Below are 72,089 nucleotides of genomic sequence, written 5' to 3' on the forward strand. Positions count from 1 at the left end.
GAGTTTGCTAGGCTAATGAGGAGTGAATATGAAGTGAGTATGATGGCTGAGTTGAGCTTTTTTTTATGGCTACAGATTAAACAAACTTCTTAAGGGACAAAGATTTGTCAAGAGAAGTACATCAAGGAGTTATTGAAGAAATATAACATGGGATATGCCAAGCCAATTGATACTCCAATTGGAACTAGCTTAAAAATGGATAATGATGAACTAGGTCCTTTAGTAAATGAGACAATGTATAGAGAAATCATTGGATCCTTACTATACCTTACTGAAAATAGGCTAGAAATTGTATTCAATGTAGGAAAGTGTGCCAGATTCCAAGCGTGACCAAAGGAGTCTCATTTAAAAGTTGCAAAATTTCTTAGGTACTTAAAGGGGTCCGGGAACCTGGTCCTATATTATTCATCTGGAGATATTTTTGACTTGGTAGGCTATACTGATATTGACTATGATGGATATTTAGTAGATAGAAAAGCAACTCAGGAAAGGCACAGTTTCTTGGTTCATACTCAATATCCTAGGGATCTAAGAATCAAAACTCAGTTGCTTTATCTACTTCTAAAACTAAATATGTGGCAACTGCCTTTTATAGTGCTTAATTGCTCTGGAACAAGCAACAACTGAAAGATTTTTGTATTGTCTCAAACAATATCCCTCTGATGTGTGATAATACAAGTTCTTGAAACATAGAATAAAATTTAGTGTAACATAAGAGGATTAAGCATATTAATGTAAGGAATTACTCCCTGAAAAATAATGTTGAGAAAAGGGCTATTTATATGAAGTTTTACAAGACTGAGGATCAGATAGTAGATATATTTGCTAAGGCACTTCACAAGGAACAATTTATGAAGAACAGGTTGAAGTTAGGTCTGATCAAAATTACTTGACTTAGCATATGATCAGTGTTTCTCCATACAATTGGCTATGATCTGGAGATAGGTATCATTGGTAAAGTATGTATTTTGTAGTCTAACTCAATACCATACCTTTGCAGGTATACACCTATGGGAACAACTTTGAAGGAATACAAATGAAGTATGCACAAGATTGAGAACTCACTCAAACAAAGAGAGCGGCATGGTCCCATCTATCAAGTTAGTATCATGAATGTGCATGTATTTTTTGTTTTATTAGGAAAAATCGCATCTTCTCTCTCTTTGTTATAAAATTTGCCTTATCCAATAAGGGAAAGATGCGTCAATTTGATATCCAACTAATCCTTCTCAGAAAAATCAACTTTATATTAGCTCTATAGACCCTACCTAGCTCAGCTATCCTAACCATTCAAAACCAAACACTTTCTTCACTCACCTTCTTGATGAAAATTTACCCCTAAAAGCACATGATCCCTCTAATAGTGTAATTATTGGTAATTATTGGGTTGCAAAAATCCTATTCTTCTGACACACAACCCAAGAGGAAGTTTGGATGATCCTATGAAATAAAATGACAACCTAAAAACAAAAGTCTCCGAAGTAAAATTTGGAAATCCTATAGAAAAGGAACAGACTTCCGAGGGACCTAGTCCCAAGTAGAAGAGAATGACTGATGATGAACCTAGTAGGGATTCTAATAGAAGAGAAGGAAAAAACAATTACTAAAGATACAAAAATTAGAAGTTACCAGTACAAATTTAGGAATTTTCAAAGGAGGGCCCAAGGGTCTTTACAAAACTTAGGAGTGTGAATGATGAACTTAAGAAGAAGATTACAACTCAAGCAATAATGTTCTGAGCTTTACTATAGATATCGAGATGCTAACAAAAGAGTTTTTACACCGTCCTAAGATGGCCTTAATTCTCCAAACCTTCTCACCAAATTCTTTACCTTTTTAACTCCTCCAACTTCTATGGCTTTTTCTGTGGAATAGGAAATATATATCTTGCACTACAATGATACATAAACTATTAAGTATGGTTGAGTTCTTACTCTTGTGCTCTTCATATGTTTTCAATTTATTTCTAAAAGTTATTATTCATGTTAGTGTTTCCCCAATGGCCATGAGTCAACTAACCTATGCTTACTTTTACTCTTGGTTTACTATTCTTAGTTTCCAATAATGCCACAAGGAGGATTATGAATTCAAGTGGTAGTGCAGGAACCAACTAGGGTATGAATGGCATGTTGATAGGGGGAAGTATGTGATAAGCTACAATGAAGGTGTATGAATGACATGCTGATATGTGGAAGTGTGTGGTGAGTTATAGAGAAGTTATGAAATCATATTGAGAAGGGTGATTGGTAATTTTTTATATCAATTAACAATAAGGGACCAGGTCCCTATGTTGCATGATTATGGAATCATAATGATTAAATATTAGGGGGAACATTCATCTTCAGTAGTGGTAATCACTTTGATTAAATATCATGGATGAATGATAATGTTCACAACATGGTGGTTGGTTTGTCATCATCAAAAAGGGCAAAAATTTCTAAATCTTGTTTTGATGATGAGAAACTTACAACAAGGAACCAAGTCTCTGGATCTTCAAGGCTAAAGTACAGTTGGCACGCACTTGCACTGTTTTGACATCTAGTGTAACAAATGAAACATGTTCTGTTTGTACTATTCAAGACACCTAGTCCAATTACATTTGAACCCTGATCATTACTATATTATAAAAGGAAAAGAATGCTTCTGCAAGATTAAAGATCAGAGTGTAAGAAGAATAAAAGAAAAAAGTTAACATTTAGTTCAAGTTCACAGTTCAGTGTGTTCGCTTAAAAAGAAAAATTGTTCTTGAGTTAAATATTGAATTGTAACTAAATTACTTATGCAAAAAAAGTAATTTTCTTTTCTTTTGGTTTGAGTATGCTTAGGTATAGTTGCCTGTGCTTGAAACTGGTTAGAGTTAATCATGTTGAGAGAATCTTTGCAGAGTTGTCAAGGTGAGGTTGTAGTAAAGTTACTACAAGTAGGAGGAACCTAGAATTAGGTTCAAATCGAGTCTGCAGTTAAAAGTTTGATTATAGTGGATTGTTGAGGAGCCTATAAGGGTAAGCCCTGGTTTTTCCTTCCTTGACCAAGGGGGTTTCCACGTTAACCCAGTGTGTTTATTTATTTTCTGCAAAATCTTAGCTTCTTTGTTGTCTTACTATTTTGTTGTTGGTGACTGACTTTGAAGGACATAGTTCCTCACAGTGTAGTGCAACTATCCTAGTTCCAACAACCTTTGCTTACATAAGGAATATGATACATCAACCCCAATGTAGACACAAGCCATTTCTCTTTACAAATGCAGGTCTCTCTAATGTGAATGTGAAGATGTCTAAAATTCTCTTTCAAAAATTCCATGTGACCTTCACAAAAGTGAAAAAGGCACCAGATGGTAGATGAATGAAAAATCAACAACAAAAAATAAACAATTTCCCAAATATACCATTAAGATTAGTTCAAAACCCATTGTAGGCAAACCAAATGTGTAAGTTAACTAAAAATCATATTTCAGACCTATTGAAACTATCAAACTTTAATTCAATATTACCTTAACCGAATATTGACCAACACCAACTCAAAGCTTTTTAAATATCAAAAGTCCAAATAATGACCCTACCCCCCCCCCCCCCCCCCCTCCATGCCTTGGGACTTGAACCAACTATCTAACCAACTCCAAAATTACCTTTTGAGTCAAACAAAACTGTCAAAATTCCATTTATAGCTTGTTTACCTAAAATGTTATCTTTTGTCAAACTTTCTAACTCTCAAGTCTTTGATAACCTTTAGAACTAAAGCTACAAAAAAGGGTAAATAGAGAATACATGAACAAATCATTACATGACCATGAATTTTATTACATAATCCATAACTAACACATATTTGTCTTTGAATATAAAGATAAAAACGGTACCCAAATCATTGAAAAGGTAGATATTTCTACACTGTATGTCAAGCTCGGTCTCCTAAGTGTCCTCCTCAAACATATAATGTTTTTAATACACTTTCACCAAAACTATATCCTTAGACCTTAACTTCCAAAGAAGCCTATCAAAAATGGTCATGGGCTCCTCCTCAAAAGCTAGATTCTGGTCCAACTGCACTACGTCCTACAGAATCACATAATAACCATTAGAATGACACCTTTTAGAAATAGAGACACAAAATATAGGATGTATAACTAAAAGACCTAAAGGTGAGGCCAACCTATAGGGTACCTCCCTAATGCATTAAAGAATCTTAAACAGACTAATAAATCTCAAGATAAGATTGGCCTTCTTCCAAAATCCCATGATTCTCTTCATAGGAGATACTAATAGCAAAATATTTTTTGTAACCATACAAATTAAATCATGAACCTTCCAATCTGCATATGTTTTTTGCTTACTCTAAGTTATAATATGTAACACCCCAACTTAGGATAAGGAGTCCTATATCAACAAAACATAAAAGGGTTGTCGGGTATATAAGTAAGCAAACCTTACCTTTTAGTGATGCATTTTAAAGTTGTTCAGGCCTGGTCCCAGAGTGAACAATATCACTGGTGCGTTGGACTGTTATAGGGGTCTCTCAGACCTTGATGGTTTAGGATGCCCATCACAGTCAGGGCCTCGACTTGGTTTATGACAAGAATGGTATCAGGTTCGCTTCTCTGTTAGCCATATTTATATGGGCAAGAGTTCAAAATAAGTGTACACAAATACTAATAAGGTGAGGCAAGCCTCAATCTTGAGTCTAGGAAAATCACATTCGGTAGGGCAAACCTCAGCGAGGACGCTTAGTCTATAAGGTGGTGTATATAAATCCTCAACTAATAAGGAGTCCCATATCGACAAAACATAAGAGAAGTTCTGGTATATAAGTAAGAAAGCCTTACTCCCTAGTAATGTATTTTAAAGCCATGTAGGCCTGGGCCCAGAGCAGATAATATCACTAGTGGGTTGGGCCGTTGTAGGGGTCCCTCAGGCCATGATGGTTTGGGATGCCCGTCGCAGCCAAGGCCTCTGCTCGGGTTGTGATACAATAATTCTTTCTTGAATTACCTTCACTTTGTCCAGTGAATCCTTTAAAAAATTTAAAACCCATGACTTACTTCAAAAGCATCAAACTGCCCATTAAAAGACCTACATTTTTTACCATACAATGATCAAATAGTGTCATCTGATACTAGAATCATAATTGTCATTGTACACAAACTCTACAAAGGATAAAAACTAGCTCCAATAACCTTCAAAATTAATAACACAAGCTTAGTGTATATCATCTATCACTTGGATAGTTTGATAAGATTATACATCATTCTGATGGTGAAAGGTTGTGTTGATCTTTACTTGAGTACCTAACTCATACTACATAGACCTCCAAAAATGCTATATATCCTGAGCATCTCAATTTGAAATATTTTAATAAGGCACACATGCAAGGGAATGATCTTCCAAATATAAATCTTAGCCAACTTCTCGAATGTGTAAGTCAACTCAACTAGTACAAAGTAAGTTGATTAAGTCTGTCTATCCATGATGACCCAAATAAAATTGAACTTTTCTAAAGCCCATGGCAAATAAAGTATGTATTCAATGACGACGTGCTCCTACTTCCACTTAGGTATAAGTATCCCTGAGCCATAACACCTAATATCTTATGGTTGTACTTCACCTAGTAATATTTTAAATAATACTTGGACACAAACTCTACAATATCCCTCATAATCCAATGCCACCAATAATGTTATTTTAAGTCATGTTACATCTTTGCTTCTCCTGGTGAATACAATGCCTCAATCTATGAGCTTCATAATGATTAATCTAGTCAAATCGTCAAATCTTAGGATAAAAATATGACCCTTAATCCTTAAAACATCTTCCGAGTCCATAAATTATTCCTTAGATTCATCTTTTAATACTTTGTCTTGAATGACATAAATTTGCTTCTTTAAACTATCTAGACTTAATATGCTCCACCAAAATAAGTGTACTTCAATGCATGCAAAGATTCTATTGGGTTCAATAATATCATATATCATGGAGTTATTTGCAAAAATATAAACATACATAGCCAAAGGTCATTCCTCTGCTAATATCAAAGTAATACTTACCATACTAACCATATTCTTACTCAAAGCATCTGCAACCATATTGGCCTTATGTAGGAGATAAAAGATAGTTATGTCATAATCCTTAAGAAACTCTGACCTTTTTTTATAATCTTAATTATAGGTGCTTATGATTGAATGCGTACTGTAGGCATTGATAAATTGTAAAAACCTCATAATGAACCCCTATATATAATGCCTTCAAATCTTTAAAGAAAATGCTATCGTTGCATACTTTAAATTATGAGTATTAACACCCCTAGGGCCAAGCGACGCAGCATCACAATACATCATACAGTCTAAATCTAAAAGTAAAAATAGGATCCAAAGTCAATAAAGTTTTAAGCTTTTGGAACTTTACTACACTCTGATCCGACCACTAGGACATCAAATTATTTTTAGTCAGTATGGTCAAAGAAGATACAATTAAAAGTAAACCCTTAATGAACCATCTATAATAACCATACAATTCGAGGAAACTCAGAATCCCAATAGGAAAAATAGGAATATCCAATCTCAAAATGTCTCAATCATTATCATATCTACCCTAATACCCATCTTAAACATCACATGTCCTAAGAATCCAATAGAAATAATTCAAAACTCACAATTTAATAAGTGTATAAACACTTATCCCTCAACTTCTAGAGTTTAATATTAAAATATTGCCTATGATCCTCCTCACCATATGCGTACATTGAGAATTCATCAATGAAGACAATCACGAATGAATCTAAATAAGACCAAAACACCCTATTCATCAGCATTATAATACTTTTGGGGCATTGCCTATAAAATGTCCATAACCATGATGTCCATAAGAGTCATATAATAATCCTTTTCATTATTATAGTATTGTGTAGAGTGCCAAAATTTAAGTTAAGAATCACCATGGATAAAGTGTTAGAAATTTTAGGCCAGGCTAGTCTTTAGATGAATTCTAAGTATGGTATGATCAAAATAAATCTAGTAATAAATAGATTGGTGTTTATATAATTTCAGACCATATTAGGATATTTAGGAGGTTAGAGAGTTCATATGAATTTTTGGAATTGCATTTAGGTTAGTAAGTCTCAAAATATATTATTCAAAACTTTTGGACATTTTTCCTTGCCCAGGCCCTTATAAAGGGAGGCAACCACTACCATAATCCCACTATAGTGAGAATTTCCCATAATAAAAGGAGATAACATTGGTTAATCCTACCATAGCGGCCATATCCCAATATAGCGATGCTGCTATAGCGGATATCGAGCCACTATAGCAGGCTACATGCAATTAAATATAATTTTTATAGTTAATTTTTTTATTTTTCTTTTGTTCTAAAGAAGAAAATGTTAATTTATGACAAAAATCCTTAGTTTCCACCTAAAATCCCATGTTGTAGAAAGTTAATTCACCATTTTAATTAGTTTTTGATCATTAATCCTTCAAATCACTAGATTTTTACTATGGGGGAGGATTTAAATTGACCTAAGTTAATTTTCTAATATAATTTAGTAAAAAAAGGTGTGATCCTTGGGTTTTGGTCAAGGGTGGATACTTTCTCGTAGCATTCTTAGAATTCTTTCTTATACATATGAATCTTATAGAGTAAAGGTGGAATGAAGGTAGAAAAACCCTAGAATAGGGGAATGATCATGAATTTGACCTTATCGTTATGGGATTAGAGTATAATCCTTGAATTTGTTAGGACATTGTTTAAATTATGATTGCATTATTGTTTTTAGACCACAATCAATCTGATTACAAGAAAAGGCATGGCCCAAGTTCATTAAACTAGTGCACAACTTTGATTGGGTAGGTGATGGTTGAATTATAGTTAAAGACTCAATTAGATTATGTGAGCATATTAACAACCTATTTGTCTATTTTTTTCTACACATTATGTGAATGTTAACTTGTTGTATAATATTACAACTGGTCTATTCACCTAAAATGAGATTGTGTAAAAAGACTTATTTTAAAGTACAAGTGTGGTCATGTTGTCTCATGTAGTGATTGTATACGTTGTTTCATGGTTTGATATTAATTGATGAACTACTAAAGGTCATCATCATGGAATTAGTAGAATTAAGGAAGTTTAAGGGTGAAGTATTTAGAACAAGGGTGATATAACACTTAGTCTTGGATAAGGGTGACAGATACTAGGTGTCTGGGTTATTTGGTATATGGAATAAGCTTGTTCTCTATAGGTCTTGGATAGTGGGAATTTATAAGACCCATAGCATGAGTGTACATGGTATTGGTGAGTTTAATAAGTCCATGAGTGTATTCGGTTATATTATGATTGTTGTTTTAGGTTCCTTGAGTGAACCAGTTACAATGCTACTGTTATTTGGATCGACAAGTTGTTTAGACTATTGACATACTTGACATGAGTATTTATTTATTAAAGCTTAAGGAAAATTAAATTGTGGCAAGGTTGAGTTGATTTTTTATAAATCATGGTATTAACTTAGTTGAACGTTGTACTTGTTCTATGCTTTTCTTATTTACTTGGTAATTCTTAAGAAAAAATAAGTGAAGGTACAAATTCTAAGCATTATATGGTTGTAACTTATTTCCAAATTGTTAATAATGTGTTCAAATTTATTATTTTGAGTCAGCCTATAATCCTACCAGTACATAGTTGTTTTATATTATTTTAACTGTACTTTTATTTTTAGTGTAGAGCATATTCCAGAGGCTATAACAAGACCTATGTTGTAACCAATGACCATTCCTAGCTCAAGTGTGAGCTTTATTTGTTGAGAAGTAAGAGTATTCACACACTATGTCTTATCTATTTGTTTTTAACACAAAAGCTTTAATTATTCTTGTGTTTTTTGTTATATCCACTAATTTTCATGTTTTGATATCGTCACACCTCAAATTCCATTGAGACAAATAGGAACTCAATACCCTAAAGGCCCGAGAAAACAACTTATAAGTTGTGCTTATCTTGTATGAAACTATGATAACTATAATGATTTGATGAGTATAGATACGATACCTTAAAAAAGACAAACATAGATAGGACCAAAATAGATGTGTGTGACTTAGAGATTGAGGCCTGAATTTATAGAATACAAGACATAAATTTTATTTACCATGAAAATCGTCTACAAAGCCTCTAAAAACAAAGACAACTTAGCATAGTTAAAGACATGACCCCGCCATATCTTTAACTTTAATAAAATATCAAAATATATATTGAAGACTCGACAAAGTCCTAAATGATACGAGCACGAATAACTTAAATTATTCTAAACATACACTTAGGCTACACAAGATAAGTCATGTACAGAGAGACCTTGAAAGGGCTTAACTACTCCAAAAAAGGTCTAAAAGGTGTGGGAGATCTAACTAAGAAAAGAAAACATAAAGAATGACCTTCTACCAAGTTTGGCGACACAATGCAGTTTAATGTAGTGACCAACACTTTGGAGATAGTCAACTTATCCTAGGTAAGGTACATCACTACTTTGGTAATGGGAGTTCACTTGGTCGATGAAAGACATACTTGACAGTTATATAGATCTCTTGGGTGATCCACAATTTCCTTGGGCAATGCTAGATGCAACCATTAGCTTAGTTTAGATTATTTAGGCTAGATTTTAAATATAGGCTAAGTTTGTAAAGGTAGGCTTATAAATAATTTCCTTAGCCGTTTCATTAGGTATATTTTGATGATTTCAGAATTGAAAATACTCTTTTAGAGAGTAGTCAAGGATGGTTCCCCTTTAGTATTAGAGTATCTTAAACAAGTTGGTCATATTTGATACTTGTAATTAACTGATTACGGTGAATTCCAGAATTTGTCCGTGTTATCTTCTCCCTTAATTGATCATTGAGTTAACTACTCCCTTGGTTCAATTGTGGATCTAATTTAAGACTTTGTTTCTTCAATTGTCATCCTTTTTTCTAAGATATCCTTCAATCTTTACTTTGTGATGTTTGAATTCTACATTTTGATCCTAGTTTTTGGATAGGATCATATCATTTGGTATTAGATCTTAGGCTAAATAATTGTTCCATCAATTATTAATTCTAGGTTCATAAATCTAAAACTTTCATAAGAAATTGGTCAAAAACATTTTTGAGAATATTTCTAAAAACTTTATTTGATTCGAGTTCGGTTTGAGTTTTTGACAGTAGAATCATGTCCCTCAAGTGTTATGGAGTCTAGATTTGATAATTCAATTTCTTTGGAGTTGAATTGATGTTTTCACCTTTGTTTGAAAATCTTGAGGAAGAGCAAGTGGGATCTTAGATTCAGATGAAATTAAAGGATTAATTGTATTGGAGTTTGTTTCTATATCAAAAGGAGTTTGAATATGAAATTTGAGAGAGAATTGAGTTAATATCCATTGGGGTCAATTTTGGAAGTTTATCATCTTCATGGTGTTCTTCAAATTTTGAAATGAGGTTAAAAAATCTAAAAATGCTTGATCGAAATCGGAGCAGGAAAAGCATCAAAATTAGTTCTCAATAACAAAGATAGCCTAAATCTAGAATTTTGTTGAATTTGGAGCTAAAATGATGGAGTTATGAATTATTCAATATCATAGTGTTCTTCTGATCCTTATATCTGAATGAAGCATAATGTTCAAAAGGTGTTGTTTGATCAAATAAAAGGAAAAACATAATACTTGTTTTTACAAAAGGACTTCACTAAAAAAGGCAAGTACTAGGTCAAAAGATTATAAGAAGAGACTACCAGGTACAAAATTTGAAAATTTCTATAGTGTGGCTGCTGAACTATTGAGTGCTAATAATTGATGTCATAAAAAGTGAGTGTTTAATAACCCAAATCATTATTATATGTGAAAACATACCAAAAATAATTTATGAAGAATAATACGCTCAAATTAGGCATGAGAAAAATTAAAATAGAAAGGTAAAATAAGGATCAAATGATATTGGGTTGGTTGATGGCATATTGACATGGCAGTAGGATAGCCATTTAGTAGTAGGATAGGTGCTGAGGGATAAAAGAACCAATTCAGTGGTACATGGTAGTAGCTAGTCTGAGGATATTTTTAAAACCCTCTCCTTTATTATTTCTCAAAGTTTATCCTTCCCCCTAAAACACTAAGAAATACCCACTTCCCCAACAATGATATTTCCAAAACTAGGGTTTATAAGAGTTCTTTCAAGGCACACCCTGGTGGGAACCCAATATGGGAAGGCACTTAGCATTAGCAGAAAAACTCTCTTCTCTGAATAGAAACCTGATTTGACTAAAGGGTAGGTTATGGTTTATTTATTGTAGCAATTAGACTTGGGAAGATTCATTTAAAACTGACTATAATGTCGGGAGATAACATGTATTAGACCTTTGGGAATGGTCATTATAAGGAAAAAAATGATAAAAATTGAATTAGGATTCAAGAATATGATTAATCACTGTAACACCCAATTTAGGTAATATTTGTGGTATGAAATATGTTGGACCTTGTCACAATTATAATAAGAAAAATGAAAACTATATCTAATAAGTAGGGTTTGAGTTAAACATGGTAAGAATATGGAATATTATTAAGATATAGTATGATAGAGGGCACTTTTAGTAAACTTTATAGTTATGTCTGGCATTGTAAAAGGTTGACCAAACATAATTTAAGGGAAGGGCTTGAAAATAACCAAATAAAGAATTTTAAGCGATGTATGAGCAAACTTATGTAGGTATCCATCAAATAATCTGGGTAGGGATGTAAGGCCTAGTATGAGAGTTCCAAAAGAAGTAGTTAGAAGGATTTTAGTATTTGGTTATTAACATGAGCAAGAGTCGTGAATAAACATAATGAGAAATTGCGTCTACGTGTGAACCCTCCATTGGATTCAAGGTGTAGAGTGATAGATTTAATGACAAGTGTAATTATTTTCTACATTGCATATTGATATATTTGGTGTGTGGAGGTGAGATGATGAGGATATTGATGTTATTATTAAAATCATAATATTCATAATGTTGTTGATATTGATGTGATGGATATGGTGATGATATTGATTTGTAACCATGATGTTCATAAGGTTGGTAATGTTTCTGATGTTGATAATATTGATAAGAGGAAGAGATAATGCACACATCTTGCATACAAACATTAATTCATATGCTTTAACATTCTGTTATGTTTATGTATTGTCGTTGAATTCTTAAGTGAATTGGTCCATTGGTAGGACTAATGGAATATAGTAGCACTCTGTGAATCTAAGGTACATCCTAATTCAAGCTTAATGTAAATTTGTCTATGTATATAATTATAAGAGTGTGTTGTATGGTATTGTCATTCCCTATATGGATTATCAAGTCATAAGTAGCTTAGTGGTCGTAACCCTACAGTGTGTTGCATTAGTGGGGTACCCAGGGGGTTCGATCCATTCATTAATGTCTTAAGACATAATTTCATGAGGTCTATATATCCAACCCTGAGTGATTTAAGAGTACTTGACATTAGGTTAATAGAGTGGCTTTGTTACACGAGGCTATGAATTAGAGTAGGTGGTTAAAGCACAAACGTATATGAAAATGTTAAGCAACAATTAAGTAACAAAAGCCATTATTAGTCCAAGAGGCTATGAATTAGAGTGGGTGGTTAAAGGACAAATATATATGAAAGATAGTCCTCACATGCAATAAGTGAGTAGACTCAGTCATCCTATTCACATTGAAGAAAATAGAATCACACTAATCACGAGACCGCAAAAGACCCATAATGAAATCCATATTGATTATCTCTCACTTCCAAATGGGAAACTCTATCTATTGAGACATGCCACTAGGCCTCAAGAGTTCTACCTTAACTTGCTGACAAATCGTACACTTAAACATAAACTTTTCCACATATTTTTTCATATTGTTCCACCAATATATCTCTTTCAATTCGTGGTGCATCTTAGTCAAACCCGAATGAACTGTATATCTAGACTCAAGAGCCTTTGTCAAAATCCTTTCTTGCATCACATCAACATCAGGAACACAAAGCCTACCTTGATATTTAAGAATACTACCCCCCTTATCTCGAATGCCATAACCTTTTGTTGACCTATATTTTCCTAACTCTACATAAGAATGGGATCCAAAGCCTGCTTCTCTTTAACCTCAACACCAAGAGATGATTGAATCACATCTTAAAGTATCACTCCTCCATCATCTGAGTCCAAATATTGAAGTCCCTAGTTATCAAACTGAAAATATCCTTCACCAATCCTTTTTTCTCCTCATTCATGTGAGATAATATCCCTATAGACAACCTTCTTTAGTGATTATCTCCCTATAGCCATTATTAGTCCAAACATAATCACGTAAACAACAAGTAAGCCATAACCTTTACAAGGATAAATTACTCACTCGGAATCCAATTAATATCATAATCACGGCCCTAAGCCCAATAATATACAACCGAATAGTCATTGATAATCTGAGAAACCATCATAATCAACCAACTAAAGTCATAAACCTTATACTAAAATATCATTAGCATCAACCATGTCTAACATACTAGAAACCTAGGGTAATTGGATGATAGAAGCATAATATGTATTTCACCATAAAGGTCGATTCACCCATCTAGTCATTGGACTCATAAATTAGGCTAAGTCACAGTGTTCTAGCCAATATCATATCCTAAAATATTTATCTAGCATACAATATATACAATACACTATCTCATAACAAGATTAGACAAAAGCCTACCTCGATGTCGAACAACAAATTCTAGAATTTCCTAGAAATTATTTGCTTTTGCTCTACTATTCCAAAATACCGCCAGGATATCAAAATAGTAATCTTCATGTCATTAGGATTTAAAAAAGACCGATAATGTTATACTACAAGTTGAGTCAAAATTCACATCAAGAACGGACCCGCAGGGTCCATAAATGAAATCCAAAATTAAATCTGTCATGAGGTCCCTCGAAGGACAAAGAATGTATGCTCAAAAGTTGTGCACAAACAGAGCACAAACTGGGTCTCTAGTCAACCCTTAAGTTTAGGAATTTTAAGACCTAAATTGAGGAATTTCCCATGAATTAAGATAGGAATTAAGGGAAAATTAATTATAAATGACCAAGTAGTGTTAGGATAGCTTACCCTGGCTTTAATGGATGATTTCTCACCTTTTCCTCTCTTTAAGCTCTCAATTTAGTGCAAAAATGATGAAAAATTGGGTGAGGAAGAGTGTTAAAAGTCCCCAGGTGTCTCTATGGTGTACAACTTGGAATTAAAGCATCTACCTCTAAAGAAAACATATCGACTGCTTTAGCTTAGTGCGAGTACTACTAAAGCGGCCCTAATGGAGCTAAAGTGGGTTCGCTAAAGCAACCGTTTTTTCTCTAAAGCTCCCTAGCCAACTGCCCATGGCTACTTATGCGGCCCAAGGGGTACTAAAGAACACATTTCCAAATCATGTTAAGAAGATTAACACATACCTCAAGCACGAGTTTTCAGAATGGAAAACAAATGCGGATACTTGGACTTTATGTCCTCTTCTACCTCCCAAGTAGCTTCCTCAGACTTTTGGTTCCTCTATAAAACCTTCACTGAAAAACACCTTTTTTTTTGCAACCTGCAAACTTGTTGATCCAAGATCCTCACCAGGTTCTCCTCATAGGACAAAGAGTCTGAAATACCAAAATCCTCTAAGGGAATAACTAATGAAGGATCACCCATACATTTCCGCAACATGGATACATAGAATACCTGATGGATGAAGCTTAAACTAGAGGGAAACCTCTAATTCTCATACAACATTACCAGCCCGCTTCAAAATCAAAGACAAAGCAACATATCGGGGTCTAAGCATTCCATTTTACAAAATCGCATCACTCCCTTCATGGGAGATACCTTAAAAAATACCCAATTTCCAACATTAAACTCCAAATCCCTATGTCTTATATCCACATAGGACTTTCGCCAAATTTGAGTGGCTTTCAACCTATCACAAATCACCTTCACCATCTCCAAGGCTTGGTGAACCAAATTAGGGCGAAGAAACTTACCCTCACCAACTTCATACCACCTAATAGGAGAACAATATCTCCTACCATACAAAGCCTCAATGAGCCATACCAATGCTAAAATGGTAACTATTGTTATAGGTGAATTTAATAACTATTGTGATACCTCCTAAAGTCTAAGTTCAGCATTAAGTACAGATTTGAGTTCAATTTTGCTTGACCATAGCATACAATACACCAGTTATTCAGTTACCAAATTTTAGCATTTCAGCTTATAGATTATTTCAGAAATATGTTATATGCTTGGTCATGCATTCTCAGATTTTACAGATCTTATGAATTTTGCTCAGCTATTTCATGCATGCATACTCTATTATTTTATACTATTCAGTAACTCATTATTTCATGCATATAAAACTATGCATTTTAGCCAAACCTCATCAGTATACCAGTACATTCAAAGTACTAATCTTATATTTTTCTTTGTTTTATGATGTTTACTTTCATAGGTTTGGACACTCAGTTTCCTGACTGTGCTTAGACAGTTTAGCTTACCAGTAAAAACAGCTGTGGAGAGTCATCATATGTTAAGTTCATATTATGTTATTTTAGTGTTTCCAAATTTCTTTTTCGTTAGTTCAATTTAGAGTTAGTTGGGGCCTGTCCCATCAACTCTTAAGTCAGTTAGAGTCTTTCAGATATTTTCAGTCATTCAGACAGTTAGTTAGTTTATCAGTTGTTTGATTAGTCTTTTAAGTATGTCATCAGACTTTCAGACTTATGATTTAAATCATATTTTCATTATTTGAACCTTATGGCATTATTAGTTATTTCCATACATGTTCATTATCGGTATATTATCAGTGCTCATAGTAGGTATCAATCCATGGGTTAGCTTGTGGTTACTTGTGACCATAAGCACCATTGCTGTGACTAGGTTGTAGTCTCGGGTCATGACAGTATTCATCAATGGGTTCATTCCACCTATTGAGCCCAAACAAATCATGTTTTGATTAAAGTATAAATTTTTCCCTGTTTTATGAAATTATCCACGTTAAATATGAATTTAATCCTTGTTTTTCTAAGTAAATTTGAATTCAAGCAATGTCAACATGTGTTTCAATGTGATTTAGGTTAGTTCATATTTTGAATTTCAATTATCTATGTTATATTCAATTGATTTCATGATAAGTCATCTAGTTATGAATTAAACCATGTGAATATGTTGTCCTCTCAATTATAACACATCCCTATGTTCAAATTCATATTTCTCACTCATTTATTGAAATTTCTTATGTTTCGGATCTTCGAACTATGATTTTATACCATTATTTTAAGCATTATATTCATATTTTATAACCATTCAGTGTTGGAGGGTTATGAACACCTGATACCTTCTATTTATACATGGTTGGAGGGTTTAGCACCAAGTACGCCCATAGTTGGAGGCTCCCTCATTAACTTAGGCGAAATTGTTAGTAGTAGTCCCAAAACTTCTAAAACTACATATCTAGCATAGGTTATAACGGGTCACCCGCCAGTTTAGTCTTAACACCATTTTTGGGTCACCCCTCAGTTTAGGCTTGACACCCTGGTCCTTCATGATGATAGATTAGTGGATCCACACAGCCATGTGTTAGTACCCATAGTATGGTACCGACACCTTTCCAACTCTGGATACAAGTTGGACTATGCTAGCTCATATTGGGGCATGTCAGTTACATAATAGCTCCCATAGTTTTAGTCAATACTCAGTATATATCAGGTCAGGTTTGTATGACCAAGTATATAAATATCAGTTATTTAATTATTCAGACATCAGTTATTTAGTTATTCAGATGTCAGTCATTCAGTTATTGAAATTACTTTAGTACACGCTTTGCTTTTTCTTGCATTATTTTACATGTTTAAGATTTCATGCTCAGTATTCATAAATAATCTTTAGTTCAATATTATAGCATGTTCAGCTTTATATGAATTTTACATATAATATTCATGTTTCTACCACTTCGCAGCTTATAGAATTATTTTTAGCTCATGATTTATAAATCTCACTATGACTAACCATTTTTCATATAAAGCCATGTTTTAATGCTTGTTTCAGCAAACAACTTATGTCATCAGTATTAAAGCATGTTTTGAATATTTCTATGATTTAGTGCATGTCCTCATATATTCAGTATGTTCTAAAGTACTAACCACATATATGTAATTATGGCTATATTTCTTTATAATATGGTACCGAATATAGTCCATACACCAGGTCAGACAATTCTTAGTATTCAACCAGCAGATGATGAGTTCTCTAATTTTTGGAGCTCTATTTTGTTATATTTCATGTACTATATTGTTATTATTCTAATGTATTGATTTGTGGTAGTTAAAGGCATGTCCTAGCCACCTACAGTTAGTGTAGTAGAGGCTTCATAGATAGTTAATTAGAGTCATGATATGTAATTCAAGTTCTTTCTTCATATTTAGCACATTGTAAATGTTATCAGTATTACATTAATTTAGCTGGTATATACATTTTAAATTAATTTCTCAAGTATCATGCTAGTACATGTGTTATCTTGGGATCAGTTGTGGTTTTAAGCACCGTGTTATGACTAGGGGGTAGTCTTGAGTTGTGACACCCAGCCGCAGTGAATCAGACACTTTTGTAGATGTTCCAAAAATGGTAGAGCAAGTTACTGCTTACTTAATGGCTTAAGAAACTGCTATGAAAGTAGGTCCTCAATAGCAGCTAGGGAAGAAAGGGCTAGACATGAAGTGGAAAATCATTTGGCTATACTTAAAAAGGACAGAATAAGGTTAAATAGAGGAAAACATCCCATCAAATAGTACTTTCCTATGTATGATTATCCAGATGAAGATTTGAGTATGTTGAGCCAATTAAAATAGATGTAATCATTCCATTAGAATTGCCTCCAGGTATGAAGTTTGATATTATAAGTCCGATGATCTAGTTACAGAATTTGAAAGGGGTATTTGTTTCCTAACTACTAATGATAAAAACAAGTATATAATGAGTTTCATTGGGATATTAACTTAATATAATCTTTTCATATTAAGTCAAGATGCCATACAATGAAGTTTATTCCCATTCCCTCTAATAGGGGAGGCAACTTTGTGGTTAGGAGAGTTACCTCATGCATGTATCGCCACTTAGAACGACTTAAGGACATAATTCTTGGAAAAAATTTTCTCTTCCTCTAGACTGATGAAAATAAAGAATAAAATTTATAATTTTAGATAGTTACATTTAGAGGAACTATATGAGACATATGGTTGAGGTTTAAGAAGAAGATGCAGAATGTTCCCAATGTAGGATCACAGGTAGAAACTTGCTTGAGAGATTCTACAAGTCCTTGAATTCTAATACTAAGGATGTAGTAGATACTATCATAGGTGGATCCTTTATAAGTCTTAGCTTGGAGCATACTTCTAAGATCTTACACCATATCACAGAAATTGATTGTGGATAGAATACTTAGGAGGTGGATAGATTAATCGATACTTATGAAATTTATACCTACAATGAGCAGTGATCATTAGATGATATGATGGATTAAGTGGCGGAACAACTGGGGACTCAGATTGGTTTTATTATAAAAGATATTGTAGTAGTTGGAGAAGAAAAGGTAAATTCAGTAGGTTTAGGAGTTAAGGCTTATAGATATAATGAGTCATATTTTAAGGAAAAAGCTAAGTATTTTGATAGAAAGATAGTGGTCTTTCAAGCCAAATGCCAAAGGTATAATTAAGTTATTTGGAACTCGAGATAAGCGAATCAATGTCAGAACTTTTATACAAACATGTTTAAAGATAGGGGCTAAGAGTGTGATGGTGGCTGAAGGAGGAAAAATGATTACAAGGATACACTGGCCTTTATGTTTCACCTGGGAATTGGGATGCTGAGTCTAGGAGTTAGAGAAATAAAGTGTTTCTTTGTAAATGGCTCAAAAAGCCAAAAGAGTTTCCTTAAGGAAATTAAGGTAAATATTCTGGGATTGAGCCAAAAGATAGAGTTGTATGCATCAACTAGGGACTCTTCTTAGAAATACTATTCAGAATGCAAAGAACAATAGTCATTGTCTACTATTACTACTTAGAGTGGTAAGTCCATTATTTATCCATCTATGCTTGTGGTTGATGGCATGAGTAATGACCTTATCGACATTAGTGATATGGACAAAGATAAAATAGGAAAGTTGGTAATAAAGGTTGAGGCATCTTAGAAGCTTATAGTTACAACAAAAGAGCTGACATTGACAATGGAAAGGGTAAGGAGTTCATACCAATAAAGCCCATTCCCCAACCTTATCTACATTTCCCTCAAAGATTAAAAGAAAACTCCAAATAAAAGGAAATATAGAAGTTTATTTCTATGTTAAAGGATTTTTTTTGTGAACATCCCCTTTTATGGAAGCTCTAAACTAGATTCCTGGTTATGCAAAATTTATGAAAGATTTGGTAACCAAGAAGAGGACGATAATTTTTAGCCTGCAAATAATTTGTACCATTGTAGTGCTATTGCCTCTTCGTATTTATTTTAAAATATGAAAGATCCTAGAGCATTCATCATCCCTTGCACTATTAGGTTGAGGCCTTAGTATTGGTTTTGTCGAGGTTTAAGAGGGGTATGGTTGGACTATTTTGACATACTTAGAATTCTACCAATAATTTACACTTACAAAATTCAGCTTAAGACAAAATATATGCCTAGCATTGAGAATTAGAATGGATTGAATCCACATATGCAAGAGGTTGTACATACACTACCATAAATATGGTCTATGGCAACACAGGCAAAACCGTTGCAGTAGATGAGTAAACTATTGCTGTAGAGGTATTGCGACGGTTAACAAACCGTTTTATCACTTCTCATGGCGATAACTCTACTGCTATGGTTTTTGTAACGGTTTCACAAACTATTACAATATATAGCTGTAGCAATGGTTTTTACCATCACTACCGCAACACTTATTTTACATCAATTGCAATGAAATAAACTGTTGTCAAAGAGTTTTATGCAACGGTTTTTATATCTATTGCAATAGTTATATAATTATATTACACAACCCCGTTGATACTATTGCAGTAGTTTTATCGTTAATGCTACAGTTGTTTTTGTAACATATAAACTTTATAGCAATGGTTTTAAAGTTATTGTCATAGGGTCTTTTGCGATGGTTTTTTAATTCTATATCAACAGTTAATTATATTATTGCAATATTTTGAATGAGCTATCATAACATTTACAAGGTGTTGCTATAGCCTTAATACTTTATTTAAATTTTCTATAGCAACGGTTCTAAGTTGTTATTGCAACAATTTAATATGCTAAAAAAATATGTAGCCCTGCAATGACAAACTAATAATAAATACCAATAAACTCAAATACATGATACAAGATATAGAATTACAAAACAGTACGTTATCAATGTTCATTAAAATTGTATATCCAAAATCTAAGCTTGCTATAGTAGCTAATATCCATAAACTATTGACATAAGTTTCAATGTTTTGTCGATTTCAAAAATATCATAGAACAAGTTATAAAAACCATCTAAAATCTTCTTTAACGTTCTTCAATGTTCTCCTCATTCTCTTCTTCATTTTCTCCACCTAAAAAAAATCATACCGTTAATCTTTAGGAATATTCTCATCAAACTAATATTTTTTAATATTTTTTGTCAAGGGAACATGACTTTTTTCAAAAGCAACTGCCACAAGAAGAAAAATAGTAACCAATAAAGCCACTTCACAAAATTTTATCAAAATGAAATTGCAAGTAGTTACACCCAGTCCACCATACTAAGTTGCCTAAAACTTTCTTGCAAATTCATGCATTTCATTACTGTCTACTTTTGCTAATGTAGAATTTCACAACTATGAATTTATTGTAAGTATCCACTCACAATTTTATGTTATAATTTAGAAAAAAATTTCAAAATTATCATCGAATATATATCCATTCACAATTGATACTATTGTGTTTTTTTTTGGTTGAAAGAGATTTTTATATATATAATACTAGAGATTTGTAGAGTTACAAGCAGGAGTAGAAGAACTGCAGTTCTTGGAGGATAATTACGTACTACTAGAGCTAGACAGCAAAACAAAAATAAATTTCGAGTGCAAATTTATATCAGAAAGTGGGCGTACATACATACTAGGAATAGTAGATAAGTATATCACTTATAGTAAGTATATTACTTAGTCCGTTTATTAACTGATAAGTATATTACTTATACTAAAACATCCACCAAACAATCTAACAAGACCAAACTATCTAACAAGCTGCTGCTGCGTCTCCCAGTTCAACTTTGAAGCAACTCTTTCATGACCAGGATCATATTCCTCGAGTTTCTCAACAAGCTCTATTGCTGTTGGTGAAGATACGATGATTTGGCAAGCATTAGGACTTATGAAGCCTTCCTACACAGCTTTGTTAATAAATGACACTAATAAATTATAATATCCATCTACATTCAGTAATCCTACCGGCTTATCGTGGATGCCAAGTTGTACCCAACTAATTACTTCAAGTAGCTCATCAAGTGTGCCATAACCACCTGGTAAAGCAATAAAAGCAACAAAGTTCCTAGCCATTTCTGGTTTTCTTTGATGCATATCTGCAACTACCTTTACTTCTCCTACTGTTTTACCAGTTAACTCTTTAGGCATTAGTGTCTTGGGAATAACTCCAATAATATGCCTACCACTATCCTGAACTGCTTATGAAACTAAACCCATTAGGCCTATGCTATGCCCTCAATAAACCAAATAAATGTTTCTTGAGACCAATTCTTTGGCTAGCTCAGTAGCAGCATCTTGATAACTAATTTTATTCCCTTGACTACTACCATGAAACACACAAATCCCTTGAATTTTTACACTATAACATCACTTTCCATTTCCATTTTCTTAAAGTTTTTCTACTTTTTTCTCTATAGTAGCTCGAGGTGTATAGACCAAGCCATCAAGTCAAACCAAACTGAAGAACCAAACCAAGAAAAAAATGACTTATGGTTTGGTTTGGTTGGTTTGGCGTTTGAAAAAAAAAAACAACCATTCTTGGTTTGGTTTGGTGTTAACCAAAAACAAATCAAACCGAACCCAAATAAAACCAACATAATATATATATATACGTGTGTGTGCGTATGTATATATATGTGTGTATATATATGTGTGTGTGTGTATGTGTGTGTATATATATATACTAGTTTAGTCGCACCTGCCTCGCACGTGTAATGTTTGATTATTTAAAATTAAATAATTTTATCTATTGTGGAGATTTTTAATAAAGTGTAAAAGTTCAAATCACTTTTCAAAAATCTTTTACACTTTAATGTAATAATGTAAACATAAACATATACATATATATGTTTTCCAATTCCAAGTGGTTGATGGTATCACTTTTACATTTGTGTACCTCTTTCCTTTGTTGTCACAAGATAAAAGCGACGCATTAATTTAAACCATATTTGTCTTATGATTATTATTATATATATATATATATATATATATATATATATATATAAAATCGTTTCTTATTTTTAAAGTCAAATCTTTACAAATTTATTGATTACATTCTATTACGTACTTAAAATATTTAAAAATCTAGAACTTTTTAATTTTTTATTATTCTAATAGTTTTATATTTATTTTTAAATTTTTTAAATCTTTTTAAAATCAAATTTAGTTGATTTAGAATTCTTAAACTAATAAAAAATGTATCAGTTGTATGACTTCAAATAAGGAAAGAGTTACCATAAATATATTTAATTAAATTTTAATTCTTAAATTGTAAAAAGATATAGAAATTCTGATGTCTTCTGATAAGGAATTTTTTTTACTATAAATACATTTAATTAATTTTTAACTCTTAAATATTAGGAAGAAATAGTGAAAAAGACGGTTTTGTTTAAATATTAGGATGAAATAGTGAAAAGGACGATTTTGTTTAAAGCAAGGATTTCAAGGAAGGACAAAAAGTTTAATTCACTTTTCTAAGGATATTCACATTTTTAATATATTATAGATATAGATGTATATATGCATGTATATAATTTAACTTTTTATAGATAAAATATTAATTATAATCTACTTTTTAAATACTTTTCAATTAGTTTTATTAATTTTCAGTATTTAGAAAGTAGATGTGTGTGTGTGTGTATATATATATATATATATATTCATATTTGGGCCTTTAAGTGGTAATATTCATTCATTAATTTCTAATAAAATGATCCAAAATCCAATATAAACTTAAAACCTAAACTTTTCACTCTTATCTTTTGTTTTAGTTTCAAGAGAGTTTTTTGGCTCCTCAATTTTTCATAATTGTGGTTTTTCATTAGCGCATGAGTGAAAACATACCTGATCTAAACTTCAATCACAATATAATTGTCAAAAATAAATATTATAAAAGAAAAATCGAATAAACCGAAAGAACCGACTAAAACCTAAATAAAAAAAACCGATTTTATGTTGGCTTGATTTGGTTTATAGTTTTAACAAACCCACATTATTGGTTTGTTTTTTTTCAATAGAAAACCAAACCAATCCGACCTATGTTCACCCCTAATAGTAACTATACGTCACTTAAAAATTGTATGGAACATGATTTGAAAGTGTAGGGTATTTATAGAAATTTTTTTAGGTTTAAAAAAATATTTTAATTAGACTCCCAGTGGTCATATATCCGTTGGGCCCAACGGTCATATATCCATTTGGCCCAATAGCTATAATGGCCCAACGACCATTTTTTAATTAAATCCAATTTTTTTTAAAAAAAAAAATTCCTATAAACATTTTTTTCTTTCTTCAATAGAACGACTATTTGTCTTGTATCAAGAGAATCCAACCAACACAAGAACAATAAAATGAACAATAAGTTTCTAGTGAATCGAAATAGGCCTCACATGGCTTCACTAGACTTTAAGTTTGTGTTTTGAACAAGAAAATGAGTTAACTAACAAGGAAACAATACTAGTGAATCGAAATAGGCCTCACACGGCTTCACTAGACTTTGCATTTGTGTTTTGAACATAAAAATGAGATGAATAACAAGGCAACAATGCTAGTTAATTGAAAGAGCCCCACACGGCTTCACTAGACTTTAGATTCAACAACATAATGTTAACAAGATTACAAAAGAGATAGAAACTTGTAGTCTTCAATATTATGAAGAAGAAAACAAGGCAAAAAAGTAGAATAAATACTAATCTTCAGTTTGTTCTAATGATCAAGAACGAGCACAAAATGCAAGCAGGTCAGGGTCAAGTTGTAGATCAGGGTTAATGTGTTAAAGTCTTTCTATGATGTTAATTTCAATTTATTGTTGCATTGTACCCTTTTCTTCCATGAATTTTTCTATCATTCTTTATTTCATCCTCTTTTCTATTTCTTTCATTTTTTGTTGCAGCAGCTCATCATTAGAGGATGCAGGATTTTCCACATTTTCTTTCAACGATGTCTTGGTAACTCCACACCCATATAATCTTACAAAATTTGGATGCTCAGGTCCCATGATTGATGCAAATACATCAACTGGCTCAGTACCATCTTCTATTTCTTGAGTTTGTATTTTCTCCATTTCAACTTATAAATAAAATCCATGAGAAAGAATTTAATTAAATATAACTTAGTCAATAATTAAAATGAAAAACAGCATGATTTTTCGACCAATCGTGTCACTTAACAGACCAAGAACTAGGCTACCAAGCAAGAACCCCATGAATAAAGGTGAATAAGGAAATTATAGTATAGGACTATTAGAACAATGAAGAGACCAAACTATCAAAGAAAGTAGTATAGTCTTATCTCAATCCCATTCTGTCAAAGAAAGTTGACATACATTAGACATTGAACTACAAACTGTGTTGACACATAGTTTTGTTGAACCTAGGCAGAGATCATTTAACATATAGTTAAAATCTGGGCAGAGATCTATTATAGATCAATTATTGCAACTTCAGTTTTAGTTATGATACACTATAGCAGCTGATATCAGTTAAGTTATAGGGTAGAACCTGGGCAGAGATCAGTTTATATATAGTAAGTAAAAGTTAAAACCATTTCTGTTATAGACAATTAACATCTCTTTAGTCGGTAGTCACTTCATATTGGAAAGAAAGTGTTAAAAGGAAGTCCTTAACAATGAACATGCCTTAGATAAGAGAATCTATAAATAAAATGGATCTAATCAGGTATGTAGAACAACATAGGTCATCTCTCCAAGCAATTTCAGATCTTAACACTGTGTTGCATGACAAAGTAAGGTTACTAGAAAGATCATCAATGATAACAACTTTGCTAAAACCAACTCAATATTTAAACACAATAGGTAAGCTCTACTATCTTATACTACATAAATTTCTGAAGCGTGAACGTCTAGTTACTCTAGAAGTACATCAATCCACATAGGAACTTGAGTTCACAAAAAAGGACATTCAAAACTTGAAACTTGCAGGCACTTAAACCCTTAATTAGGAAAAGAACATAACATACCTTATGTGCGCCGCAAATCTATCGATAGTGAAGTTACTACTCCCTTGTCCACTAGCTTTGTTCAAATCAGAGTATTGAAAAACCTATAAATTTGAAGCAACTTAAAATAAGATTCTAAGTAAAAATGAAAAATAATTAACTAGATATAAACAAGAACAATTATAAAATGCTTTTAAAAGGATATTTATCACTCACTTGAAAAAAATTTACAATAGTAAGAAAATTCAAAAATTATCCTTTAATCATCTGCCTCCATCCAATCCCAATCAGTATAATCAGTCTCATCCCCCTCATCCAATATTTCTATAGTTGTATCTTCTAAATCTTGTGTATTAGAAGGAATATCAACAATATTAACGGGTGCATCTTCTCTTAAAAAGCTTATGTCTTCATTATACAATCTACTTGAAGAACCAATTTCATTATTAGGCTCCCTCCAAAATGTTTCTCCAATATTTGAAGAATTCTCCTCCACTAAATCATAAAAATCAATAGTAACTTTATTTCTTAAATAGTAAACCCCCTTTTTAACTGGATCCTCCACGTGGAAAACTTGATGAACTTGCAATGCCAATATAAAAGGATCATCTATACTAAATAATCTGTCAAAGTATACACGAGTTAATCCATATTCATCTACTTTATTATGAAACCAATCACATCTAAACAATACAACACTAAAACAACCATAATAATTAATCTCAATGATATTGTTAATAACTCCATTATAAACAACTTCTTGGCCAATTAGATTTTTGTCCCTAGCACTAGCAAAATTATCAATTGTTGCTGATAAGCTCACTCCACTATTTTGAGTCTTGCAAGGGGCATCTCGATCTTTATTATGAAATCGATATCCATTAACCCAATATGCAGTATATCTCTTAGCCACCCAATTAGACCCTTTATCCAGCCTAAGCAAATAATTGGGAATTTCAACATTTCTAACTTTCTCTTCAAACCAATTGTTGAATTCCTGACTATGATTCTTTTCTCTTAACTAAGCACTCGATCTAGTATCATTACTCATTAAATTCTTATGTTCCATGCAATCATGATATATTTAATAATGACGACTTTATATATGAAATTAAATGATATTTAAAATATAAGTACTAGTTCTATAATTTGTCTTACTCAATAAACTTTTCCACTTGCTCATCTCTGGTGTTGAATAGGACATACTGATGTGCTTTATATCGTAACTATGAATCCATCAAAAAAGTAAAATCTTTTTTCTTCTCACATCCAATTGTATGACATATCTTAGGAAATATAGGTGACATATTCAGAACACCTTTATTATCCTCAGCTTGATCCTCAGATGTATACCTGCTAAATCTTCTTTTCACACCATCATGTAGGTATCTTGAACAAACAGTCAAACATTTTTCTACCAAAATCTCCTCTGCTATTGATGCTTCAGGACAAGATCGATTATGAACATATGCCTTCAACTTACATAATTTCCTATCAATGGGATACATCGAACGTAAATGAATAGGGCCCCCAAGCTTAATTTCATTCACTAAATGAATAGGCAAATGAATCATTATATCAAAATATGTTGGATGAAATTTTTTTTAAGTTCAAAATTTATTTCAACAATTTCAGACTCCAATTTTTCAAGATCTCCCCTCCTTATAACCGTACTACAGATCGCTCAAAAGAAATGACCCAGTCTAATCAAGGACAGTGAAACATTCTTGGGTAACACTTTTATAACAGCAATCTAGAGCAGATAATGCAATATAATATGAGCATCATCACTCCTATACTCATATATTTTCATCTCATTCACATGCACACGGTCCGATATATTTGGAGCACACCCTTTTGGTAATTTGGCATTTTTCATGACGCTGCAAAATAATTTTTTTGTTTTGGTTTAATAAAGAAACTAGATTCAGCTACACTTACACTTCAATCATCATTGTGTTTTGGTTGTAGCTCTTTTCGTATCCCCATTTCTTGTAAGTCATAGCAAGAATTTATATGATCCTTTAACTTTCCATCTATCTCCAATAATGTCCCAAGCAAACTATCACATATATTTTTTACTATGTGTATAGGATTTAGATTATGGCTAAATTTTTTATGTAGCCAATATGACAATTCAAAAAAAATGGATCTTTTCTTCCACAAGCCTTGATTATCTCGAGACCTTTTTTTTACCCTTACCAAAAGTGTTATTGAAATTCTGTAGATCTTCAAGTACTTGTATACCTGACAAAAGTGTAGGGACAGATCTATGCTCCTCCTTTCCATTAAATGACTTCTTATATTTTTAAAAAGGATGATCAGGAGGCAAAAATCTACGATGACCCAAGTAACACATCTTATGGTTATGTTTGAGATACTCAGAGCATGTCTCATAATTACAAGTGGGGCATACCAATTTTCCCTTGGTGTTCCATCCAAAAGCGATGCTAATGCCGAAAAATCACTAACTGTCCATAATAAGGTTGCTCACATTCGAAATGTTTGGCTTGTTTCAGCATCATATGTTTCCATTCTATGTTCCCATAGTTCATTCAATTCTTCAATTAATGGTTGAAGGAATACATGTATATCATTTCCAGGAGAGGTTGGACCTCGAATAATCATTGACAAGATAAGATACTCTGACTTCATGCAAATCCATGGCGATAAATTATAGTTCATCAACATAACCAGCCATGTGCTATGAAAAATACTCATCGTTCGAAATAGGTTGAAACCATCACTTGCGAGACCAAGCCTAATATTACGAGAATCTTTTGAGAAGTCGTGGTACAAACTATGAAAACTCTTCCATGCTTCTCCATCAACAGGATGCCTTATATTCCCATGTTTTCGTAAATCATTAGCATGCCATCTCATTGGAACAACAGTTTTAGGAAACATGAATAACCTTCAAATCCTAGGCTTTAAAGGGAAATACCTTAAAACCTTTGCAGAAATTTTTGAACTTGGATTTATTAAGGAGTTACCAACACTTTTCCATCTAGAAGACCCACAAATAGGGCAATTATCTACGTTCTCATTTTCCTTCCAAAACAACATGCAATCATTAGGGAAAGAATGTATTTTTTCATAATGCAGACCTAAAGAACTTATCACCTTTATCGCTTTGTTGAAATAATCTTATAGTTGAGCTAAGGGAAATGCCTCTTTCAGCAAATCTAGCAGGTCAGAAAAGGCTACATTACTCAATCCATGCAAGGATTTAAACAAGTACAACCGAATGGTGAAACTCAATTTAGAGAAATTTTCACATCCCGAATATAATTGTTGCTTCCCTTCCTCCAATAGTTTAAAAAAATTCTTTGCATCTTTGGGTAGTCCCTCTCCCACTCCATTTTTATGCCCTAACTTAGCATCAACATTTCTAAATATATCATAAAGTAGTCCATCAATATCATCATGCAAATTACAAGATTTATCATCATTGATTGAATGAGGTGTATTTCTCGAGGAAATCCCTTCTCTATGAAAATTCCATTTGGTGTAATCAAAAACAAACCCTTCATCAAATATGTGATTTTCCACCACATTTCTATAATGCCAATAGCGATTCATGCCCTTTGCACAAGGGCATAATATCTCATTTCCTTTAGAAGCTACTTTAAAAGCCTTATCAAGAAAATATTTAACTCTATGTTCATACTTATCTTACCATCTATGATAGTACATCCAACTTCTATCATCATTATCCATTAAAATCCTATTAAAATAAAAGAACAAATATTAATGTTCACGTAGATGAAAACCTAAAATATGAAGCCATTATTTAGATCTCTTTTGCAATATGTAACCAAAAATTAAGAAAAGATTCAAACATAATCAATGAAGTAAAAAATTGCATCTCTTTAGCAACAAGATATTCTATCGAAATATACTACTCTACTACACTACAACTCCAAAATTTCATGCCAAAATCAAACAAAGTATAGGGCATAGAGTAATTTAGGTAAGTACAAAGTATTTTAAAGCATGTTGCTAGAATCCACAAATTGGTGTGGCATATGAAACTTATTTGAGATATATAATTTTTTTATTTAAACTAATAAAAGGATGAGCAAATGTATAAGAATCGGCAAAAAGTTCAAGGTGGCCTTTTATTAAGAGAATTTGAATAAAAAAATATACCATACAATAAAAATATCCTGCTATAGATTTCCTCCACTTCGATTTCTTCCTTAGGCAGAGACTGAACAAACTCACAATGCCTACCAACAATGAGGTAAATGATAATAAGGCCATAAACAAAACTATGCTTCTTATTAAGGCATCATCTAATAGAAATTAGTCAATTCAAAATCAGACAACCCTAAAAGCATGAACACAAAAAACTTAAAATTACTAAAATACTCCAGAAAAAATGTTATGAATTTCACACAAATATATTTATTACTTTTCACTTCTCTATTTCCATCTAGCAATTCAACTTATAAGTTCCTTTATGCAACTGCTATATTAGACATTGCCCCTTTAGTTGTTACTTTGATATAGTGAGGGTACATTAAGGTGAGTTGATGATCTTGTCTTAACAACTATTATTACATAAGTTCTTCCTATAGCTGAAATTTTAGTCCATACGTTAAGAAAGATAGCAGTTTTGTTTAGTAAAAAAAAGAACTAAAACACAATAGAATCAATGAAACTCAGTTCATAGTATTACAGTAGCTGAAGTATTGAACAATAAAAGGACAATCGGACTTTAACATTTTTTTTAGTTTATTACTTTCATTTGCCCTCTATTTTCTCAGCAAACAGAAATTGTTGTCACCATAAAATCAAAACTACACTAAACAGAGAACTATTGTCAGCACAAAAATACCCTTTGAATAAAACTACACTACACCACAAGCTTTAAGCTCACAATTAACAATAACTATAATTTTCTACATTTATCTTGACAAAAAACCAACAAATATATGAATCTTGAATGACTAAAGAGAGTAAAGATCAAAACTTTTTCACTTTTCTTACTTCTTGGGGTGTAAAAATGGAATCTTTATAATGTTCTGAAGTGTAATTACTATGTGTTTTTGAGAAATGAGAAGCTCACAACTATAATTTTTCCATTTTCAACAAAAATCCCATAAAGTTTTCAACAAATATATGAATCTTTAGTGACTAAAGAGAGAACAGATCAAAGATTTTTCAATAGGAAATCAACAATAATGGTAAGAAAATTCAAATATACTAACCTTTAAAGTTGTTTCATCACTTAAAATATCACCGATTGAACACAAACCCTAGAATTTTTCAGACATGATAGATTCAAAGAAACCCCCAAAATTCAAATTTTCTCAGATTTTCTCAAACCCCTAATATTTTCTCAGAAATTTCAATAATTTGAACCTCTCTTTAAGCTTCTTAAGGTGCCGAATGACAGCATACAAACTTCTAAAGAAATTGAGAGAAATTTAAGCGGCAATTTTTCCATTTTCTTAAGCTTTTTTCAGCAATCTCATCTTGAGCGGCAATTTGAGATAATTTATTTATTGTTTTAGAAGAAATTTGCCGAATACTGTGAGAGAAATTGGAGAGAAAATTAGGGTATAGTTTGTTGTAATGATGTTCTTGTCTTTTTGGTTTTGTAAGTGTACAAAATAAAAGGCAGAAAAGACTAATTCCACCTTTTGGTTTTAGCGAGTTTACAAAAAAAAAAAACCTGAAAAATGGAGGGATTTAATAAATTGAAGGCATTTAATAATTGTTGCATTTAATAAATAAGTGTTGCCATAGACTCTATTATGACAAGGATTCTTAATATGGATGCCTATTGCAACGGTTATAAATCAGTGGCAACAATTATATTATTAAGTTGTAGTATTAGAATCAAACTTTATGTTATCTGTTGTAACCGTTGCTATAGACTATCTATAGCAACAGTTTTTGAACTATCGGTAAAACATTTGTTGCCATAGACCCAATTTCTAGTAGTGATAAAGAAATTGTCAAATGGTTAGATGCAGGTATGGTTTATCCAATTATCGATAACAAAGAAGGGTGGAATCATTGTGGTCCTCTTTGAGAAGAATGAGTTAGTTTCTATGAGACCAGTCACTAGATGGCGAGAATGCATGGACTACAAATACTTAATATATGGACTTGAATTGACCATTTTCTTATGTTGTTCATGGATGAGATGTTAGACCATCTTTATAGTAGAGGATGGTATTGTCTTCTTGATGGTTTTTTGGTGTATAATTATATTTCTAACAACATTGAGGACCAAGAGAAAACCACTTTTATGGTGGAAGACACTAGTAAGCATTGTATGATGTCCATATTCTCCAACATAGTGGAAGACACTATTGAGGTTTTCATATATGATTTTTTAACTATGGTGACTCTTTTGATAATTGCTTGGTTTATTTTTCTAGCGCCTTGCAAAGATGTGAAGAGTAAAATTTGATCCTTAATTAGGACAAATATTACTTTATGGTAAAAGAGGGGTTCATCCTCGGGAATAAAATTTCTAATACTAGATAGAGGTTAATAAGTCTAAGATTGAGATAATTGAAAAAATTTCCCCCACTAATTTTTGGGATGGTGATTTGGAGTTTCTTGGGTCATCAAGGTTTCGATAGGTGGTTCATCAAGGATTTCTCTAAGATTGCAAATCAATTATGTAAATTGTAAAAGAGGGAGGTAAAATTTGTGCCTAATGATGCTTGCCTTAAGGCTTTTGAGTGTCTCAAAGAAGGGTTGTCTTTAACTCCCATTAATAAGTCCCCTGATTCAACCTTACCATTTAAAGTAATGTGTGATTTTAGTGTTTGGCACTAGGGGAACTCCTACTTCAAATGCGAGAAAAGCTACTTCATTCCAGCTACTATGCCTGCAAAGTAATGAACAGTGCACAAAAAACTACATGATGACTAAAAAAATATTGCTTGCAGTGGTGTTCATTTTTTAGAAATTCTGATCCTACTTTATTGGCACCAAAGTCATCATGCCCACTGATAATGCTTCTCATAGGTACCTTATGGTGTATAACTATGCAAAGACGAGGTTGATTCGATGCGAACATCTATAACAAAAAATTGATTTTGAGGTTAAGGATTAGGTGGGCACCAAAAACTAAGTTGCTCACTATTTGTCATGCCTAGAGGAGGAAGAAATGTTGAAACTGGGGGATAAGCTCAAAATTGATGATATTCTTATAGGTGAGCAAGTGTTGGCAGCCGTACAAGACTTAATCCCTTTGTTTACGTACTTTACCAATTACTTGGAAAATGACCTCATCCCAAAAGATATGTCATTTGAATAGCTCAATTAATTTATGCATGAGGTGAGAAAGTTCCTTTGGCATGAGGCACACTTTTTTTGGGTCTATGCCAATGGTGTAATTCGAAGGTCTATTTTCAAGGTTTAAATGATGAGTACTTTTAAGGGATGTCATTCATCCCAATTGGGGATCATTATGGAGGTACTCGCACTGTGCACAAAATCTTGCAATGTAGTTACTATTGGCCTACTATCTATAAGGATGCATATAATTATGCTAGCTCTTGTGAACAATACCAAAGGCAAATCAATATGTTGTAAAGGAATGAGCTGCCTATGACACCAATTCTTGAGCTTGATTTGTTTGATGGTTTGGGTATCAAATTTATGAAATTATTCGTGAATTTCTCATAGGTTGAAATATATCATAGTGGCTATTGACTATGATTCAAAAAGGGTGGAAGCAATTGCACTTCCAAAAATAAAGGTAAGAGTATTACAACATTCTTTAAGAAGAATATTTTCTCAAGATTTGGTACCGCCGAGCAATCATTAGTGATGGTGGGTCTCGCTTTTTCAATTACCTTTTTAGATCCCTACTTGAGAAATATGGAGTGAACATGGGAAATTTGAGGTCTCTAATCGGGAGATAAAATCAATTTTGGCAAAAACTATAAATGCTAATAAGACTGATTGGTCTAGAACTCTAGATGATATATTATGGACTTATTTGACAACATACAAGACTTCTATTGGTGTATCTCCTAATCAGCTTATGTATGGAAAAACATCTCACTTTTCAGTTGAACTTGAGCATAAGTCAGTGAAAAAGTGAACTTTTATTAGATAGATGATACACACTTACATTTGGAGAAGATAAATGAGATAGATGAGTTCCACCTTCGTTCCTATGAGAGTTTATCCTTATACAAGGAAAATATAAAATTGTACCATGATAGAAAAATTTAATAGAGAGAATTCAAACACGGTGATCTAGTTTTGTTGTGTCATTTAAGACATTGCTTGTTTTATGGTAAGTTGAATTCTAGATGGTCTAGACCATTCACTATGGTGAGGATATTTTCACATGGTGCAATCGAGATAAAGTAAAATGGTGATGTTCCATTCAAGGTGAACGGATAGCTTGTTAAGCACTATATGGGACACATGGAAGAGATTAAGTTACATGGGGATTTAAGACTTAATAAAGTCTAACTAGTCAAAGGAGTTAGGTCATGCCATGATGTTAAATTTTGGTACATCATGGGAGTAAATCATGGACTTGTTAGTGATGTCTGAGTACCCAACATAGCTATGTCATGTCAGGACATTAAATCAAGTGCTACTTGAGAGGCAACCTAAGGTTTTAGTGTTAAATTTGTTTACTTTTGCTCAGAAAATAAAGTATTCAATAATTAATGGCATAAGGAAAACATGGGAAAATTAGCAAATTCCAAGTAAGTCTACTGAAGAGTAGAGTCTATGGGTCAGGACTCAAGTCTATGAATCATAGATTAGACTCATGAGAATCAGAGTGTATTTCACTATCTCAGAATATTACCCAAGACTTCAACCCAGGAGTCATAAACCATACCAATGGATTATAGGTCAGGTCATGCAAATCATAAGCTAAATGAGGTCTCAAAATACTCATGAGCCTGACCCATGAGTCGTTAGTTAGACCTATGACTCATAGGTGACCTTGTAGGCCCAAATGAGTTATTTTTTTTTTAAATTTTGATTTTAAATTCTGGAGTCCCACGCGACCGACCCTAAACTCCAAAATTTGGTTTATTCCCTTAAACAAATCCTTAACCCATTTTAAAAGTAAAAACAAACTGACTTCTATATAAACTCAAACATTACAATGCATATTTATCTCCTTTACCATTCAAAACAAACCCTACTTCATATTTATTAAAATCAAACCAACCACGACCCTATTCCTACATATGAGAGGCTTTTTAGTGCAAAATCAATTTGTACTCTATTCAATTTCTCCTCTGTGCAAAGGTATGTTCACTCTATTCAAACTTGATTACTACATATCCACAGTGAATCCATGTTCATTGATTGAATTTGAGTGCGTGTTTTATGAGTACTTACTTCATCACCCTAAATAAGGCTAAAATCATGAGTAATTATTTCTAAAAATTAAACTAATATAAATTAAATATGTGGAATTGTGATGTTTGATCGAATTTAAATTGAGTAGGTTAAAAATTGTTAGAAATTGAATTTGACATATTGGAGCAAAGGTGTTGATCCTCAGGTTTGAACTCACAAGTCCAACCCACCACTCATGAATTACATTCAAGAGTAGTGGATTGAACTCATGGGAATCAAACATGACATTTGAATCTTAGAAGTTTGGTATAGCTTTAGTGAGTTAGGGTCACAATTAGTGAACTCAATCCATAAGTCGTGGATTAGACTCCTGAGTTGATCCTAAATTTCATGAGCATTGTCAACGAGTAACGAATTGGACCCATGAATGGAGAATAATTGTAAATTAGCTTTAAATATCTACCCATCTATGTATTTTGGTACTAGTGCTCCTCTATACAGGTACCATGTTGCCAAAACAAACATAAAATATGTGTGGCACCAGCAAAATAGCCCGAGCCAAAGACAAATAGTCTAACTCTGAGATTAGTCATCTGAATAAAGTGGAACCATTTAAGAGTACTCGGTGGATGATGCCTAATTGATACCTTTCCAGAAATGGTGTAATACTTAAAATGAAGGTGCAACAAGACTACCATACATCCTCCATCGCAGCTTGCACTTCAGATTTTGCCATAGGTTAGACCTCAAAATAGGCCATAGGACATACTAGCTTTAATTGCACGAGAAAAAAATCTAAATATAGAATGGTCAGAGATCACTGCAACATTTTCCTACTTCTCCCTAGTATAATGAGGGAGAGGAAGCCATTAATTTTGGTGATAATGAGAAGGATACAGTCACTCCCTAGTCTAAGAAGGGGGTGAAATTAGTAGAGTTAAGTAGTGGCGAGAGAGATATAGATGCTTCTTAATCTAAGGAGGGAGAAGAGTCTTTAGATAATGGTGAGGATGCTACTGTATTAGCTTCAGGTGTATAGGTAATACCTCCACTGTACCTGTAACTCCAAACCATAATAGGTGGTTCGTATAGGTTATTGAAGGACATCTATGATTGAGATACTGAGTCGACTGAGTGAGATGGGTTTAGATGGAACATAGTCAAAGAACCCCACAAAGAAAAATTGACTTGGCTAGTATTCTCGATATTAAGGCCACATTTGATAGATACAGGCTTGGATAGATAGGTAAGCCTTTCAAATTATATAGTCCAAAGTTAATCCATGAGTTTTATACTTCATATGACATATAAGTAGACATGATTACACCAATGAGATAGAGAAATTAGGACCAAAATCCATTAGAACATACCTTTCTTAGAGCTACTGGGGTTTATATATCTAAGAAGATGATTTAGAGATTTCTATTTGGGCCCAAACATGAAATGCTTATGACTACAACAGAGTTTAATTATATGATTGGGGATATTAAGAACCAAAAATGGTGAATTCTTAGGAGAAGAGTCAAGATTTGGTATGTTGGGATTCTCATAGATTGCTGAGCATGATGTTGATTCCCCTTGGGTCAAGGGGGGGGGGACAATATTAAGAAGTCTACTCTATACTTCTTAAGGATGTTTTGGTGGTCTATTATTTGAAATTGGTTATTTTTGGTGGGAGATAATTATTCACTTGGATTGGACCAGGTTGTTCTTATGGCTAACATCATAGTTGGATATAATATAAACTTTGCTCAGCACTTTTGAGATGAGATCCACTAGTGAGCCTTTAGAGAGATTACCAATATACCATTATTATGTTTGATTCAACGGTTATTTAATGTAGCAAAAGTTATAGCACTACCAGGTATTGATTATCTAATTGAGGTGACCTAAATAGGTTACATAGGGTTTATTAGAGATAACACCAATATAGTTGTATAAAAAAAGGAACAACCTTATATATCATCTAGAGATGTCTTATTTGAGGGGACCTTAGAGTCTAATGAGAAGGTAGAGAGTCCAACACTGGGTGTTAAGAATGATATGAGTAGTTGGCAGGTAAAGCATTCAGCTTTTGCAGGCTGTGAAGGGGCCTCGGTATTTCATTTCTGCCTTCTAATCTATAGTGCCCACTACTTTTCTAATTTAAGTATGGTTATGGTATGTCATGAGTTTTTATAGAATTTAGTGGATAGGCATATAAATATAGGTAAGCTCTAGTCCCACACAAATACCCAGTTAGCCAAGTTGTTGACTCAAATTAGGCAGTGGGTGTGTACTACTATTGAGACATCTGAGGCATGGGTTGATAATCACATGATAATTGTGATGGAGTGGTTTACTAGAGAGATGCATGGTAGGATCAACAACTTTGAGATCCAGATTGATGAGAGATTTTGTGAGGTTTAGATTCCTGATTTATCAACTGTGAGAGAAAAGGTGACCTCCTTAAGGTCCATGGTTTATGCACTATCCGAGAGCCATACTTTTATTATCCACCCAGTTATAACAACCATATCATAGACACTACCCACACCACTACCCTAGGTAATTAATTTGTTTAATAATGTTGATAAGTCCCCGGCTACTAAGAAAAAGCGGGCATAAGAGCCCGTTAAGCAGAGTGGTATTTCTGAAGAGTTTGAGTGGGATTTGAAGAGGGAATAAAAAAAGTCACTTATGTAGTTTCATATTGACTAGAGTGGGTATAAATAGTAAGATTTGGAAAACTCTTCTAGTTAGTAACCACCACCTCCTAACACTGAGCATGATGTACCTTCTTGTACCTCAGCTGGGGGCAAGTCGACATCCAGCACCTAGAGCATTCAAAGTATGTATCCACACCCATGTTTTACTTTTTATAATAGTTATGCATTGAGGCCAGTGCAATAACTTTTAGTAGGGGTGAGGTGTACCACTACTCAAGATTTTTCTTGTCGTGTCTCTTTTCCCTAGATCGTTCTATGTTAGTAGAGATGACATGCTTAGGATATTATTTTTTCATTGTGTTTTTGTTATGCTTGTGCTATGTTTGTTATGTTTGATTACGGTAAAAATAAGGAACCCTAGTTCAGTAAGTCAAATATTTTTTTCTTTTATGATGAATAAACAATGACCCTCCTATTTTTGTTAAAAATTGTGTAGTGTGAAGATATGAATTTATGACCATTGTTGGATCTTGTTATGACATTAGTATTAGGGAAATAATAATTGAAGCTTAGCATTGCATGAATCAGACAGGTAGTAGTTGATGATATAACCCTATACTATGTGAGTGTAGGGTGCTTACTTAGTTCACTTTTTATGTGTGATCAAGAACTTGCCTGGTTAGTTTTGCCTAGGTTATAGGATAGTTGGTTGGGACAAGATCATAAACCATTCTTGAAAAAGTATACTTTTGGCCTAAACGATCGAACAAATGAAAATAAATATCCTTTGATCCCAAATTTGAGCCTAAAGTGACTTCTATTAACTCATTCAACTTCCTAGTTTTAATTGTAATGTACTTATTTTTGCCTTGGTCCCTCCTTGGACATTATGTATCTTAATAAAATTGCCTAAGTTGAGGATGACTATCATAGGGGTACATAGTTAGATATGGGTATGAAGAAAAAGTTGAGAAAACAAAAAGATAGGGTTGGGTGTGGTAGAAAAATAAAAAATAGAGTAAAAAAAGAAACAACATAATAGAAAGAAAAGAAATAAATAGAAAAATCTTAAGCAAAACCACACCCAATTGGAAAATAATGGAGAATAAAATAAGCATCATTAAAAACTGGAGCCAAAACCATAAATGTAGTGTCAAGAAGTGTTGAGTAACTATTACCCATATGCTACATACCTCCCCCAAGCTTACATTACAAGACGAGAATAGTCCTATAGTGATCCTAGTCTAATTATCTAAAAAACTAAGGCATAGAAAATAAGAGCAAGCCTATGGTATTTCATGTACATTTCTTGAACTTCTTTTTTAGCGTGAGTGCATTGATGTAGTCCCTACATTGATTTTCATTATTATGCTATGAAAGTATAAGACTTTTTTTTGTTGTAAAGGTAATGGGTTGTATTGTTAGCTGCTTTTTTTTGTACAGATAATGTTATTTGCATACATTTTTGGTTGTTTGTTAGTAATATGATTCCATTAGTTGATCCCCTTTGTGTCATGATATTGTGCTACATATATACACATAATGGTTTTAAAAGTTGTGTATATGAGGGGGTTGAAATTTTGTATTGAATTAAATGAATTAACTATTGTAGGTACCTTAGGTTTCTCTTAGTTAAGCATCGTGAATGTTTTTTGTGTTTTATTTTACTGAGGACATGTCAAAATTCTTAGTTGAAGGTATTGATTTACCATTGTTTCATAGAACTTTCAGTGTTTAAAACAATGAAGTTATGCAAGAACTTAGGTATTTTTGTTAGGTATGATGTATTTTTGTGTTGATTGTGTAGAAAAATATGTTTTGGAGAAGAAGCTAAGAAAAAGGATGGAAATAGGCTATGTGCAGACAAATTGATAACTCACAATTATAGTCCATAACTCAAGAGTTGACCCATGACTCGAGAGTGGAACTTATGAGTTGAGTTCTACATCGGAAGGCAAAGTCAAATTATTATGAGTAGATCCAATACTTGTGACTCATATCCAAATCTAGTGGGTGGCACCATGATTCATGTACTGAAGACTGAACTTGAGCCTGATTTCAACAATTAAGAGCCATGAATCATGGATTTGATCCACAACTCCACCCTCGAGTCGTAAAAGGCTACCTACCTAGTTTTCCTACATAGTTTAGGATAAGTTTCATTTTTGTATATATAAATGAACCTATTGGGTTTTATTATTAGTTACATACGTTTACATTATTTTGAGGTTCTTAAACACATTATTAATCTTTGAACGATAGATATTGGTTATTCGAGCTTTTAATTAATTTGAGATTTTTGTTTTACATCTTATTCTTGTAAGTGGACAATTTTGTTTTAATCTATGAATTGTTCTTGCATGATTATGATCATGAGTAGCTAAACCCCATTACTAGGGAGTGTAAAGTTATTCTAGACTTGTATGCTTGCAAGTACTGGTATTTTCTTTGATTTAATTTCTTTCTTGATGATTGCATATTAGTTTTCTTTTAATTGATAACTTTCTTGATGGTTGCAAATATTAGGAACTTGCCTATATTGAAAATTTGTTTGAGAGGGAGAGGGGTAGAGATAGGGAAAAGAAAATAATAATAGAAATTTAAAGCTATCAACCTTTATTGAATTAACTTTAACCTTAATGGGAATAGTTAATATGAGATCACACAATAAGGGCTAGAATGCAACACTCTGAGTTTGAGGATACATGAGTAAAATTCACGTAACCAAGGTTGAGTGACTATTAAGTGATATATATTTCTTGTTAGATTTAGAATGCAAGGCATTGGGGTAGAGTGTTAAGAACAAACAATCTATGGAGTTATAATGTCATAGGGAACACAATCTTAGTGTTCATCTCATATTAATCACATTTAAATCAACAAATAATTATTAATATGACTATTCACTTTTAACCCCCGCTTTTATTTACTTATTTCCTAATTCATTGATAAACTCTAAAATTTTTTTTGGCCTATTTCTCATATGATCAACCCCAACCTTGTTGGATTCTACATTTGATTTAGATACTGCTTTATACTTTTGAGAGGTGTAATTTGGGCGACATCATCCATATTGATGATATCGACTTTGTGGTATGACGAGTGGTTCTTACTTGATTAATTGAGAAGATCCTTATAGTATGACGAATTTGGTACTGCCAACTTTGATTATGTTTGAAAGATTCAAGTAGGATAAGGGAAGATTTTTAGGCATTTATCCCTTGTGTACCAATTACTTGGTTAGTGATGCTCTTTGTTGCAAGATGGGAATCGATGGTATTGAGACCCTTCTCAGCTAGGTTTGAAGGATTTCAGATTATGAAGGATTCTTTCTTTGGTTCTAAAAGAGTTTTGAATGGAACGAAAATTTACTTGTAGCAAATGTTACTTCTATAGATATGTGCCCAAATGGGATATTTTTGTTCATAAGTTTTGATTTGGAGGAAGTGTCTCTATTTCATAGTTCTTGTGTTGAAGAAATATTAATAGGAAAATTAAGTCAAGGAAATATTAAGGAAATTGTCCATAAGGATGTTTGATATATTCAGAGTTTAGCAATGGGTTTGAATTAGAAATTTAAAGTGCTAAACATGTGGTTCATCAGGAGTTTATGCATAGTTAGTGGTGATTATTCAACGTTTAATCCTTGATTTAGGCATTCGTAAGTGAGATATAATTATTGGTGCACTCTCTCTATGAGCTTATTTTTTTCTATTACGACAGGTTTTTTAGGTGTGCGGTACATAAAAGACTCCTTGTTCTACTAGGTTAATGAGGAATTTAGGACGTTTGATGGCTTTTGTATAATGGGGAATGAAATTGTTATTCTGATGAATAGATTGAGTTTTAAGTATCATTTAGAGCTTTCATGCCTATGGGTTACAGAGTGTTATGGTGATTCTCAATTACCTCATAAGGTTAAGTTGTAGGTTTTAACTATTGGGTGGTAATCTAGTGCGTTGAGTGTGTCTTTTGAAGTTTTGTGTATCTTTCATACCAATTTCTGGACTAGGGCAGCAACATGGTTTTGTTAATAGTCATTGCATTGACCTTAAGTAGGCCGATTTTGTTTTGGTGTATAGTGATATGATTTGTGGGTTTCTTGGCTTTGGGTGGGTCTGATGATAATTTTTGGTCTTATGGTGGTAACTAGTGTCATGTGGTGTCTTGGTCAGGTTTAGTTTAGTCGGGTATATATATGCCTTCTAATTTGTTTGATTCAGTTTTACGTATATAGGAAGTTCGGAGATATACAAATTTGGCTTTATTTAGAATTTGGCCTTAGATGCTACTTTTGTCACCTGATAAGTCCTTATGCGATATATTTCTGGTTTTATGGTAAGAATGGTAGTTCTATGGTGTGACTATGCATTGGAGTGCTTTCTTGATGTCTTTTGAGGATATTTTCTATCCAATACTTATTTTTACCATTTTCTTAGTTTTAAGTTTAAGGATAAATATGAATTTTAATGGTAGATACTGTAATGACCCTGTAACACCGTAGGTTTTTGGTCTTTGGAAAATTTTGAAATTCTATCCTCACTGTCTTGACTACAACTCATCCTATGAGTCATATGGGGTATTGACGGGTTATGTGACCCTAGTTGTAAGGTGTCCAGTGAATGGTGTTGGAGTTGTTTTCTAGAGTACGACTTGAGGATACGAGTCGTACAGAGTCTTAATGGGTCCTAGGGACCCAATCGTAACCTAATTAGTAATTATGGGGAAAAGTTTTTCTATGGGTATGAGTGGCTCACTAAGATTCATGAGGACTCATTACGAGTCATTTGGGGTAAATCACAGGATGTCCAGTGATTACCCCATTGGATTCTATGTTGACTAGACCTTATGAGTCATAGGGTCTCATTATAAGTCATCTTAGTTGAGTTGTACGTTCAACTGTATGTCTAGGAACTATATTGGCTATGACTCATGGTGACGAGTCATAATAAGTCTATACTAGTTGTATTGTGACCAATAGACACCGACGACTAAATTTCAGCTTTTAATTCAAGGGCACTCTGGACAATTCCCCTCTCAACCAATTAAAACCCCAAATTCATAAAGCACTAAAAGGGGTTATTTTTTATTCTTATCTTACTCAAACACTTCCAAAGCTCTCTCAAGTCCCTCAAGAAGCCATACTTAGTGTTTCCAAGAATTAGGTCATCCAAGGGCCAACGGGTTGGATTTCTTTTGTGAAACTTAGTTTTTTAGGCATGTTACTCTTTCCCTATTGTTAATTTTTCTAAGAGGATATGTTTTAAAGTGTTGTTCATGAGATATTTATCTTTGTTTTGAATCTAGGGTTGAGGGTTTTGAATTCTCGTTGTTGAACAATGTTTTCCTATGTTCACATGATTATCCATGATTTAATTAACATTTTGACCTTGTGGATGCATAAGTATGGTGAAGAACTAGGGAATTCTGATTTTCCCAAACTTGTGACTTTTGAAGTGGTTATGATCTCAACCACATATTGTGAAATTGGTTTTGAATATGAAAAGTACGCGTATTGAGCTACTCTTGAAGTTTTTCATAATATGAAAAGCTAATGAGGCATAATGGTTTAGAATTGAACCTTGTGGATTTTGTGTTACAAAAGCTATTGCATAATTGAACAAAAGGGGTTGTGAATTCCCCTAAGTAATGTAATTATTTTGGCAGGTTGTTGTTACCTTGCAAGTATAGTTCGAATGACGATACCAACAATGCATGCCTTAATGTGAAATATAGTTTAATGAATGGAAATAAGTGATAAATGTTTTAAATTAGGCTTAAAAGAGGGTTGTGTAGCTGAGTCATGAAAGTGGATGTCCAAGTGACTGATACTAGAAACTGCGATTGCTAACGTAGGTGTCGAAATGACTAGGGAGATTTGAGTCCCTCTTATTATTATTATTATCATTTGATTGGGAGGTTTGAGTCCCCCATATTATATTACATGATTTGGTGCCCGTTTCACCTTGATATGCAGGGAGGTTTTAGTCCCCCATAGTGTATGTGTATACCCTTTGGTTCATGCACATGGACTGAGGCCCTACCAGCTAAGGAAGAGCTGGGCCCAATATCCTATGGGTGCCTTGTATGTTATGATGGTTAAGCTACACATTCTAGGCAAAATTCTTAAACTGCATGTTAAGCCTTGTTCCCTATCCCGACATGTGATATACATACATATATATATATATATATATATGCATTTGATTATGTGTAACGGATTTAAATGATTTAACACTATTGATCTTGGCTTTATGTTATCCTTATTTTTGAGTTCCATGCTAGTGTTTACCCCACTAACTATCTCTGGAGACTTTATTGACATGAATGGACCTGAGTCCTTATTAAAATAGGCATTCTAAGTTTAACCAGGACCAGGGACCATCCCCGATACCCAACCCAACCACCTAAATGTGTACGTTGAGTCGGAAGGATTCCAAATGTATAACAGGATTAAGTGTAAGCATAATCTAAGACTCTAGGATAGGTCTATACTCCTGATGAACCTAAATGGGTACAACCATCCATTACCAACCAGTCCAACCAGGACTGGGGACCACCCCCGATACCCAACCCAACCACCCAAATGTGTACCCTGAGTCAAATGGATTCCAAACGCATAACAAGATAAAGTGTAAGAAACATAACCAAACTAAGTTATTTTCCATAACATAACATAAAGGGATGGAACAATCATAAATTCAGCCCAACAGTATCATCCCTAATACTAATGCCAATACTGGTTTTGAGGAGGGTTTGTAATATTGCATATAAATTATAGTTTCCTTCTAGTTTAAGCTCTGTTCATCCAGTATTTCATGTCTCTACGTAAATAAATGTATAGGTGATCCTTCATCAGTTATTCCCTTGGAAGGATTAGGTATCTAGATTCCTTATCTTACAAAGAGATCTCGATAGAAATCTTGGATCGGTATGTTCGTCAGTTATGGACCAAGGATGCAGCTTCGGTTAAGGTTCTATAGTTGAACCACAATGTATAAGAAGCTACTTGGGAAGTGAAAGAGGACATAAAGTCTAATTATTTGCATTTATTTTCTACACCAGATATTCGTGAGAAAAGTATGTGTTCTAGGTCACATCTTTGTTTTCTAACATGGTTAAAGAAAGGTTGATTTCCTTGCTTCTTTGTTTTCTTACATAGTTAAAGGTTGGAATGGTTATTTTGGGGTGTAACTCGTGCTTGTACTACCTTATCCATCATTTAGGGATGAATAATCCTTGCGGGGGAGACTAAAACACCCTGGGTTTTGGTCCTTAGAAATTTCACGAGTTTTAAGCATTATAAAAATTATGACTCACTATACTAGTCTATGTTAAGGGTACAGGTCTAGTGACCAAGTTATATGTTGTCTATTGTTGGGTGGTTGAGTTCTTAAAATAGGTATAACTTAGGTGAGTATAAGTCATATAGTGGGTGACACATCATATGTTTGGGTTATCCTTCACTTAATCTGAAGCTTAGTAACTTCACTTGGATCTGAGTATATTGCTCACCATAATTCGTGAGATAGGGTACAAGTGGTATGGCCCAACTCGTATGTTGGACAGTGTCAACCCATTTTGATTTTGCCTAGATATGGGTTAAGGGTAAATTCGTATGCATGGCTATAATTGGGATTTGTTTTTTATATGTTGGTTATTATTGGGGGTCCAAGGGGGGACTAGGGTATGAGTGGTGGGTACTACTCGTACGATAGGGTACGGGTGGTATGGTAGAGTCGTACCCTCCTACGGGAATTTTATGCATATTAAGTTAGGGGTTAATCTAGACATTTTCCCTCTTAACATCTTAAGTCCGCATGACTTATAACCCTTTTGATGCATTGTTTAACCTATTTTCAAATCACTCAAACTTTTTTTAAACACCCTCAAATTCTCTCTATGGATTTTGGGTTAGGGAAGGCTAGGGTTTCATCAATAGGAGCAAATTAGGGCTTACAAGGGTGATTTCTCTCCATTATCTTCTTAATCTAAGTCATGTTACTTCACCCACATTGTTAGTTCCAACTAATGGCATATTTTATAACTTGTTTTCATGGAACAGATGTTGTATGGTATTGGGTTTTCGGATATACATTGGGGGGTTCTTGTTAGAAAGGTTGGTTATAGTTTTCCCATGTCTTTTACTTATATTTTTTATATTATTATGGTGGTTTGAATATCTGGTTGCATGGGAATGGGTAATTGGTACTTGGTTTTGGGTTTGGAAATACTATACTCCCAACAAGTTTGATAAAATACCTATGAGAATTTTTTGGTTAAATTGTTGGACTTTCATTGAACTATAGCATGGTATAATTTGGTAACGGAACCCTAAATAGGATAAATGGTTTAAATAGTTTTGAATGGTTAAATGTAAGGTTTTGGTGGTTATAGTTGGTTAAATTAAAAGCTTTGTGGGGTATAATAGAATCCCTCAAGCAAACTCAATAATGATCACTTGTGGGGTATATAAGATTCCCCTAAGTAAACTTAATAATGTAATCTATGGGTACATAGGAATCCCTTATCTTTAAAAGGTCGGCTAAAGACTTTGCTTGAAAGCTATAGTCGGTATAATGATACCACTACTTATTGTCTTGGTTAATAATAAATGGAATTGGTGGTTTATTTGTGTACTAATGGTTTTAATTAGGCAATAATGGAGAGGTGTGATAGCTAACCCTGAAGGTGTGAGTCCAATGGACGGACATCAGAAACTCATGTTTGTTAACATGTGGATTAGGCATGACAACCACACATGGTACTTATGGGGTACATGAGAATCCCCTAAGTACACTTGTACATATATATCTTGGAAAGCGAAGGGTACTCAAGAATCCCATACTCCTATGGTATATCCAATTCGTGCAGCTACACACATTGGAGCCCATTTAGGGGGTAACACTCGACCCATATATCCCATTGGTGGTTTTAGGATGGTTAAGCTATACATACCAAGGTAAATAATTTTAAAGGCATGCTAAACTCGGTCCCTTTTCCCAGTATGGTTATATATAAATATATATGGTTGTAAATGCATATGATTTGTTTACTTGGTTTTAAAGGTTGGCATTATTCTATCCTTATCCTGAGTGTATGGTAGCATTCACTCGCTAACCTGTCTTTGAGCGGCTGTATCCCCATGCGATGCAGGAATCGGACATTCTACCCCTTCTACTTAGTGACCGAATTAGGGATCAGCTCAGTTGGATTAAAATAGTGAGCTTCTATATTCCGAAAGGCTCTATTTCATGCCATGGATGTTTTTACATACTTTGGTTATTTCATAAATTTTGGTTTTGGCTATGGTTGGGGGCTTGTCCCAATCAGATATTGTCTTACTTTCGGTTAGAGGCTTTGTAGAACTACCTTTCATATTTTGGAAGGCTCTATTTCATGTCATGGATGTTTCTACATACTGCAGTTATTTCATAGACTTTGTTTTTGGCTATGGTTGGGGGCATGTCCTAATCAAATATTTTCTTACTTTTTGTTAGAGGCTTTGTGGAACTACTATGGGTTGGTATGGGCAATATCGGTAGTGGTGTCAGCCTTAGTATTGGAATTGGTGTTGGGATTGATATCTTTTGACAGTATTCATGGTTGTTCTATCTTATTATGTTTTATATTATATATATTTATTTTTGAACTCATTTAGTATGGGATGTATGTATTGGTTTAAGGTTTTGTTTTGGTTTTGGTTTTGGTTTTGGTTATTGGTTTGACTTATTTGGGTTGGTCATGGTCATAGACCTATACCAGAGTCTGGAATAGTAATAAATAATATTTTGTTATACATTCAGAATTCATCAAACTCTGGGTATATGTATTTGGAGGTTGGGTTGGGTAACAGGGTGTCCCCAGTCCTGGTTGGACATGGGATGCCTATTATGACAAGGCCTTAGTTTTGGTCGTGTCAATACTCTACCTCAAGAGACCCCACTTTATTAAGAATTTTAGTGGATATCAATGTTCTCTCTCTAAAATGACCTCTACCCTTACCATATGTTAATGAGCGGTGAATTTACCGCTCATGGATCACTCGACATTCATGAACATTACCAAGTTTCAAATGAATAAAAGAGACTTATGTATGACTAAATGCACTAATATACATATTTTACAGGCATAGAGGTTATGCTATGGAAAGATGTGGACTTCAGCTAAAAAAGATCAAAGAAACAGAAAGGAAGTGCAGCCAGAATACCAAGAGAAGAAACAAGCTTTAGTTACCGCGATCGTAGCTAGGCAAAACAGACAACAACCACGATCGCGTTGATCTATATGCGGTCGCGGTAGCTATGATTACGGTGAATTTGGTGCTAACATGGTCACGTGGCATTTAGCTCAGGGCAGTTTCATAATTTTCAGTAGTCGACCCTAAATCCTTTAAAATATTAATCTCTTGCCCATTTTGGGCATTCTAGAGATTAACAATACTTTGAAATTGAAATTGAAACCCTAAATTGGGCAAGAATTGTAAAGTTGATTTGGAGACTTTGATTTTGATATCTATGAAGAATGGATTCTTTGATCAACCCATTTGCTATATGTTTCTCTATTTTCTTTATGAGTAGCAAAATCTTTTAGTCTTGGGATTATGTTTAACTAAGGTACAAACTAAGGTACAAATTAGTTGTACGTTGTGATGTATTTGTGTACATTCTAGTTAGATTATAATGGGTTATACTATTTTTTGATTTAATTGGTTAGAATTTGTGGATAAAAACCCCAAATACCCTCATGGGTTTGTGAGTGAAAACTTCATGCTCTTAAAAGCCCAAACCATCCTTGAAAGAGGGGTTTGGGTGAACTATAGGAACGCTCATCATCCTTGAAAGAGGTGTGTGAGAACCAAGGCAATAGTAGGTTTAATCTACTCATTTTCACTATCTTATACTTAAGGGTGATTTTGTGGTTGATTTATTCCTTCGGTATCATCCTAGAAATAGGGATGCCCTAATTGAGGTAGTGGGTGAATATGACTATCACAGTTGTTAGGTACTCAACAGGGTCAACAATTGAAATCCTTGAGGTTTTATTGAGAAATTATCCTCAAGGGCCCTAGACCTAGCCTATCATATTAGAAGTTTACTAGAATGTGCATCAAATCTCTCACACCCACACCTAAGTTTCCCTTAGGTTGACATGATCCCAAGATCCTTCAAATATCGTATTTAAATCAAAGTTTGTTGCTTTGTTTGTGAAATCAAGTTACTAGAGATATACACTCTCCCTTAATTAATAAACCCCCTAAAATTTTCAGTTATGTCATTTACTTTACTAACACTTTGGTTGTTATCTTAGTAGGACTTAATTACCCACACTACTAAAACTCTATCTTTCACTCGTTGTGGATTCGACCTCAATGCGAGTTGGGATATTGACAACAACCGTCCTCTTCCACTTTACATGGCATAGGTGAGCGTTATCAAAATGGCATTATTGTCGGGAAGTGAAATTTATTTTTCATTTGTGCGGTGTTGGTTCTTACTTAGGGTATACCCGTAGTGGTGTGTATTTATTTTTGTTGTTCTTTTTCTTTTTGTTTTAGGTAATTTACGTAGCATACACGGAACCATGAGCGACAATGCTAGTCAAATCGGGTCTTTTGACGACCCTCTTGATGATGAAGGGAAACTCAATGAAGTTGGGAGTTCAAGTGTCATCCGAATCCCATATACTCATGGGAAGGTGTCTTTCTTGTCACAAGCATCATGTTGCATATGTTGCAAATGAAGGAACTTTTGGGGTTGGGGGAGGCAAGCTTATAAGGATCCCAACCTTCATTATAAGAATAGTATAGAGGTGTGTGCACCCTTTGATATCATACATATAACCAAAAAGTCCATCCGGATTCACCTTTTCCTATTTTCTCTAAGGGGAGAAGCGGTATTATGGCTTCGATCTCTTCCGAGCAAGTCTATCACATCATGGGAGGAACTCACCATGACCTTTCTTGACCGGTATTTCCCACCATCCAAAATACTTCAATTGAGGGATGAAATCATCAGCTTTAGGCAATTGAATGGAGAACCTTTGTATGAAGTATTGGCGAAATTCAACAGAAAACTAATGCAATGTCTAAAACACGAGGTCCCAGAGAAGATTCTTCTCAAGATTTTCTACCATGCTCTTGACTTACTCAACAAAACTGTGGTGGATATTGGGGTGAGGGACTCTTTTGTAAAGTTGGATTATCATCCCGCAATGAATTTACTTGAGAAGGTTACTAAGAAAAATCAAGGATGGCATACCTGAGATGCCAAGGTTCCTAAGAGTTATCCCACAACATCCTTGGTTGACAAGGAACAAAGGAAACAAGATAAAAAAAAATAGAGGAGAACATGGCTAAGATGATGACACAACTTTAGCTTTTGACAAAATATGTGCTAGGTGCACTCACAAAAGCAATGAATGTCATGACATTAAATTCCTATAAGGAAGATAAAGAGGGTAAAAATCTTAATGAGGAGATTCAGTACTTGGCAAACTATTTGGGGGGTTCTTGTCCTGATTATTAAAGGAAAGGCAGGAATTAAGGTTAGACAGACCGTGAACATGATCATGATTGGAGAGATAGAGACCGTGACTATAAGCACTATGTACCTCACCATGATCGGGAAAAGAACAAAGCGCCACATTCCACAGACCTCAACAAGTCTGATTGAAGTTGGAATGAACGAACAAGATGATCCATAAAATGAAAGGAGATTTCTCAACTCTCCCAAACCGTTGTGTCTCACTCCGTGATGTTGGGTGTATTTATGAACTTTAGTGTTTCTAACCCAGCTTATTTAGCCTTATTTTAAGAATAATTCATGTGCTTTATTAGTTGATGTTAATATAAATAAGCATCTAAGTGTTCAAGTATGTAATTGCAATGCTTAAAGGTGTTTTCAAACAAATTTGGGTTTAAATTGATCATCTAAAGTCTAGACAAGAAAACTAGTTTTACTAGCTTGAGCTACGTGTTGTTCAAGTTGATTTTGATGGATTCAAGTGGGTGTATTGAGTTTCTAAGGTTATAATTGTTTATTATATTTGTAACAACTTGTTCTTAATGTGCAAAGTTCAATTGTATCAAGTCAATAGTCGAAACAATAAGTTAAGATCAACGAGGGCAGGCCTAGTCTTAGATAGTGTTTCTAGTTCACCGCTCTTGATATTGCGTTGTTTTTAGCTCACATATTTGGTGTTTGATCGTTTATGATGCTTTGTGAGTTGATTAAGGTTATATATTTATTAAATAAAAGCTGGAAACAAAGGGAAAACAATACCATAAGATGTGTGATGGAAGACAAAAGCAAAAGACTAAATGTTGGCGTAGAAGGCAATTTCTAGTGAGCTACGTGAATTGGACGCGTTGTGCCACTCCCTAAAAGTTATAACCCATGACCCGAGCTGCTCTATTTATTGGAATAATCAAGGAATCAAGTGGCTTAGTCCAAAGGAAGCACCCAATGCGACGCGTAGCTTATCTCTCACATGGCTTAAGCCTTCAACTATAAATAGAACACTTTGTAATATATTGTAATTACCTAGGACGATTTGAAGCATTAAGGATGGGACTATATACACTTAAAATAGAGTTATTCTCTCTTTTATTTTTTTCATTTATGGATTTAATCATGTATTCAATTTATTGGATTACAGTTACATCTATTAGTGGCTAAACGCTCCCTTTTCGGGGTTAAGGGCATGAACATGTTTTCTGTCATTGTGAATTGAATTTTTTTTGGTTTCTTATCATATTAATTTTTTTTATACTTTTTTTCACTATTTTAAGGAGTATCTAACCTTATAATACATATATTGTCGACCTTGTGATCTTGGGAGGGGGAATAGGATGATAGAACGTGGGGATTGCTAGAGTAAGGCTCTTATTCTTTTATGAAAAAAGGAATTTGAATTAGCAAATAGTATAGGGATATACCTAGAAGTATTGATTGATTCTTATGTAGGATGATAGATTTAGGCAACTAATTGGATTATTAGATCCCCGCCCAACGATGTAGTTGTAATATCCTAGTTAGGTAGACGATTAGAGGTTATGAGACCGTCATCATGCAATAACTCCTAGGAATCAATAACCAAGTTAAGGAATACAACAAATGTAGATCAATAGAATAGTATGATTATTTGGAGTGCCTTAACCTTGGGCTTTCCTCCATTGATATTCTCAAGTCTTTTCTTTACGTACTGTTTACTTTACATTTAGTCTATCAATTTCAAAAATCTTTTTGTTATGCTTGCACTAAGTAAATCTCAATAGTGAACTAGAATTTGATAGTTGCTTAACACTATTCCTTATGGGATCAATACTTGTCTTGTTAAAGGGACACTATATAACTTAGTGAGACCATTTACACTTGTATGTGCGCTTGGGCGTAATAAGTTTTTAGCACCATTGTCAAGGACTTGTAAATTGACAACTACTTTTGTTTTGGTTTTACTTTTTAGATATTATTCGTTCTTTATTCTTGTTTTTTGGTATTCAATTTGTAGGAAATAGGTTGATAAATAAGTAGGCTGGCATGAGATAGGAAATTAGTCAAACCAAACCCCGAATATGAGCAACTGTACTATTAATTGAGGAGAGAAGCAGAACTTCTCCACCAATTCCTGTAAATTCATGAGGAAAAAGAGATCCCACTCTCATGGCTAAAGATTAACTAACCCAAATGAAAGTTTGTGAAGTGGCAATCCCACTTTTGACAAATTTGACCTCCCTTTTTCATAAACCAACCACGAGAGATAATTTTGAGATAAAACAGAACATGGTGTAGCTTTGATCATTAGTGGACACTTTATGAGGCTTTCACATAAAGATTCACAAGTTCATATGTGAAACTTTCTGGAGATTATTGAAACATTCATCTCGATAGGTGTTTCAACAGAATATATAAGGCTGACACTATTGCTCTTTTCACTATTGGGGGAAGGGAAAAAGTGGTTGAACGCTGAGCCATAAAATTCAATTACAACTTTGGATGACTTAGCCCAAAAATTCCTCATCTTATTATTTCTATTTTGCAAGACTGCAAGATTGAATAGTGAGATTCCGTGCTTCAAACAAAAGCTAAATAAGAATTTATATCATGCTTGGGAGCACTTCAAGGATCTTCTTCAGGATTGTCCACATCATCAGCAGTCTAATGAGGTATTACCTTATACTTTTGTTGAGGCACTCGACCGTAACACCAAAATTTTACTAGATTTAGCAACAGGTGGTAAAGCTTTGAAGTTGACATATGATGATCTTATACCTTTTTGAATTGAATTTCCAAAGGGAATCCAAGTGGTATTCAGCCTTAAGAACCATAAAGAAAGTTCCACGTATATTGGAGGTGGACTAATTTACTGTTATATCCGTCTAGATTTTTGTGCTTTAAAATTAGATAAGCAATATGATGTTGGGGGTTACACATCTTGCAGCCATATTTAATTCAATTTAATAGACTGTAGGTTGGTGTGAGGTTTATGGTAACAGTGGTCATTTAACAACAATGTGTGCTGCAAATCCCGAGTTTGTTATGTTTGTGGGAAATATTAAAAGGTCGAATTATGGGAACGCCTACAATCCAAAGTAGTAGACTTAACCACCAAATACAGCATAGAGCAATCAACAATAGCAGTTTCAGCAGCAGTAAGTTCATAATAATCAAGCCATAACTCAGACTAGCAATGTCGAAGAGATGTTTAAGCAAATCATGGCTACTAAAGAACAATTGGCAGTAGATATAATGAACTGGAAAGTAGTTACAAGGAGCTTAGAGTTGTAAATTGGTCAGTTTGCAAAAGAAAAAAATACCAGGCCTTAAGGTGATTGTCCAAGTTATATTGAAAATCCTAAACAAGTAATGGAAATCACTTTGAGGAGTGGTAAATATGTTAATGAAGGAACTCCAAAGAAAACCAAGGAGATAGATGCAGAGTTTATTCCACCACTAGTATCGACCAAGTTTCTAAAAAATTGAGGATGTTTGAGTACTCGAAAATAAAAGTTGCTGAAGAGGTGAAGAAGATTCCACCACTATATTTCCTATAGAAGTATATAAAGGCAGAAGAGGATGCATGCTTCAAGAAGTTCTTTTACACGTTCAGAGAGCTGCACATTAACTTACCTCTTTTAGATATTTTGTAGGGAATGACCAAGTAGCTAAGTACTTGAACAATGTAGTCTCTAACAAAATTAAGCTGCAGGATATAGAGGCAGTATCACTAATTGATAAGTGATGCTCTGTAGTGATGCCGAAGATGCGAAAGAAGCTCAAGGACCCTTGGAGGTTCACTCTTCCTATTCAAATTAGCAATAATGAGATTTTGTACACACTTAGTCACTTAGGGGAAAGCACCAATTTAATGCCCCTCTCTTTGTTCAACACGTTGGTCTTGGGTAAGCTGAGACCGAGCTCTGTGTTACTTCAACTGGAAAACAAGACCATAGCACATCCTGAAGGAGTTATAGAGGATGTTATTATTAAGGTTGGTAAGTTTATTATTCTTGCTGACTTTATTATTTTAGATTTTTGTGTAGATAAAAGAGTACCAGTTATCTTGGGATGTCTATTTTTAGTAATGAGAGGATCTTTAATAGATGTAAGATATGGAATGCTCATAATAAGGTTGGATGATAAAGTGGTTGTTTTTAAGGTGTACAAAAAACTCAACACAATATCTTACATCAAAGATTTATGCATGATTATTATGATCAAAGTGGATAATTATAAGGTGGTGGAGTCTGTTCCACCAAAAACCTCTTCGGACATTCTCATTGAGCAGCCTAAGCCACAACCACCCAAGCCCAAAATGATGCAGATTGATAAGCCTGAAAATCCTATTGTTGAGAAAGATGATGACCTTGACAGTTCACACTCAATAGGTCAGAAATATCTAAGAAAATGGCATTCTAGTGTGAGAAAGAGGATGAAGAAAAATGGTTGAGGCATAGATTGGGTCATGTCGAGATACTAAATTAGGCTCTTTTGAGAGGCAACCCGAGTTAGGTTAAGGTATGCTTTATTTTAAGTATTCTAGTTTTTACTTCACTAGTGTTTGTTTTTTGTTGAGTCAGAGGTTGATAGGAAGTCTGAGTACTAGAAAGACTTAGCAAAGGAGCATGGTGAAGACTACGTGTGGGGCCTCCTGACCCCTTTAATAGATGAAGATGCTACTAGCTAGACCTAGAGGCCTCAAGAAGCATTCTTAACTCTACTTTCAAAGTATACTTTGGGGATAAAGTAGATTCTTAAGTGTGGGGCAGGGAAATTCTTATTTTTAGGAGTATTTTAAAATTTTTATGTTAGGAATAAATAAGATATTCTTGCTGGTTCTATATTTGATTGCATGATGCAAGTGTTTTATTTGTAAAAGCATGTTGATTTTGTGAATTATTTCTTGTGAGACTCCTAGGCTCATAATTATTACTATTGTGCTTGTTGTCTTAATATTGAAATCATATGATTGCTTATTTGAGAGTCTATGATGATCCTGCTTGTGTTAAGCATTTGCCATATGTGATATGAGACTTTAGTATATTCCTTATTGGATGTCATATCTAGAACTTGCCTGGTTTGAGTGCAAATCAAAATAAAGAGTGTGGGAGATGATATAAGTATTTCCTTGATATCTTTTTTCAAACATTTCCTTGATATCCCTTTTTCATACCTTCATTTTACCTACCCTTGAGCATGATCTTAGTTAAACCCCAATTGAGCTTTTAGATTTTCCTTTGACAGCCTCATATGTAGCCTAATCCCCTCTATTGATAAACCTTAATTGATCAAAAGCTCCTAATCTCTCTAGTTTAAATATAAATATTAAGTTAAGGTATTGGAAATTCAAGAAAAAAAAGGTGAAATTGAAGCCCTTAAGTAATAGCTATTGGTGTTTTAAAAAATCATTATATGCTATGGTTGGGAGTTGAGTAATAAAGAGAATAAAAATTTGTTCAAGTTGAATAAGTTGTACATAGAGTACTCCCACCATAGTATATGTGAACAAGCATAATGAGATATGGCCAAAAAAAGAAGTGGGTTAAAAAAAGTGGTGTAAGTAGGTTTTGAAAGATTGGTCTTAATTGAAAAATGTGATGTATTGAAGCGCTTAGGGAAGATAGTCATTATTCCTGGCCAAAATAGTTCCTACTTGTCCCTTAGCCTACATTACAACAATTAAAGGCCTATTTGATCCTAAGCTTTATAATTCTGATATTAGTGTAGCACTACACTAAGGGAAAGTCCATTGTTCATTATGTGTAACTTATGAATTCCTTCTGAGAGTGAGCGTAACTTAATTCTTGTACCCATTGTGTTACAAATTGAATTTATATGAGTAACTATGGGTAACCTCTTGTTGTGACGGAACATGTCTGATAAATATCGGTGATTTTTATGATGTCCTTTATTGAGCAATACGTATGAGTTTTCCAATTTGGTGAGTCAATTCTTGAGGCTAGGGTATTTTTAAGTAGTGTTCTTGAACTGTCAATTGTGTACATAACATACTTAGTGTAGAAACTTGCGTTCTATGTAGTCATTGTAGTACTATATTGAGCTTCTTCTTGTAGTAGAATTATAGTCTCCTTATCCTAAGATGCTTATAGTAAAGTGTTGTTCGAGGATGAATAAGGATTTAAGTGTGGGGTGGGGATGTTGGGCATATTATGCACTTTAGTGTTGCTATCGTAGCTTATTTAGACTTATTTTGAGGACAATTCATGTGATTTATGTGTTTATGTTGATATAAATAAGCATGTAAGTGTTCAAGTATGGCATTACAATGTTCAAAGGTGTTTTCAAACCAGTTTGGGTTTGAATTGATCATCTAGAGTCTAGAGGAGAAAACTAATTTTACTAGCTTGAGCTAGGTGTTGTTCTAGTTGATTTCAGTGGATTCTAATGGGTGTATTGAGTTCTTAAGGTTATCATTATTTCATAATATTTGGAACAACTTGTTTGTAAGTTTCAAAGTTCAATTGGATCATGTCAATAGTCGAAATAATAAGTTAAAGATCAACGTGGACAAGCCTAGTCTTAGCTTGTGTTTCTAGTTCACCGCTCTTGATATTATGTTGTTTAGAGCTCTAATATTTGGTTTTAATCATATAGTATGTTTGGTGAGTTTATTATGATTATATATTGATGAAATACAAGCTGTAAACCAAATGAAAACAATACCATAAGATGTGATATGGAAGACAAAAGCAAAAGACTAAGTGTTAGCGTAGAATGCCATTTCCAGTGAGCCTATGTGAATTGGCTGCATCACACCACTCACAAAATGTATAACCAATACATCGATCTTATCTATTGACTATAATAATCAAGGCATTTTATGGCTTAGTCCATGGGAATCACACAATGCGATGTGTAGCTTATCTCACACACGACTTAAGTCCTAAACTATAAGTAGAACACTTTGTAACATATTGTAATTACCTGGGACGACTTCGAGCATTAAGGAGGGGCTACTATAAACTTCAAATAGGATTTTTCTTTTATTTATTTATTTCATTCATATATTTAATCATGTATTCAAATAATTGGATTATGGTTATGGATATTAGTGGCTAAACGCCCTTTTTCGGGGTTAAGTCCAAGAACATGTTTGCTATCATTTTGAATTGAATTTGTTTGGATTTCTTACCATATTTGGTTGTTTTTTCATCCTTTTTCTAACTTTTTAATTGAGTAGCTAACCTTAGAATATATATACATATTGTCAACCTTTTGATCTTGGGAGGGGGAAAAGGAAGATAGAACGTGGGATGAATAGAGTAAGGTTCTTAGTCTTTTATGAAATAAGGAATTTGAATTAACATCAAGGATATGGATATACCTAAAATCCTTGGTTGATTCACATGAAGGATGATATCTTTAGGAACTTAATTGGATTATTACATCCTCACTCAAAGATGTAGTTGTAACAACCACGGTAGGTAGACGATTAGAGGTCGGGAAACCTTAATCATATGATAAACCCTACGAATCAATAGCCAAGATAAGTAATCCAATGAATTTAGTTCAATAGCATATAATTATTAGGAGTGCCTTGACCCTATTGTTTCCTCCCTTGTTGTTTCAAGTTTTTACTTTACAGTCTGTTTACTTTAATTGTAGTTTATGAATTTCAAAACTCCTTTGGTTTCACTTGCGCTATGTTAATCTTAATAGTGAACTAGAATTTGATAGTTTATTAACACTAGTCCCTGTGGGATCGATACTTTGCTTATGAAGGTTCCACTATATTACTTGGTGAGACCACTTACACTTGCGTGTGCTCTTAGACACAACCTATGCTTTCATCAAACAATTGGAAAACCAAATTGGGCAAATTTCCACTCAAATAAATGTTAGGCCAAGGGGAGGTCTTCCTAGTGAAACTATTGTAAACCCAAAAAATGAAGCTCAAGTTTTAACAATAATAACGAGAAGTTAAAAGACCCTTCGCGATCGCTTGATAGAATATTTGGGTGATAAAGTGACTAAGGTTAAGCCAAAAGATATACCACCACAATCTCATGAAGAATAAAACAATGAAAAGGAATCAGCGTAAGTTGAGGATAACGTGGTTGAGAATAAGAAGCCATAAAATGATGCGAGGCATATAGTCCAAGTCCCTACCCTATTTCTGCAAAGGTTGCATAGAAAAGAGGAGGGCGACAAATTCAAGAAATTTATGACCAAACTTAGAAATATTTCCATAAATATCCCATTTCTTGAAGCGATCCAAGAGATTTCAGGATATGCTAAGCTCATGAAAAATTTGATGTCAAAAAAGAAGCTCATCGAAGGTGACACAATTGAAGTCACCCATGGTTGTAGTGTTATTGTGAGTAGCAAGGTTTCAAAAAAGAAGGAAGACCCCGAAGCTTTCACCATCCCTTGTACTTTTGGAACACATGTGTTTGCGAAAGCTATATGCGACCATAGTTCAAGTATCAACCTCATGCCTTTTTCAATCTATAAGAAGCTTGGATTGGATGCCCCAACCCCGATATCCATAAGACTCTTAATGGTGGATTGGTTGATCAAGAGTCCGATCGGAATTTTGTTTGATATTCTAGTCAAGATGGACAAGTTTATACTTTCGGCAGACTTTGTGCTTCTGGACTGTGAAATGGACCAAGAAGTACCTATCATCATTGGGCGACCTTTCTTATCCACCAAAAGAGATATTGTTGACTTAGAAATGTGGGAGATAGAGTTCAGAGTGCATGCAGATGAGGTTTTCTTTAAGGTTTGCAAGACAAGGAAACAACCCACAGAACATCAAGTGATATCCATGGTTGATATTAAAATTTAAGAGGTGAACGAAGGGGGATTTGAGGACCCACCTTGAGAAAGAAAAAAGGAAGACATTGTGCCATGACGATAACTAAGGTGCTATGTGGGAGGCAACCCATAAATTCCATGAAAGTGGATCGTATCCTTTGCTTTTAGTTTTGTAGCACATATTTTAATTTTGAAAATTTAATATCCCATGCATTTGTGGCACTATTGAATGCGTTGGAGGAGCTTAAAAAGGGAAAAGTGTGAAATTTTTGCACTATGAACTAAATAGGGGAAAATCTGTCAAATTATAAAATAAGCTGAATAGGGGAAAATAGTGGTCCAGAAATCCCATCAGTTACAGCGATCGCAGGCCCTAGGCTACGATCGCGGTCACCTTCATGTCCGCAATTGCAAGAACTTGACTGCGATCATGGTCTTCTCAGTTATATAGCCATCTGAGTTCCCCATTTCCCTCACACTTCCTTTTTAACTTCACTCTTTAATTAGACCCATTTTTGTCCAAGATTGTGAGCTCTTCAATAACATCCTTGCATCCCTTTTGCATCACATACTCAGTAGGTGTCATGAATTCATGCTTTAATTATTGAAAATAGGCCATAGAATGCATGTTGTAGAGAGGGCCTAAATCTTTGATTTTCATGCTAAATTATTTCATAAATTGTGCTTGTGTGGTGTTTTGCTACTGGATTATGGCGTGCACATAAGCGGGGAACTTCTGAGTACCCAAAATATGTTTATAAATAGAGACAAATGAAGAGTTCACACCAAGTTCTCAATATGATGCCCAAACGAATGCTCAATAATGGTTTTACATTTTAAGGCCATAATCGAGTACCTAGTAGGCTTGTTTCACACAGTTAATGTAAATTCTTCTTGTAGAGCATTCTTGTATCCTTAAATTTGAAAATTTGGAACATGGAAAATGGGTCTGAAACTGGTCTTAGATACTACAATTATGGCCTGAGGGCCGCGATCATGGTTACATGGCCCGCGATTGTGGTAATTGATTATAATTTGTTGCCCTTCACAAAAATCCTGCACTTCAAATTTTTTATGAACACCACCAAGTATCTATCTAATGGTCTTTGGTGAGCTACATAGCATACTTGTGCTTAAAAATGGTAATGATGGTTGGGTGTGTTGTTTGTTTCTTTTTAGGATAATCTAATGGAAAAATACGACCACATTCGATTCATGGGATCCGAGTGCCATACTCACTACAATGGTGATCTTCTGAGGACAAAACTACTCTTGGAGAGAGGAATAAGTTTGAATAATATGCCAAAAAAGCTTTGGACATTTCAGTCAGGCTTGAGGATACAAGGTGGCAGTGTTTTGCCCGAAATCCATGTATGGTAAATGAGCAATGGGTCCATGAATTCTATGACAACCTTAGCGTAATGTATTTCTTGGATCCATCCAACATGACTATCAAGAGTAAGAGAAAAGTGTTGAACTTTGGGCAGAGTAAATTAATGATATCTACAGGCTCCCAAATACAAACATGGGTGAGTTAAAAGAAAGAGTGTGAGCTGGGAAAATGGTTGGCGGAAAGATTGTGTCCAAGAAAGGAGGTCTCATGGGTGGAAACCAAGAGTAACATTCACATAAATGAATTCAATTCCAAGGCATAGATTTTGTTGAATATAATATGTAGCTGAGTCTCCCTTGCACCCACATGACATCAGTCCCTGAATTGCGAGCTCGGATAGTCTCTTGTATTCTAGATGACATTCCTGTGAATGTTTGTCAACTTGTGGTTTCTAATATGAAGTTCTTCAAGAACCAAGATGGTACGTATCTTTTCTCCCCCTCTTTGATTATTGAGCTTTGTAGGAGAGACGAGTTTGAAGAATACTCCAGAAACACTTAGGTGTGCCCTGGTACCCCTATCTATCCTTTGAGAATTTGAGGTGAGGGCACACCAGGTAAAAACAAGAAGAGAAAGATCGACATGGGAAAGTCAACATGCTAGGAGCCTAAATATTGTAGGCTATTCATCGTTGGGCCTCTTAAGGACATTGGAGTTGATATTGCGGCTATCAAAGAACTCATGTCAGGTTTACCCCAGGGACCAGGAGAGCCCTCTACCACTTGACATTCATATGTGTCACAGGCTGACTATTCAAAGTATTAAAAGGAACAAAATAAATAGAGGGCTACATTACTAGGCTTGAGAAAGCATCATCCTTAGCGGTGTCATATCGTGATCTTAGAGTTCATATGAAAAGATGGTCATAAGAGAGAAGAAGAGAGATAGGTTCTTTAACAAGATGGCCTTTGGAAGGTCCTAAAACCCATTATCGACTTCCTTTATCCTGAGTGGAGAGTGATTATGAGAACCTAGCTAAGTGGTCCAATCTAGAGGAGGTTGATGATGATGCAGAGTCTGAGAGTGAAAGCATCTCTTGATGCGGTTTCAGGGAACACCCTTACCTCTCTTTATGCTTGATTATTTATGCAATGAGGACATTTCTACCTCTTTGGTTGGGAATTCCTATCTCCATATTCATTAGATCTGGACCTATATTATTGATATTTCTGGATATTTTGCTGTTGTTTCTATTTGATAACTTGGGTTGTAATATTTATGAACGCTGATGGTGCCCATATTTGCATGGATTATTTATTTTATTCTTAGACTTCTACTTTTTCTTTAGTTTACTTATGGAAATATCGGACAAGATTTTCCCTATGATAGGTTGAGTGATGACATTCTTAAGGGGAAACGCGTTTGGGTTCGGAGCCATGGATGCAAGGAAAATCTGAATACCCATGGTATCAATGTCACAAATGCAACGGAAGTCTAAGTACCTGTATCATTTTGAATTTTGGGATTGCATTTATATCTATGGTGAATATCAAATATCCATATGGTTGGTTGGCCAGTATGAAAACCACAATGTGATATAAGGCTTAGCTTGGAGCCATAATTAGCAAATCATGTGTGGTGCCCATGCAAAGTGAACACCCCCTTCCGTCTAAATTTTTTCAAAAAATCAATGGCATGGACATGATCAGTCTTGTAACAAATCTCTTTCTCTTTTTGTGATTCCGAAATTTTGACTTGTGAAAATTGGGAAATACTTCACTTTTTTTCTCTAGCAGAAGAGGAAATTGAACCCTCTTGGTGAATTTTACATGTCGTGTGTGGGGAGCTTATTTTTCCAAAACTCATTTGTACTTTTACCATCTAGAACTTGCTCCACTAGTCTCTCAAGGCTAATTTTTATTCTACTTGGTTGGGAATATGATCTTAGGCCATCTATAAGACATTGGAAGTCTACTTTAGCCTAAAATGCCTACCCTTGTATAGTTGTTATCCCTAGTCACCCACTTTGAGCCTTTAGACCTTTCCTCGGCAAACACATTACAAGTCGTGATCTTTTCAATATTTATCCTTCTTTTGAACCCTAGCATTCTTGAACTTAAAATTATAACTTATGGCAAAGCCTAAGTTGGGGTGGTGATGATGAAAAGAGGTATCTTTGGGCCACAAAGTTATAAGTAAGTTCCTATTATTTTAAGTATTAACAATAATTTATATAAAAATAGAAGGGACCCGACAAAGGAAAGAGAAGCGCTAAGGGTGCAAGAAAAAGGAATGAAAAGGGAAATGGGTGAACTATGAAAATAAAAAGTAGGCACATGTGAAAAGAGTGAAAACAAAAGAAGTGTCCCATGACCAAAATTTTGATGAAATAGTGTGATTTAGATGTTCAAATAGGGTTTAGCCATGTTGTTTCTAAAAGATATCCTACCCTACCATGAACCTACATTACAAGCACAAAAAGCCATTCGTGATTTCCAACCTAGTTATTTCATTGTAGTGGCGATTGAAAATAGGGGCAAGACTATGCCCTGGTACATGTTAGCATTGAGAGTTCTTAGGAGGGAGAGAGTGTTCTACACTTAAATTACATGTTTCATAATTGATGACTTGCTGTGTGAAATTTTATTTCTTGTGAGGAGGAAAGTAAATAAGTTGATGTGGGTGATTTTGTCATCTCCCAAAAAATAGGGCAAAAGAAGTATAATGTAGTTTGGGTCAAAAAGGAGTCAATTTAAGAGTATTAGTAATTGTTGCATAGTTTCTCTTTAAATTCTCTTGAATCCTTGAAAAAATCACATTTTATGTTTAGGGGTGTTGTGCAAATAGTGTTGCCTATGTTTAAAGAGCTAACCTGTGGTATTAACTATGCTTGAAGTAATTATGATCATTTGGGTTATTCAATATGGTCATAAATGTGCATAGTATCATGGTAACGAGTAGTGTTGCTTGAGGACAAGCAAAACTTTAAGTTGGGGGTGTTGATGAGCGGTGAATTTACCACTCATTTACGGTCGACATTCCTGCACACTACCATTTTTTGATGAATAAAAGAGACCTATGTATGAATAAATGAACCAATATTCCCATTTTGAAGGCATACATGTTATGAGATGTAAAGATTTGACTTCAGATAAAAAATGATCAAAGGAAGAGAAAGGAAGTGTAGCTAGAACACCTGGAGCAGAAACAAGCCTCAGTTACTGCAGTCACGAAGCCAGTTAAGATGGTCAGCAACCGCAATTGTGTTGATCTACACACTGTTGTGGTAGCCGTGATCATGGTGAATTTGGTGCGCTCGCGGTTACGTGGGGTTTAGTTCAGGTCCAGTTTTGTAATTTTCAGCAATCGACTCCAAATCCTTTAAAAGCTTAAAACCATTGCCCATTTTGTGCATTTTAGAGACTTGCGATACTTTGAATATAAAATTGAAACCTAAATTGGGCAAGAATTGTAAAGTTGATTTAGAGACTATGATTTTAATATCTTTGAAGAATGGATTCTTTGAACAACTCATTTGATATATGTTTCTCTCTTTTCTTTCTGAGTATCTAAATCTCTTAGTCTTTGGATTTTGTTGAACTAAGGTGAAAATTAGTTATGGGTTGTGAGGCATTTGTGTACATGCTAGTTAGATGATAATGGGTTATACTATTGCTTAATTAAAGTTGGGATTTGTGGGTGAAAACCCCAAATACCCATATGGGTTTGTGAGTGAAAACTCCATGCTCTTAAACTCCCAAACTATCCTTGAAAGAGGGGTTTGGGTGAACTATAAGAACCCTCATCATTCTTGAAAGAGGGATATGGGGAATAGGGAAATAGTATATAATTATTGGGTTTAATCTACTCATTTTCACTATCTTAGACATAAGGGTGATTTTGTAGTTAATTTTTGCCTTGGGTATCATCCTAGAAATAGAAATGCCCTAATTGAGGTAGTAGGTGAATATGATTGTCACACCTTTTAGGTACTCGAATGAGAACATTTGAAATCCTTGAGGTTTTCTTGAGAAATTAGCCTCAAGGGCCCTAAACCTAGCCTACCACATTACAAGTTTACTAGCATGTGCATCAAATCTCACACACCCACACCTAAGTTTCCCTTAGGTAGACATGATCCAAAAATCCTTCAAATATCATATTTAAATCAAAGTTTGTATCTTAGTTTGTGAAATCAAGTTACTAGCGATATACACTCTCCCTTAATTGATAAACCCAACCAAAATATTCAATTATGTTGTTTGCTTTACTAACACATCAGGTATTATCTTAGGAGGACTTAAATATTACCCACTCTACTAGAACTCTATCTTTTACTCCTTATGAATTCGACCTCAACGCGAGTTGGGATATTGACAACGACCGTCCTCTACCAATTTATGTGGTGTGGGTGAGCGTTATGACATATCTATCCTAGGCGGACAACTAGGAGGCTGGTACGGGCTCCTTACCACTATCCTGAAATGCACAAGTCTTCAATATCTATGAGAGAATTATATAAGAATTTTGTTATTTGAGGTGGAGGGGTCAATACTGCTCGATAAAAGAGACAAAAATAAATGTTTCCTAAAGTCTTATAGCCTTACAATGATAGTTAATGGATAACTCTGAACAAATCTGCAAGACTCTACTACACTCAGCCTATGCATGCGAGCCTAATGAAACTGGGGCTCTAATACTATCTACCATGACCCTAAAATCGGGATCGTGATGACACTTGTCACTCTCACCACCACAGGAAAGCATAAAATTGTAACCCAAACACAATAGGTAAAAAGTAGAGAAGGAAAATAAAATACACACATAAAGCCTGGATAACCTCCAAAAAATATTAATATATTAATATAGTCAAAACATAGATAATCCCTGATCTAGTATTCACTAATACAAGCCTCTAAATATAGAATTTAAAGAAATGTCTAAGTCTCTCAAAATGCAAAAAATGCATAACAATAATGGAGAAGGATAGTTCAAAAATCTCTGAAATTAATAGCAACTTCCTCGAATACCCAAAGATGATAACACTGAAGATACCATAAGAATCAGTTCCTAAAGGCCATCGGATAGGTATATGCATGTAAGGTGCAAAAAAATATGGGTGAGTATGGAAACAGATGTGATCCACAAGAATCATGACTGAGCCTAATACAAAGTGGTGACGAGTAACACCACATCAACCCTCTAAATTAACTATACAACCTGCACTAAAGAAACCCACCCTAATGCAACAAAATAATAAAGCCTAACAGTCATAAGGATATCATAGCACAATCTAAGAAATCTTCAATATCATGAAATAAACTTATAAATCTTCAAGTACTCAGCAAAGTACAAAACAAACAAATACAATTTACTCAATCTAAACAAGAAATTAATGTATGCAATGTAATGGATATGATGTGTACATATCTACATGGAAATGGCTTGAAGGTCAGAACACATGGGGGACTCACAAGGTCCATGTACTGTCTAGGTATGCACTCTCATCCCAATATTATTATGTATGCGTGTACTACGACCTTAATAAGATAATAATGTGCAGGTATTCACCTCGACCCTAATGATGCATAATTATGTACAAGCCCACACTCCAACCCCATATAAAATATACTGCATGATGTGCAAGTGTGCAACTGCAATCCCTAGTCAATAATAAAGTTAAGCAAAACATTTTATGTATTAAACTACATTAGATATCAATCTAAAAATTAACTCAACTCTCAAGTAGGAATATTCTCAATTGCTAGCATTTAAACAATTCATTTACAATAGTAAATCAGACCATTCATTCGAGCAAAGAGAGAAAATAATCAAAAATAACCAAATGACTTATTTTAACCACTCAAATAACACTAATACCTACAAATAAGCTCACCCCTTTACCTATATGAGACCTCATTCACCATTAATCTCATTACACATAATTAACACATAAGCACTTCAAAAAAGAGTCGAAGAAAGTCTCAACTTGACTTAGAAGAAGTCCCGTGAAGTAAACCCAAAATTGAAAGAATTAGAAGAAAGATTTATCTTCTCTAATTTCCTTCGAACAAGACAATCTTTTCAAATTCAAAATTTCTAATTTATGAATTCTTACTCTAAAACCCCTAGATTTGAAACCTAAATTGTATCATAATAATAATTACAAAGACGATAACAAAACAAGACTAAAACTCGTGAATTCTGAAAAAAAATATGAAATAGTGCATGAGGACTATTTTTTGAGGTATTGAAATGACCAATGCACCTATTTGTAAATAATCAATAGCATAATGATTGGTAATTTTTACAGTTCATCACATTTTACTAGTATATAAAGCAATGGAATGATTTTAACATAAAGTACATAATATTACCTATTTAGTCGTACTTCACATGCGCCATTTAATACCATTAAATGATCCACCTCAAGCAACTAACCTTAAAGCAGTCAAGAATTTCTATCAAAAGCAACGATGTATAAGAAGGAAAAAATAACTTCTCTTTTTATGCCCCTATCTAGTTCAAACTTATGATGTTATTATTATTAAATAAAAATTATAAGCCCTTATAACTTAATTTTATGTTTATACATAGGTCCCAATTAGTTATAAAATGTCAACATTTCCCTTAACCATGTCGTGATCTAGGGCCTTGTTGTGACGGGTATTTTAAGTTCATCGAGGATCGGGAGACCACCCCTTTTTCCTAACCAAGTAGGACATAACATATATACTAACGACTGACTTCCAAACATATAAAAGATAGGAATAGTAGAATCTCAAAGTTTATGAAATGTCAGCCAACAATACCCAAGTACAGCAATATCCCCAAAGCCTCTAAACAAAACTGAAAATGATCTAAGTCGGGCAATGACAACGACAACAACAATGTTAATGATAAGATAAAGTCTTTAATTCTACTTAAAGGAAACAAACTAGTGGAATTATCAAGTCTTTCGGAGAATGGAATCTTACCACTTTACCACCAACAACCGATGAATTGAGCTGATCTACCTAGCACTGCGTAGAAAAAGTAGAAGTATCTCTAGTGCCTGGATCGCATGGGGATACAATATTCGAAGATGGTTAGTAGGGTAAACACTAGCATGTAACTCGGGTATAGAATACAAAATAATGTAAAGTAAAAATCCAATTAATAACCATATAAGCAACATTATATACTTACATAAGCATAAGTGATATGCCGGGATAGGGAACAAGGCATAACATGAAGTGAAACTTTATCCTGGACTATGTATCTCAACCGTCAAAATAGGCACCCACAGTTTATGTGGGTTTAGCTACCCCTGTTGAAAGAGCCATAGTGTATGTTAGTCGCACAAACCAAAGGTATCAAGAAAGACTAGGGAATGCCCTGAGCCTACATCAGTCCAAATAAAAATATATATTAATAGTGTAAACCACGCACACAGGGTATCAAGACCAAACCTCATGTTGACAAACGCGAGTTTCCAGTACAAGTCATCCATGACTCATACCTTCATGGTTTAGCTACATTATAACCATTAAACACAATTTAAAATAAGTTTCACATAACCCATTTATTAATCAATGAACCAACCATTAAGGCACACATGGGTATCGTCATAATCTTACACTTGCAAGCCTATCTCTATGCCATAACAATTACATTAACTTAGTGAAATTCCTTGACACCCTTTAGCTTACCAAATTAAGTATGGTGGAAGGCCTCTATCCCCTTTGTTCATTAAATCAAACATATCCAACAAGGCCTTTAAAATCTATGTTCATTGTCTAACCATTTTTGCAATGCCATAATATAGCTGAGCAAGTCAAACCAAGTGAAAAAATCTATAATTCAGAGCCGTTTACACAAGTAGGTTGAGGGAACACAATTATTCAAATCAATTCTAATTTCAAAACATCAATTTGGGAAAAACCATAACCCTTTAATTTATTCACTATTCCCATGAATCTCACAAGTTCAAAACTATTAAAAAGCATAAATAATGCATAATAAATCATGGAAAAATAATTTAAGAAGCAATAATTCCAAAACCCTCAACCATATGAAAACCCACATTGACAACCACCCAATTAAACCAATTAAAACCATGTTTTTCATAAACTAATAATTGGGAAAGACTAACATGCCTGAAATACTAAGATTTATGGAGAGAATTCAACCCTTGAGCCCATGTTTAGATTGAGTTATGAATGAGAAATAACCCCTTTTGTTGCTTTATGGTCATGGGAACAAGCAAGGAATAAATGGAATTAACCAGAATGCCCTTAATGAAAAGACTAAAAATAATTACCCAGTAACTAATAGTGACCTCGCAACTCGTAGGGGCACTTTATGACTTGTAACGTCCCACTGAGTATCTATACAATATGCATGATCACCAAAAATATCTTGGGTATGATTAATACTAAATGACTCATACTCAGTCATTATGAATTGTATAGTCCAGTCGTTGTCTATGCATAAATATTAGGCATCGTAGTGGTTAAGCTATGATTGGTACATAACAACTCGTAATGAGTCTACGCCACTCATTGGGAGCCACTAGTACTCAGAACAGAAAAATTAACTACAAATACTTATCAGACTATGATTGAGTCCTATGACTCATCAAGACTCTCTACAACTCGTAGGGTGAGTTGTAGTCGGGGCAGTGAGGATAAAATTTTTGAAACTTTCAAGGACCAAAAATTCAGGGTGTTACATTCTTCCCCTTTAGGATCATTCATCCCCTAATGATGAGACAAGATTTCATTAGCATGATTTTACACAGAGTACAACCATACTTACCATTAACTAAGACTAAAAACAAAGATATCAAGGATCCTTGAACAAAGTAAAAAAATAAAGATGTTACGGAATACACATACCTCTAGCACGATTATCCAAAGTGGGAAACAAGAATGGATATTTGGACTCCATGTCCTCTTCGGCCTCCCAAGTATCTTCTTCATAGTTTTTGTTCCTCCATAAAATCTTTACCAAAGCCATGCCCTTTATTTGAAACCGACAAACTTGTTGATCCAAAATCTCCATCCGAACTTCCTCGTATGATAAAGAATCAAACACACCAACACTCCCTAAGGTAACGACCAAAGAAGGATCGCCCACACAATTCATGAACGTTGACACATGGAACCTTTCTCACTCTCCTTAAAACATAATATGGTCAAACAAAATAGGGACTTAACTTTCCCTTACTTCAAAACCACATCACTCTCTTCATGGGAGATACTTTTAGGAATAAAAACTCATCCACACCGAACTCTAAATCCCTTTGCCTCATATTTGCATAGGATATTTGGAAACTCTGGGCAGTTCTGAGCCTATCCCGAATTACCTTCACCTTCTCCATCGCTTGGTAAACTAAATTTAGGCCAAGAAATCGTACCTCATAATCTTTGAAAAACCCAATAGGAGGCCTACACCTCCGACCGTACAAAGCCTAAAATAAAGCCTTGCTAATACAAGAGTAATATCTATTATTATATGCAAACTCAATAAAAGGCAAATGGTCAACTCAACTACCACCGAAATTGATCACATAAGACCTTAGAATATCCTCTAAAGTTTGAATAGTCCTTTTCGCTTGTCCATCCATCTAATGGTTAAAAGTGGTGCTAAGGTTCACCTTAGTTCCCAAACTACTCTAAAAGAAAATCAAAGAGTTAGATGAGAACTGCGTACCTCAATTAGAATTGATTGAAATTGGAGCACTATGCAACTTAAATATCTCTTCAATGAACAACTTGGCATAATCCTCATAAGAGAATTTGTCCTTACCAGCAAAAAGTAAGCAGACTTAGTCATCCTATTCACGATGACCCAAATCAAATCCAACTGACCATGGGACCATAGTATATTGAAAATGAAATCCATATTAACCATTTCCTCTTTTCACATGGGTAACTCAATCTCATGAGAAAAATAATAGGCCACAGGTGTTCCACCTTTACTTGTTGACACACTATATACTTTTCCGTAAAATTGGCCATATCCCTCTTCATGTTATTCCACCAATATATCTCTTTCAAATTATGGTACATCTTTATCAAACTAGGGTGAATAGTATACCACAATCCATGAGCTTTAGCAAGATCTTTTCTCATAGGTCATCAATATTAGGAACACACAACTTACCTTGGTATTGTAAGGCACCATCACCATTAAGCTAAAAAAACATCACCTTATGGTGACACATCATCCTTGATATACATCAAGATAGGATCCAAAATCTACTTTTTCTTCACCTAAATACCAAGAGATGACTTTGCCAACTCATGAAAAATCACACCACCATTCTCTAAATCCAAGAAACGGATTGCAAAATTAGAAAAATGATGAATATCCTTCACCTATCCTCACTTTTACTCATCCACATGAGAAAATCTTCCTATGGACAATCTGCTAAGAGCATCAACAACCACTTTAGTCTTACCTAGATGATAATGGAAACCCATGTCATAGTTCTTGAGCTACTCAAGCCATCTTCTATTCTTGAGATTCAACTCTTTCTGGGTGAACACGTACTTCAAAGAAAATACCATATCCAACAATTCCAAATCATGAGTCAAATAGTTCTTCTCAAGCACCTTTAACTACCCAGAAGCATAAGCAACCACCTTACTATGCTGCATCAACCCATAACCTAGTCCCACACGTGATGCATCATAATAGATAACAAAATCATCGGTACCCTAAAGTAGGTTCAACACTAGAAATAAAATCAACTTGCCCTTTAACTTCTTAAAACTACCCTCATAAGCATCAAATAACAAAAACTTTACCTTCTTATAAGATAACTTAGTGAATGGGGAAGAAATAGAAATGAAAATTTCAACAAACCTTTTATAATGACTGGCTAAATCAAATAAACTCTGAATATCGGTTAGAGTCGTGGCTCTAGGCTACTTTTTAACCACCACAACTTTTTGTTGATCCACTATGATCCCTTTGCTAGAAATAATATGACCTAGGTAAGTCATAGCATTTAACCAAAACTTGTACTTAGAGGATTTAGCATATAACTATTTCACCTTAAGGGACTGCAACACTATACAAAGGTGATTGATACGATCTGCCTCACTTTTTAATATGTAACACCCCACATTTTGGACTAGAATGAAAACCATCATTCCTTCGCATAGACATTCCAAAAGCCATAAATTCGATGTACATATAGTGGTTTAATAAATTATGTAGTGTGTTAATTTTGTTGAGCATGAGTTGATATCATAGAAGTCCCTTAACTCAAGGACTAGATGAAAGCTTTCCTATAGTTTGAGTTTTAGTGAGCATCAAAACTTTGGTCAAATTCAATCATCCATAACTCCTTGTATATGATGAACTTGGTGGCCTACTATATATCAAATGAAAGGTCTTTGAGTCCTCTTTCCAAATTAACCATTTTTTCCAAAATTTAATATCCGAGCAAAAAGTTATATGAATTTTAATCTATCATATCAATCTGGCAACTGAGTGATGACAATTCTGATTGCTTGTCAAAAATCTGACGACTTGTCAGAATATGTTATCAGCCTTAGGCAGAAACCCATCAATTTCAAATCCTAGGTAATGACAAAAGCTGATGGCTTGTTACAAATCTAACGGCTTGTTAGCCCTGATCGTCAGCCGAGAATTTCAGCAATTGGGAATTGATTTCATAGGGGTATTTAGGTCTTTTCCTCAATCCAAAAACCTTTTACACGAATTAAATCATCCTTTAAGTGTTATTAATCAATCATAATCTATTTTACAACATCAAAAACTTCCTCTTCACTCTCAAAATAAGATCAAATTAGGGTTTTCTCCAAGAACAAGAAATTCAAGAAAATCAAGCCTTAAGTTCAATAACTCCAAGAAACAAATCAAGATTTGGGTTTCATATATCAAGATCTAGGTTCCATCTTTTAGATCTTATAATTTAAGGTACATGGGGTTTATCCTACAAACTACATGGGCTTGAAAACACTAGAACAGGATTTAAATATTTTCAAGCATGATTTTAGAAAGGGTTTTTGAAGTACATGATT

General features: G+C 34.1%; 1 long non-coding RNA gene, 1 other non-coding gene and 1 pseudogene across 2 annotated transcripts; all 3 read right to left on the reverse strand.

Annotated features, from left to right (window-relative positions):
- Positions 1–21,268: 21,268 nt before the first annotated feature.
- On the reverse strand, positions 21,269–22,452 carry LOC107849132 (annotated as a pseudogene).
- A 1,629-nt stretch (positions 22,453–24,081) lies between these two features.
- Positions 24,082–31,091, reverse strand: LOC124889794. Its single transcript, XR_007048675.1, has 4 exons — positions 30,691–31,091; positions 29,627–29,706; positions 25,496–25,578; positions 24,082–24,586 (listed from the first exon to the last, which is right to left on the reverse strand). It is a non-coding gene; the product is annotated as an uncharacterized LOC124889794 (long non-coding RNA).
- Positions 31,092–52,483: 21,392 nt separating this feature from the next.
- On the reverse strand, positions 52,484–52,590 carry LOC124889885. The gene has a single exon (XR_007048798.1). It is a non-coding gene; the product is annotated as a small nucleolar RNA R71 (small nucleolar RNA).
- Positions 52,591–72,089: the final 19,499 nt, after the last annotated feature.

Source organism: Capsicum annuum, chromosome 12 (assembly GCF_002878395.1).
Source record: "Capsicum annuum cultivar UCD-10X-F1 chromosome 12, UCD10Xv1.1, whole genome shotgun sequence".
Taxonomy (NCBI): Eukaryota; Viridiplantae; Streptophyta; class Magnoliopsida; order Solanales; family Solanaceae; genus Capsicum; species Capsicum annuum.